This window comes from Lynx rufus, unplaced genomic scaffold, assembly GCF_022079265.1.
Source record: "Lynx rufus isolate CCGP_SWC_20201006 ecotype Redwood Valley unplaced genomic scaffold, mLynRuf1.p SCAF_31, whole genome shotgun sequence".
NCBI lineage: Eukaryota > Metazoa > Chordata > Mammalia > Carnivora > Felidae > Lynx > Lynx rufus.
The window spans coordinates 2,401,027-2,472,667 of NW_025814847.1; the positions used below are offsets into that span (position 1 = coordinate 2,401,027).

Here is a 71,641-nt window from a genome sequence, read left to right on the forward strand (position 1 = left end):
AAAAGACAGGGGGAATAAAAGACCAAAAGCAACAAAGACTAGAAGGGACAGAAAACACCACCAGAAACTCGAACATTACAAGAAGAAACATAATGGCAATAAACTCATATCTTTCAGTACTTGCTCTAAACGTCATTGGACTAAATGCTCCAATAAAAAAACATAGAGTAACAGAATGGATAAGAAAACATGATCCATCTATATGCTGTTTACAAGAGACCCACTTTAGACCTAAAGACACCTTCAGATTGAAAGTAAGGGGATGGAGAACCATCTATCCTGCTAATGATTGTCAAAAGAAAGCAAGAGTAGCCATACTTATATCAGACAATCTAGACTTCAAAATAAAGACTGTAACAAGAGATGAAGAAGGGCATTATATCATAATTAAGGGGACTATCCTCCAGGAAGACCTAACAATTGTAAACATTTATGTACCAAATGAGTTTGCCCCCAAATATATAAATCAATTAATTATAAACATAAAGAAACTCATTGATAATAATACCATAAAAGTAGGGGACTTCAACGCCCCACTTAAAGCAATGGACAGATCATCTAAACAGAAAATCAACAAGGAAACAATGGCTTTGAATGACACACTGGACCAGATGGACATAACAGATATATTCAGAACATTTCATCCTAAAGCAGCAGAATATGCATTCTTCTCCAGTGCACATGGAACATTCTCCAGAGTAGATCACATACTGGGACACAAATCAGCCCTCAACAAGTACAAAGAGATCAAGATTATACCATGCATATTTTCAGACCACAACACTATGAAACTCAAAATCAACCATAAGAAAACATTTGGAAAGATAGCAAATACTTGGAGACTAAAGAACATTCTACTGAAGAATGAATAGGCTAACCAAGAAGTTAAAGAGGAAATTAAAAAGTACATAGAAGCCAATGAAAATGATAACACCACAGCCCAAAACCTCTAGGACACAGCAAAGGCTGCCATAAGATGGAAGTATATAGCAATCCAGGCCTTCCTAAAGAAGGAAGAAAGGTCTCAGATACAAAATCTAACCTTACACCTTTAAGATCTGGAAAAAGAACAGCAAATAAAACCCAAAACCAGCAGAAGACAGGAAATAATAAAGATTAGAGCAGAAATCAACACTATCAAAACCAAAAAACAAACAAAAAAAACACAAAAAACAAAAACAAAACAACACAACAGGAACAACAACAAAACAGTAGAAGAGATCAATGAAACCAGAAGCTGGTTCTTTGAAAGAATTAACAGAATTGATAAACCACTGACCAGTTTGATCAAAAAGAAAAAGGAAAGGACCCAAATAAATAAAATCAAGAATGAAAGAGGAGAGATCACAACCAACACAGCAGAAATTAAAACAGTAATAAGAGAATATTTTGAGCAACTATATGCCAATAAAATGGGCAATCTGGAAGAAATAGACAAATTCCTAGAAATATATAAACTACCAAAACTGAAATAGGAAGAAATAGAAAATTTGAACAGACCCATAACCAGTAAGGAAATCAAATTAGTAATCCAAAATCTGCCAAAAAACAAGAGTCCAGGGCCAGATGGCTTTCCAGGGGAATTCTACCAAACATTTAAGGAAGAGTTAACACCTATGCTCTTGAAGCTGTTCCAAAAAATAGAAATGTAAGGAAAACTTCCAAACTCTTTCTATGAAGCCAGCATTACCTTAATTCCAAAACCAGACAGAGACCCCACGGAAAAGGAGAAATATACACCAATTTCCCCGATGAACATGGATACAAAAATCCTCAGCAAGATATTAGCCAACGGGATCCAAAAATACATTAAAAAAAATTATTCACCACGACCAAGTGGGATTTATACCTGGGATGCAGGGCTGGTTCAATATCCACAAAACAATCAATGTGGTTTATCACATCAGTAAAAAGAAGAACAAGAACTACATAATCCTCTCAATAGATGCAGAGAAAGCATTGGACAAAATACAGCATCCTTTCTTGATAAAAACTCTTAAGAAAGTAGGGATAGAAAGATCACACCTCGAGATCGTAAAAGCCATATATGAAAGACCCATATATCATCCTCAATGGGGAAAAACTGAGAGCTTTCCCCCTAAGGTCAGGAACAAGGCAGGGATGTTCACTCTCGCCACTGGTATTCAGCATAGTATTGGAAGTCTTAGCCTCAGCAATCAGACAACACAAGGAAATAAAAGGCATCAAAATCAGCCAGGAGGAAGTCAAACTTTCACTCTCCACAGATGACATAATATTATACTCTATATGGAAAACTCAAAAGATTCCACCAAAAAACTGCTAGAACTGATCCATGAATTTAGCAAAGTGGCAATATATCAAATCAATGCACAGAAATCGGTTGCATTCTTATACACCAATAATGAAGCAACAGAAAGAGAAATCAAGGAATCGATCCCATTTACAATTGCATCAGAAACCATAAAATACCTAGGAATGAATCTAACCAAAGAGGTGACAAATCTATGCACTGAAAACTATAGACAGCTTATGAAAGAAATTGAAGAAGACACAAAAAAATGGGAAAAGATTCCATGCTCCTGGATAGGAAGAACAAATATTATAAAAATGTAAATACTATCCAAAACAATCTACATATTCAATGCAATACCTATCAAAATAACACCAGCACTCTTCGCAGAGCTAGAACAAACAATTCTAAAATTCGCATGGAACAAGAAAAGACCCCTGATAGCCAAAGCAATCTTGTAAAAGAAAACCAAAGCAGGAGGCATCATAATCCCAGACTTCAGGCTGTATTATAAAGCTGTAATATCAAGACAGTATGGTACTGACACAAGAACAGACACTCAGATCAATGGAACAGAACCCAGTACCCAGAAATGGACCCACAAACGTATGGCCAATTAATCTTTGACAAAGCAGGAAGGAATATTCAATGGAATAAAGACAGTCTCTTCAGCAAGAGACTGAAGTGCTGGGAAGACTGTATAGTGACATGCAGAAAAATGAACCTGAACCGCTTTCTTACTCCACACAAAAAAATAAACTCAAGATGGATGAAACACCTAAATGTAAAATAGGAAGCCATCAAAATACTAGAGAAGAAAGCAGGCAAAAACCTCTCTGACCTCCGCTGCAGCAACTTCTTACTCAACACGTCTCTGGAGGCAAGGGAAACAAAAGCAAAAATGAACTTTTGGGAGCTCATCAAAATAAAAAGCTTCTGCACAGCAAAGGAAACAATCAGCAAAACTAAAAGGCAACCGATGAAATGGGAGAAGATATTTGCAAATGACATATCAGATAAAGGGTTAGGATCCAAAATCAAAGAACTTATCAAACTCAACACCCAAAAACAAATAATCCATTGAAGAAATGGGCAATAGACATGAAAAGACACTTCTCCAAAGAAGACATCCAGATGGCCAACCGACACATGAAAATATGCTCGATATCACTCATCATCAGGGAAATACAAATCAAAACCACAGTGAGTTACCACCTCACACCAGTCAGAATGGCTAACATTAACAACTCAGGCAACAACAGATTTTGGCAAGGATGCAGAGAAAGAGGATCTCTTTTGCATTGTTGGTGGGAATGCAAGCTGGTGCAGCCACTCTGGAAAACAGTATGGAGGTTCTGCAAAAAATTAAAAATACAACTGCCCTACAACCCAGCAATTACACTACTAGGCATTTATCCAAGGGATACAGGTGGGCTGTTTCAAAGGGGCACATGCACCACAATGTTTACAGGAGTGCTATCAACAACAGCCAAAGTATGGAAAGAGGCCAAATGTCCATTGATGGATGAATGAGTAAAGAAGATGTGGTGTATATACACAATGGAGTATTACTCAGCAATCAAAAAGAATGAAATCTTGCCATTCACAACTACGTGGATGGAACTAGGGGATATTATGCTAAGTGAAATTAGTCAGAGAAAGACAAATACCATATGACTTCACTCATATGAGGACTTTAAGAGACAAAACAGATGGACTGAAGGGAAGGGAAACAAAAATAATATAAAAACAAGGAAGCGGACAAAACATAAGAGACTCTTAAATACAGAGAATAAAAAGAGGTTGATGGGGGGGGGGGTTGTGGGTGGGGGGATGGGCAAAATGGATAAGGAACATTAAGGAATTTACTCCTGAAATCATTATTGCACCATGTGCTAACTAACTTGGATGTAAATTAAAAAAATAAATCAAATAAAATTTTTTTAATTAAAAAAAAGTAAAATGTATTGAAAAATTAAAAAAAAACTAGAGTAACTGAAATCTAACCATGGACATCTCCACTAGCACTGCCATTGAAATAATCAATTATCCACAGAGGCTGTCTGTGCTAATGGACCCACCTAGTGACATTGATTTGTAACCCCCAGATCCACCAGCTCACTGCTGTTCATGATGGCAGGGAGAGTGCTCTGACATGTGTCACCCATAGCATGTGTCCTGTGAGGCTGAACAAGTTGCTGCTCTGCATTTCCATGGTAAGTCCCACACTGTAAACACGTGTCCTTTTCAGTGTCTATTTGGTGCCACGTTTTCTGCATTTACATGCACTTTCCTGGTGATTTCAGTGTTTCAAAAGGCCTTCAGGGCTGCAGGACTGACTGGTGTTCCTAAGCACAAGAAGGTGAGATGAGCCTCACTGACAAAACTCCTGTGCAGGTAGGTCCTGCTCAGGCTCGAGATGCAGAGTCCTGTGCCTTTGAGTTCAGTGGTAATGAATCAACAATGCGGTAATTCCAGGAAAAGGAAATTCTTGATGTCTATGTGGAGCCACCTAAGAAAATGTTAAAGGAACATCTAGGATGTTATGATGATGCCACGGAAAAGAGGGGGAAAGAGCTCAATATGAGGATTCATGAGATGATGATGATGATTTCTAGCTGTTTCTAAAGGCATCATGGGTAGCACAGTTGTGAAGTTGAAAGCCAAAGACACTGGGGATCAAAGTAGCCAGGCCTGGAAATGTCACAGCTCTGAGCTGGTATTTCAGGATAGGGAAATTCAACATACAATAAATTATTTGGATGTGTGTGTGTGTGTGTGTGTGTGTGTGTGTGTGTAAAATAAGGTGTCTTTAATCAAAAACACACAGGGAACAAGGCTGTGTATTCATCAGTGGGCAAGTGTTGCAGGCAGAAGCTCCCATGATCCCAACCCCCTATTAACTCCAGGAGCAACGGTTCACTGTGGCTGATTCCGTGTCCTCAGGGACTGGGACACAGCAGCCACGAATGTGAGGATGCTCTGTATGCCCTCTCCCTGCCGGACCCCCGTTCATTCCTGAGCACAACACTCTTCCTGTCTTTTCTGGACCCACTCGTTTCCCTCCAGGGACATGCTCACACAGCTACCTCTCAGGCACCACATTTATGCACCTGTGAATCCCCTGCTGGTTTTGCTAAAATGCAAATTGTGATGCAGTGAACCTCAGCTGAGGCCAAGCCCCTATATTGCCAACAAGCCCCAAGGTGACGTCTCTGCTGCTGTTCCTGTGCCACTCAAACAGCCAGGACCTGCATGTGCCCTCCTCCTTTCATCCACAACGGGTCCACTCCAACAGGTGTCTGTGTTTAAATAATAGAAATATCCACAGACAAAACTGTATTCTCCTCAGAGGCTCAGAGATGTTACCAAGGAACCATAACAGTCTCAAGTCTCCAGGCAAAGTGAAAAGACTTTCGACAAGAAGAACATCAAACGTCTCAACTACTACAAACACCACAGGAGGCGAAAGAAGAAAAAACTACGAAATTGGCATCAATTCAACACACATTTTTATTAAGAACATATTCCATGCAGGCGAGACTCCTTGCCAAGGATACAAATATTAAAAAGACATGGACTTTGCACTCAAGAGGCCTAGGAATTGGAAGGGAAAAAGGATGTAAATGTGGGGCAAAAAGGATGGGAAGTGAGGCGCAGATTATCCACAGTGCAGGTTAAAGTGGCAGAAATTCACACCAGGCAGAGACTGCTTCCTCTTGTGGATGAGGGAAGGCTCCCTGGAGGAAGTGACACAGATGCCTATGACCCATGGAGGTACTCGGACTTCATTTTACTCTGAGATAAATTACAGATTTAAGCCCCAGAATCAGGTCAGAACAAGAAATCTTGCTAAATTACACTTAACTCATCTTGACAACCCATCATCGAGCAGAGAGAAAAGACAAAAGTTGCGCACAGAGACTTGCAAATCCATCACCACTGAGCTGGGTTTAAGTATGTCCTGACTCCTGGGCTGCCGGGATCTTGCTCTAAAGGGAGGCCGGTGAACCGATGTCTCCAGTGCGTTTTCCTGGGAAGATCAAATTGGAAATTGCTCTGCAGCGGGTGTAGGTGAGGACAGCAGGGAGAGGGGCATGGGGAGGAAGAGGGCTGAGGACAGAGAGGAAGGTAAGGAGACACATGGGAAAGAGCAGGAAGGTGGTTCAAGACCTACCGACGCTTCCAGAGCCAGAACGCAAGACCTTCCAGAAGCACCAGGGGCACGATCACCGCCAGGAAGACCAAGCCCACTGGGCGGTGCTGCTCTGTGGGTTTGGTGCAGACGGTGTCAATTCCCATCCATCTTGGGTTCAACTGCACCTTCCTGGTCCTTTTTGCTCCTGTCACCCTCTGCCTCACCAACCACCCTTCCTCCTTCTCGTTTCCCATCCCTGCTCAGAGATGGACACTTCACCAAACACTCTGCTTCCTCCCACATCCGTAGGACCCTCACCCTCAGCTCTCCATTTCTTGCGTTATTAATTGTATGTCCTTTATGATCTGCAGTCCCTAGAATGCCAAATGTTTCATCTCACTCTCCTACTCTGCTTCAGGACCACCCACCCCCTGTCCCAGCTGGACCCCTACCCTTTCTCACCCCAGTAGAGGACCATGTCCTGGCCTCCTAGACTGCTGTGTCTCACTCGGCAAGACAGGCCAGCTGCCTCTCTGGCTTCCACATCCAAGGACATCTCAAGATACCACGTCCCGTCAGCATGGGGCAAGATGTCACCTCGCCGGGTTCCCTGGTGCTCCTCCTCACCCCGCATCCACGTCACCCATACTGGCTTTGGGTAGAAGCCAGAGACGTGGCACACGAGGAGCAGACGACCAGGACTGGGACTGGGGCCAGTGGACAGCCAGGCCTCTGGCCTCACTGCAGAGACAGGACAGGCATTCTCAGACTGAGAGGGTACGTCTTCACATCACATTAGAAATACACATCTTTCCACCTCTAGGAACCTGCCACCATCATCCCCTTACTCTCTTGGCCCCTACTCCACCAAATTTGAGAATATGGTGCAAATTTATGAGTGCACGGAGACATAATGCTTGGAGAGAGGGAGCAGGACTGACCTTGTCGCTGAAGGTCTGCCTTCCCTGCCTCAAGAAGACCCAAGAGGAAACGGGGGCAGATGTCATTAATATTTGCTTGTATTCGTAAGTTGACCACATGGTACTGATTGAATAGTTTGGAGACCTGCTGAGCTCTCCTTCCTCCCTTTGGAGATGGCCACCATGACATGTTCTGGAAGCTCACGAGATCTGATCCTTGATACACAATCTGCATGAAGCCTGTTGTTGCTTCTCCAAAGTGAGAATCGCAGCCTCCTGCCAGCTGTAGCTGAAGGGATCTGGGAAGAGAGAATGTGACTTACAGGAAAGGGAGAGGGAAGGAGATGAAAGGAGATGAGTGGAAGCAAAGGACAGAGGAAGCAGAGGAGAAGTTGAGGGCATTGGACACAATGGAACAAATTTGGTTTGAGTGGAGACTCAGACAGAGGGGAAGTGGTGGTCGCTGGAGGCAGAAGAAAGGTAAATTACTGAGAAAGGAACACATGCTGGAGGAGAAACAGGAAGGATGTGGGCAGAGAACAAGGAAGGGCTCCACAGGGGAGCTGTGATAAAATCATCAAAGGTGAGGGGAAGGCAGTGGGCAGAGGGAACACATAGACAAATGTCTCTGATGGGACTGAATGGGGAGAAAAGCACATTTCAAGGATCAGTCACAGAGTGAGGAAGAGGAGAGTCTCTGGCTGGAGGCCAGGGAATGGGGTGGTCATGGGAGACTCTGGTGAGAGACAGGAGAACACAGCCTGATGTCAAGGAGAGGAGGGGAAATAGCAGAAGGCGTGAAGCTTTTCAAGTTCGGGGTCTGGCTTCTGCCTCCTGAACACACGGGTGTGATTCTGTTTTATGATGGGGAGTCGAGAGGTTCAGCAGCCAGGGGAGGCTCTTTCCTGGAGGAAGAAGGAATTCATGGCGATACACACACAGGCCACCTCCATCCCACCTGTCCTGAGGGACCCGAGCTCACATTCAAGCTGCCATTGACTGGCATGCTCCTGAAATATCAGAGGAAATCTCAGAGAATGTGTGAAATGACTTTTCTTGTTCCATTAGCTCCTCATTGCTGAAGTTTCCCCTGGACCATGGCCACAGAAAAATGAAAGCGCCCGTCTTGCTGTCCCAGCCACGAGTCTGCAGTTCATCCAGCCAAGCTGAGCCCTGATTCTGTGTCCACGAACGGTTGCAAAAGGATGTTGTCAGGATGGTTCCAAAAGAGATTGGCTCTTGGAAGTCTGTGCCAGAAGAACAGATACACATTGGGAAGGAGAGAGAATGCCAAAGAAAGTTGCCAGGGAGGGGCCCAAAAATCTAGAGGACAGCGAGCCGTACTTCTCTCAGGAGACATGTGCTGCCCCAGACTCCCAGGTTTCGTACCCAATTGTTCAGAAAAGTAGAGGGTCTTGGGGTCAGGGGTGCTCAGGAAGGAGCCAGGCTGATACCACTCACTCCCCAGATGCTAGGAACCCACACCCTGTGTGCCCACATGCACAGACACAAATGCACATATGTACACACACACAGAGTCGCATATGTATGCACAAACATACACACATATGCAAAAAGATGTATAGACACATGCGGACACACCGAGACACAAACAGGCACCTATATGCACATACTCCTACGTACTTACACACCCATGCAGACACACAAGCACATGTACACGTGCAGACACACATGTGCACCCACAAAAACACACAGGACACATACGAACACACACAGGTATGCGTATGTGCGCATGCACACTTTACACCCACTGAGCAGGACCACCGTCCTCACCATCGTCACTGTCACCACCTGGGACAAGAACTGTGAGCAACGCCATTTGCCGAAACAACATCGTATTTGCAGATGTGCTTTCTTTCTCTCCGAAAGTGGGTCTTTGGCATCTGTTCTAACAAACCTCCCCATGCAGCCCCTCTCTTCTGACTTCCTTCTCAACACACACGCCTTCCCTGAGTCTCCACCCTCAACCCTGGACACCTACTCAGACTCTCACTTCCCCTCCGGGTCTGACCCTCCTCTTGGCTTCCAGCCTCCATCCTGCTCCCTGAGGCCCTGATTCAGGCCCTGTTCAGGCTGGGGAACAAGTCTCGTGTGGCATGGAAAAGGGACACTACCTCTCGTGCCTTTTCTCCTCATTCAGACAGTAACCCATGAAGACACACGACTCCCCAGCACCCAACCCTGGACCCTGCTGTCACCCTGTCCCTCGTGCCCTTGGGTCACTCCCCATGGACTTCCTTGCCTGTCTTACCCCTTCTGCAACCCATTCACATCTCTGACTTCTCACTGTCTGTGTTCAAATACAAAATGAAGCAGCTTGATTTGAAGGTCACCTTCCCTTAACTGGGGGGACAGGAGTCTAATCATGCAAATAATCTTGCCTTCTTGTGGGATAGAGAGAGTCCATGTGAGAGAGGACCTCACTTGTGATGAACAGAGAATTCCTCACTGACGGGGGAAGACTTACATTTCTGTGGGAGGTTGGAACTGCAGTTAGGTTAAGTTAAACAAGGTTTGGGAAATTGGTCTGACCCAAGGCACCATTTTGAGTCCATGGGTTTCTCTTAATACTTGTTCTATTTGCTTTTCCAGATGTCCCTTGATTGCCTGTGTAACAGTATCAACAACCACCAATTCACCAATGTTTTTAGGGGAGAATCAGTTGCCATCAGTGAGACCACAGGACACTGAAACATCTATGAGTACTGGTGTGAGGTGACATCTCATTGTGGTTTTGATTTGCATTTCCCTGGTGATCAGTGATGTTGAGCATATTTTCAAATGTCTGTTGGCCATCTGGATTCCTTCTTCAGAGAAACTTCTATTTATGTCTTCTGATTATTTGTCCTTTTGCTGTTGAGTTGTACAAGTTCATGATATATTTTGGATACTAATCCTTTATCAAACATGTTATTTGTTAATACCTTCTCCCATTCCATAGGCTGCCTTTTAGTTTTGTTTATTGTTTCCTTTGCTGTGCAGAAGCTTTTTATCTTGATGTAGTTTCCATAGCTTATTTTTCTTTTGGTTTCCCCCACTTCCAGAGACATAATAAGTTAGAAATAAGTTTCTATGTATAATGTCAGAGACATTACTGCCTGGATTTTCCTAGGATGTGTATGATTTCAAGTCTTGCAGTATGGTATAAGAAAGTGGTCTAGTTTCTATCTTTTACATGTGGCTGTCCCATTTTCCCAACACCATTTGTTAAAGAGACTTTCTTTTTCCCATTGCATATTCTTGTCTCCTTTGTCAAAGATTAATTGACCACAAGATCGTCAGTTTATTTCTGGGCTCTCCAGTCTCTTCCATTGTTCTCTGTGTCTACTTTTGTGCCAATACCATACTGTTTTGATTACAGCTTTGTAGGCTAACTTGAAATGTGGAATCGTGATTCCCCCAGCTTTGTTTTTTTCCCCCAAGATTGCTTTGGCCATTCAGAATCTTTGGTGCTTGCATACAAATTTAGGATTGCTTGTTTCAGTTTTGTGAAAAATGCTGTTGGTGTTTTGAGAAACATTGCATTAAATCTGTAGGTTGCTTTGCATAGTATAGCCATGTTCCCAATATTTGTTTTTCCATTCCATGAGCCTGGAATATCTTTCCCTTTCTTTGTGTTACCTTCAATTGTTTCATCAATGTGTTATCGTTTTCAGAGTACAGGTCTTTCACCTCTTTGGCTAAGTGTATTTCTAGATATGTTATTATTTTTGGTGCAACTGTAAATGGGATGGTTTGCTTAATTTCTCTTTCTGCTGCTTCATTATCTTTGTATAGAAATGCAAGGGACTTCCCCATATTGATTTTGTATCCCATGACCTTACTGAATTCATGTATTGGTTCTGGTTGTTATGGGGAGGAGTTTTTAGGGTTTCTACATGTATAGTATTGTGTCATCTGCAAATCGTAAATATTTTTCTTCTTCTTGGCCAATTTGGATGCCTTTTAGTCTTTCTCTTGTATGATTGCTGTGGCTGACACTTCCACTATTATGTTGAATAAAAGTGGTGACAGTGGAGAGTGGACATCCTTATCTTCCTCCTGACTTTAGGGGAAATGCTCTCAATTTTTCACCATTAAGTATGATGTTAGCTGTGGGTCTGTTACATACGATCGTTATTATGTTGAGTTATGTTACATCTACATCTATGTTGTTGAAGGATTTTATCATCAATAGATGTTGTACTGCATCAGATGCTTTTTCTGTATTTTCTGAAATGGTCATATAGTTTTTATCCTTTCTCTTGGTGTTATGTATTGTGTTGATTCATTAGTGAATGCTGAATGACACTTGTACAGCAAGAATAAATTCCACGTGATCATGAGGAATGAATTTTTAATATATTGTTGGACTTGGTTTGCTAATATTTTGTGATGGATTTTGGATCTTTGTTCATCAGAAGTGTTGGCCTGTAGTTCTCTCTTTTTGTAGTGTCTTTAACTGCTTTTGGTATCAGGGTAATGCTGGCTTCATGAAATGAATTTGGAAGCTTTCCGTCCTCTCCTATTTTGTGGAATAGTTGAGAAGAATAGATATTATTTCTTTAAATATTTGGTAGAATTTTCTTGTGAAGCTGTTAGTCCTGGACTTTTGTTTGTTCAGAATTTTCTCCCTGCTGATTCAATTTCATTGCTGGTAATTGGTCTGCTCAAATTTTCTATTTATTCCCACTTCATTTTGGGGGATTATGTGTTTCTAGGAATCTATCCATTACTTACAGGTTGTCCAGTTGGAGGTCTATAATTTTTCATAAAATTCTCTTAAAATCCCTTGTATTTCAGTGGTGTCAGTTATTGTTTCCCCTCTTCATTTCTGATTTTGTTTGAGTTTGCTCTATTGCTTGCTCTTTTTTTAATGAATCTGGCTACATGTTTATCAGTTTTTGATCTTTTAAAGGACCACCTCCTGGTTTCATTGAACTGTCTTCTGTGTTTTTTTTTTTCTATATCATTATTTCTGTTCTAATCTTTATCTTTTTCCTTTCTTCCACTGCTTTTTGTTTTTATTTCTCCTTTTCCTAGCTCCTTTAGTTGTATGGTTAGGTTGTTTCTTTAATAATTGTCTTGTTTCTGGGGCGCCTGGGTGGCTCATTCGGTTGAGAGTCCGACTTTGGCTCAGGTCATGATCCTGTGATCTGTGAATTCAAGCCCTGTGTCCGGCTCTGTGCTGACAGCTTGGAGCCTGGAGCCTGCTTCGAATTCTGTGTCCTCCTCTCTCTCTGCCCCTCCCTGCTCATGCTCTGTCTCTCTCCCTCTGTCAAAAATAAATAAAACATTTAAAAAAATTTTTGAAATAATTATCTTGCTTCTTTAGAGAGCCATGTATTGCTATAAACGTCCCTCTTAGAACTGCCTTTGCTGCATTTCAAACTTTTGGGCCATTGTGTTTTCATTTTCCTTTGTCTCCATGTATTTTCTTTATTTCCTCTTTGATTTCCTGTTTGCCCCATTCATTCTTTAGTAGCATGTTATTTAACCTCCATGTATTTTATGCTTTTTCCAGATTTTTTTCTTGAGTTTCATGTGTAGTTTCATATTGTTTATGTCAGAAAAAGATGCTTGGTATGATTTTGATCTTTTTTAATTTATTGAGACTTGTTTTGTTGCCTAATATATATTCTGGATAACCTTCCAGGTGCACTTAAAGAGTTGTGTATTCTGTTGTTTTTGGATGGAATGTTCTGAATATATCATTTAGATCTATCAGATCCAAGGTGTCATTCAAAGCCATTGCTTCTTTGTTGAATTTCTGCTTGGGTGGTCTGTCCATCAATGTCAGTGAGGTGTTAAAGTCTCCTACTATTATTGTGTTACTATGGATTACTTCCTTTATTTTTGTTACTAGCTGATTTATGTATTTGGGTGCCTCCATGTAGGGTGCAGAAATATTTACAATTGTTATATTTCTTGTTGGATTATTCCCTTTAGTGGTATATAGTGTCTCTCTTTGTCTCTTGGTACAGTTTTTATTTTAAAGACTATTCTGTGTGATACAAGTATTGCTACCCTGGCTTTCATTTCACATCCATTTGCTAGATAAATTCTTCTCCATGCCTTCACTTTGAATCTGCATGTGTCTTTAGGTCTGAAATGAGTCTCTTGTAGGCAACATAGAGACAGGACTTGTTTTTTTATCTATCTCATCACACTATGTCTTTGGATTAGGACGTTTAATCCACTTACATTCAATATATCTACTGATTGGTATGTATTTATTGCCATTTTCTTTACTCCTTTTGTGGTTGTTTTGGTATTCTTTGTTTCTTTCTCCTCTTGCTCTTTTCCTCGTGATCAGTTGGGCTCTTTAATGATATGCTTGGATTGTTTCCTCATTATTTTTTGATAGCTATTCCTAATTTTTGATTTATAGTTGTCATTCAGTTTCTACATAATATCTTCTGCATATAGCAGTCAATGTGAACTTATTGGTCACTTCACTTTAAGCCCATTCTTTATTCCTCTCCCTCTCGCAGTCCCCCACTTTTTAGGTATGTGGTGTCATACTTTACGTCCTTTTATTTTGTAAATTCTGTGACTGATTTTTATGGATATCCTTATTTTTACTGCTTCTGTGCTTAGTTCACCTTTGGTCTTTCCTTTCTACTCACGGTCCCTTTTAATATTTCTTGTACTGATGCTTTGTGGTCATTAATTCCTTTAACTTTTGTTTGTCTGGAAAAATCTTCATCTCTATTTGTATTCTGAATGATAGCCTTGGTGGGTAGAGTACTCTTGCTTGCAGCTCTCATTCCTTCAGCAGTTTGAACACATCATCACACTTCTGGCCTGCAAAGTTTCTGCTGAAAAATCAGCTGATAGCTTATGTGTTTCCGTTGTATCCAACTGTCTTCTTTTCTCTTGCTGGTTTTAAAATTCTCTTTTATCATGATGCTTTGTCATGTTCATTACTATGTGTCTTGATGTGGACCTCCTTGGGTTGATTTTGTGGAGGCTCTCTATGCCTTCTGATTCTTGATTTCTGTCTCCTTCATCAGATTTGGGAAGATTTATGCTATTATTTCTTCAAATGTCCTCCCCCTTTTCTTTCTCTTCTCCTTCTGTGATTTCGATAATTCCGATGTTACTATGCTTAATGGTATCTCTGAGTTCCATAAGTCTGTTTTCATTTTGTTTTTATTTTCTCTCTCCTGTTAAACTTGATTGCTTTTCATTACCCTGTCCTCCAGGTTGCTGATCCATTCCTCTGCTTCCTATAGTCAACCCTTCATTCCATGCGTGTATTTTTAATTTCATGTATTGTGCTCTCTTTCTCTGATTCTTTTTTATGTTTTCTCTCTCTTTGTTGAGGGTCTCATTGAGGTCCTCCTCTATTTTCTCAAGTCAAGAGAGTATCTTTATGACAATTACTCTAGATTCTCTATCAAGGAGGAGTTAAGACAACAGAATAATAGGGGAACCCTGAACTTGCCTCATCCCTGAACACAGTTAGATGAATATCAAATCATTTGAATACACAAGGAATTGATTTGAGAACAGAGAGAGTAAAAATGCAGAAGTGGAGGTAGAAAAGTGACCACATCATAAAAGGTAAAAGCTGCAAAGAGTTGATTTGGGGGGCAAAACATCTGTGGGTGTTGCAAAGGGAGGGAGCCCTGATCATGGAGAGAGAAGAAAGCAGAGAGAGTGTGTGAGGGACAGAGAGAGAGAAAGTTGAAAGTCCCTGCAGGGGATTTCACAGTAAGAACCCTTCCCCAAAACCATTGACTGGGAAAAGAAGAGCGCTTGACCATCACGAGTTTTTATAAGAGCAGAGTGTAGAGTCTAAAGTTTTGAAGGCCCACACCATCTCCAGTGTCTTGCCTGGTGGGTTCCGTGGTGCTCCAGTGATGAAGGAGGGTAGAGACCAGAAATGGTCAGCATAGTCTGAGTATGTCCTGGAGAGAAACAGCTCCCAAGCATTTGGGAGAAGTGGCACAGCCTTTCTGGGGACAGAAACCTGGTAGGCACCAATGTGCTGCCCTATTCACTGGCATAAGAACATAGACACCAGCTAAGGGTAGCAAACCTTAATGCCAGATTTTGGCTGAGTTTGATCATAAATTCCGAAATGCTACAGAGTCACGCAACTGATATCTGGGGCAAACTGTCAAACAGCAAAAGCACAACAGACTCCCCCACAAGATTAGCACAAGTCCACGCTAATCTCTAAACTTTGGAGTTTTGTAACCCAGCTGTGTGTCTTAGAGAAAACACAGGATGGGACACCTGGGTGGGTCAGTTGGCTAAGCATCTGAGTTTGATCTCATGGTTCGTGTGTTCAAGCCTGGCATCAGACTCTCTGCTGTCAGCATGGTGCCTGCTACAGATCCTCTGTCCCCTTCTCTCTGTGACCTTCCTCTGCTCTCAATCTCTCTCTCTCTCTCTCTCTCTCTGTCATCAAAAAGAAACATTTATGAGGAGGAGGAAGAGGAAGGAAGAAGAAGAAGAAGAAGAAGAAGAAGAAGAAGAAGAAGAAGGAGGAGGAGGAGGTCAGAGGAGGAGAAGAAGAATTGTGCTGTGACAGACAGACAGCTCTGACACAGTCAGGGTGAAGGCAGGCATCTAGAAGAAGCCAGGGACATAAGAGTGGTGATTATTTGCTCTTCTGTGAGGGCTTCCCAAAGAGTGGCAGCCATCAGGTTCTCACTCTGGGGATGAGAGTGGGGCGATGCCATTCACCCCCCTTCAGCACTGTTTAATCTCAGTAAGCAAAACAGTGCCACCCAGGGGAGGCTGGAGCCTCTGATACCAAGCCCCACCCTCCTTGACCCAGCAGATGCATTCTCCACTAGGACAAGTCCCCCTGAGAATCAACACAGATTGCCCCTTTCCCAGAAGACAAGCACAAATACCTCTCACATACCAAGTCTACTGATCATAGAGTGCTACAAAGCACTCTGTGAATCCAGCTTCCTTTTTATTGTTTTTTTTACTGTTTTTTTATGTTATTAATTTATTTTTCTCTTATTTTTTGATCAAACTTCTTTTAAAAAGAAGACCAAAACACACATAGAATATAGCTTCCCTTTTTAGTTTTATTAATTATCATCATTATTATTTGGATCTAGCTACTTTAGCAAGCAGACCAAAACACATATAGGATTTAGCTTCCTTTTATTTTTTTATTTTTGGAATTTTTCTTAATGTACCCATTACTCACAGGAACAGAAATAATATAGACTTCATTAACAAAAAAACAAAAAACAAAAAAAGCAGTGACCCAGACTAAATGACAAGATGGAGTAATTCACCCCAAAAAGGAACAAGAAGAAGAAACAGCCAAGTATTAAATCAATACAGATACAAGTGAATCGTTGGAACCAGAATTTAAAACAATAATCATAAAAATTCTATTTGGTCTTAAGGAAAGTATAGAAGACATCAGAGAGTCTCTTACTGTAGAGATAAAAGAACTAAAACCTTTTAGGAAGAAATTTAAAAATGCTATAACCGAGATGCAAAGCTAAGTGGATGCAATGACAATGAGGATAGATGATGCAGAGAAACAAATAAGCAAAATAGAAGATAAAATTATGGAAAATGATGAAACTGAAAGAAAGTGGGAAATAAAGGTATTGGATCATAAATGTATACTTGGAGATCTCAGGAACGTCTTAAAGCATAATAACATTCATATCATAGGAGTCCCAGAAGATGAGAAGAAAAATGAGCAGAAGGTTTATTTGAACAAAGTATAGCTGAAAACTTCCTTAGTCTGGGAAAGGAAACAGACATCAAAATTCAAGAAGTGCAGAGAACTCCTAATAAATTCAACCAACCTGGCCATCACCAAGACATAGTCAGACTCACAGAAAACACAGACAAGGAAAGAATCCTGAAAGCAACAAGGGGGGAAAAATTCCTTAATCTATAAGGAAAACAGAGCAGGTTTGCAACAGCTCTGTACATAGTGTGGCAGGCCAGAAGGGAGTGGCAAGATAAATTCAAAGTGCTAATTCAGACAAATGTGCAGCCAAGAATACTTTATCCAGCAAGGCTGTCATTCAGAATAGAAGGAGATATAAAGTGTTTCCCAGACAGACAAACAAAGACTCAAAGATTCATGATCACTAAATCAGCCTTGCAAGAAATATTAAAGGGGACTCTTAGAGTGGGGGAAAGGACCAAGCAACAAAGACTAGAAAGGAACAGAGAATACCACCAGAAACGCCAATTTTACAGGCAACACAATGGCACCAAATTCATCTCTATCAATAATCACGATGAATGTAAAGAGAATAATGTTCCAATCAAAAGACATAGGTTATCAGAATGCTTAAAAACAAGACCCATTTATATGCTGCCTACAAGAGACTCATTTAATACCTAAAGACATCTGCAGATTGCAAGTGAGGGAATGGAGAATGATCTGTCATGCAAATGGTGTCAAAAGAAAGCCAGAGAAGCCATACTTATACAAGACAAACTAGATTGTAAACCAAAGACTGGAACAAGAGATGAGGAAGTGCATTGTATCATATATAAGGGGGTCTATCCATCAAAAAGATCTAATTTAACTACTTATGCCCCCACTGTGAGAGCACCCAAATATATAAAACAATTAATGACAAACGTAAAGAAACTCACTGATAATAATACCATAATAGTAGGAGATATTAACACTCCACTTACAACAATGGACAGATCATATCTAAGTAGAAAATCAACAAGGGAACAATGACTTTGTATGACACGCTGGACCATATGGACTTAACAGATAATTCAGAACATTCCATCCTACAACAGCAGAACACACATTCTTTTCAAGGGCAAAGAGTACATTCTCCAAAAGAGATCACATGCTGAGTCACAAATCAGCCTTCAACAGGTATAAAATATTGAAACCATAGCATGCATATTTTTAGATCCCAACACTATGACACTTGAAGTCAACCACGAGAAAAATTTTGTTAAGATCACAAATACATGGAGAATAAACAACATTCCACTAAATTTCCCAGGAAATTAAAGATGAAATAAGAAAAATACACGGGAGCAAATAAAAATGAAAAGACGACATTCCAAAACCTCGGGGATTCAGTAGTGGCAATCCTAGAGGGTAGTATATTGCAATACAGGCTTATGTCAAGAGTAATAAAATACTCAAATACACAGCTCAATCTTACACCTAAAGGAGCTAGAAAAGGAATAGCAAATAAAGCTTAAAGCCAGCAGAAAGGGGGAAATAAAATATATTAGAGCAGAACCGAACAATATAGAAACAAAGAAAAACACGGGTAGAACAGATAAAAAAAACTATGATCTGGCCCTATAAAGAATTAATAAAATTTATAAACTCCAGCCAAACTTAGCAAAAAGAAAATAGAAAGGACCCAAATAAATAAAATCACGAATGCAAGAGGAGAGATCACAACCAACATCACAGAAATACAAACAATTATGAGACTACTATGAAAAATGATATGCCAACAAGCTGGACAATCTGGAAGGAATGGAAAGTTCCTAGAAACAAAACAGGAATAAATAGAAAATTTGAACAGACCCATATCCAACAACAAAAAAAAATTTAACCACTAATAAAAAATCTTTCACCAGACCAAGGGACAGATCCAGATGGCTTCCCAGGGGATTTCTACCAGACAATTAAAGAGTTAATACCTATTACCACAAAATGTTCCAAAAATTAGAAATGGAAAGAAAACTTCCAAACTCATTCTAGCAAACCAGCATTACCTTGATTCCAAAATCACACAAAGACTCCACTGAAAAAAGAGAATTGTAGGTCAATATCCCTGATGAACATGGATTCAAAAATTCTCAACACGATAATAGCACATCAAATACAATAACACATTAAAAGAATTATTAACCACAATCAAGTGGGATTTATTCCTGGGTTGCAAGCCTGGTTCAATATTCGCAAATCAATCAGTGTGATACAGCACCTTAATGGAAAAAAGGATAAGAACCATACGATCATCTCAATAGATGCAGAAAAAGCATCTGACAAAATACAACATCCATTCATGGTAACAACCTTCAAAACAGTAGTGATAGAGGGAACATACCACATATCATAAAGGCCACATATGAAAGACCCATAGCTCATATCATCCACAATGGGAAAAACTAAGAGCTTTTCCTCTACAGTCAGGTACAAGACAGGGATATCCACCCTCACCATTATTATTTAACCTACTAGTGGAAGTCTTGGCCTCAGAAATCAGATAACACAAAGAAATAAATGGTATCCATATAGGCAAGGAAGAAGTCAAATATTCACCATTTGCAGACAACATGATACTCTATGTAGAAAACCGAAGACTCCACCAAAAGTTTGTTAGCACTGAATTCAGCAAAGTTGCAGGATATAAAGTCAATGTACAGAAACATGATGCATTTCTATACTCCAATAACAAAGCACAGAAATAGAAATCAAGGAATTGATCCCATTTACAATTGCACCAAAACCCATAAGATACCTAAGAATAAACCTAACAAAAGAGGTAAACAATCTGTTCTCTAAAAACAATAGAACACTTATAAAAGATATTGAATGGGGCACAAATAAACAGGAAAATATTTCATACCCATGCATTGGAATAACAAACACTTTTAAAATATCTATACCACCCAAAGCAATCTACGTATTTCATGCAATCCTTATCAAAATACCACCAGCATTCTTGACAGAGCTAGAACAATCAATCTTAACATGTGTGTGGAACCATAAAAGACCCTGAATAGCCAAAATGCTTTTGAAAAAGAAAAGCAAACCGGAGGCATCATGACACTGAACTTCACACTATATTACAAAGCTATAGTCATCAACACAGGAAGCTACTGGCATGAAAACAGACACATACATGAATGGAACAGATTAGAAAACCCACAACTATACAGTCAACTAAAGTTCAATAGAGCAAGAAGGAATATCCAATGGAAAAAAGTCTCTTCAACAAACATTGTTGGGAAAACTGGACAGCAACATGCAGAACAATGATACTGAGCAACTTTCTTACACCATACATAAAAATAAATTCGAAATGGATGAAACACACAAATGTAGGACAGGAAACCATCAAATCCTAGAGGAGAACACAGGCAGCAACCTCCTCTTTGACATTGGTTATAGCAACTTCTTACTAGACAGGTTGCTGGAGGCAAGGGAAAGAAAAGCTAAAATAAATTATTGGGACTTCACCAAAATAAAAAGTTTCTGTACACTCAAGGAAACTATCAACTAAAACTGAGAGCAGCCTAAGGAATGGGAAAGGATATTTGCAAATGACATATCTGATAAAGGGTTAGCATCCAAAATCTATAAAGAACTTATAAAACTGAACACCCATGAAACAAATAATTCAGTTAAGAAATGGAAAGAAGGCATGAATAGTCATTTTTCCAAAGAAGACATCCAGATATCTAACAGATATATGAAAAGGTGCTCAAAGTCACTCATCATCAGGGAAATACAAATCAAAATACCTCACAGCTACCAGAATGACTAAAATTAATAAAACACAGGAAACAACAGATGTTGGCAAGGATGCAGAGAAAGGGGAGCCCTCTGACACTGTTGATGGGAATGCAAACTGGCACAGTCACTATGGAAAACAGTGTGGAGGTTTCTCAAAAAGTTAACAATAGAACTACACCATGATCCAGCAATTGTACAACTACGTATTTGCCTAAAGGATACAAAAATACAGATTCAAAGGGGGTATTTATAGCATCATTATCAACAATAGCCAAATTATGGAAAGAGCCCAAAAATGATGAATGGATACAGATGTGGTGTGTGTGTGTGTGTGTGTGTGTGTGTGTGTGTGTGTGATGGAATATTACTCAGTAATCAAAAAAAATGAAATCTTGCCATTGACAATGACATGGATGGAGCTACAGTGTATTATGCTAAGTGAATAAGTCAGTCATACAAAGACAGATACCATCTGATTTCACTTGTGGACAAAACAGACATACATATGGGAAGGAAGAAAAAAGAAAAAACAGGGAAACAAACCATAAGACACTCTTTATGAAAAAGAACAAACTGAGGATTGATGGAGGAATATGGGTGGGAGATGGGCTAGATGGGTAATAGGCATTAAATAGGGCATTTGTGATGAGCGCTGGTTGTTGTGTGTAAGCGATGAATCACTGAATTCTACACTGACTCACCAAGTGTGCTGTTGCTCCTGCTGACCCCTATCCATGTCACCCACAATGGCTTTGGGTAGAAGTTGGAGATGTGGCACACCAGAAGCAGATGGCCAGGACCAGGACTGTGGCTACTGGGCAGCCAGGCCTCTGGCCCCACTGGAGAGACAGGACAGGTGTTCGCAGACTGAGAGGGAAGATGTTCACATCAGTTAAGATACACATCTTTCCACCTCTCGAAACCTGGCACCATCATCTCTCCTTCTTGGCCTCTTCTCTTCTGAAGTTGAGAAGATGTTGCAAATTTATGAGCAGGGAGAGAAAATGCTAGGAGGGAGGGAGCAGGACCGACCTTGTTGCTGGAGATATGCCTTCTCTGTGTCAAGAAGACCCAAGAGGAGACAGGGGCAGATGTCATTGATGTGTGCTTGTATTCTTAAGTGTAGCACATGGAACTGATTGAATACTTTGCAGACCTCCTGAGCCCTCCTTCCTCCCTTTGGAGATGGCCACCATGACGTGTTCTGGAAGCTCATGAGATCTGATCCTTGAAACACAATCCACATGAAGCCTAGTGATGCTTCTCCAAAGTGCAACTCACAGCCTCCTGGCAGCTATACCTTAAGGGGATCTGGGGAAGAGAGGTTGTGAGTTACAGGAAAGAGGAGGGAAAGAGATGAAATGAGATGAGTGGAAGCCAAGGATGGCTGAAGCAGAGGGAGAAGTTGAGGGTATTGGACGGAATGGAGCCAAGTTTGGTTTGAATGGAGGATCATACAGAGGGGAAGAAGTCAATAATTGAGGAAGGAACAACTGTTGGAGGATAGATAGGAGAGGTGTGGACAGAGAACAGGGAAGGGTTCCACAGGAGAGCTGGGATAAAACCACCCAAAGTTAAGGGAGGGCCGTGGGTACAGGGAACACATAGACAGAGGCCACTGAGGGGATTAAATGGGGAAAAATGCAAATTTCAAAGATCAGTTACAGAGGGAAGGACTAGAAGGTATCTGAACGGAGGCCATGGAAAGGGGTGGTTACAGGGGACACAAGTTGGAGACATGAGAGCACAGCCTAAGTTCAATGAGAGGAAGGGAAGCAGCAGAAAGCATGAAGCTTTTCAAGATCAAGCTCTGGCTTCTGCTCCCTACCCAGGCTGGTGTGATTCAGGTTTATGATGGGGAGACATGAGAGTCAGAAGCCAGTGGAGGTTTTTTCCTGGAAGAAGAAGAAACTGAAGGAAACACACACATCTGCCACTTTCACCCACCTGCCCTGAGGGATCACAACACATATTCAAGCTGCCATTAACTGACACGGTCCTGAAATATCAGAGGAAATCTAATTTAGCATGTATGAAATTTCCTTTCATGTTCCATCGGTTTCTTGTTACTGAAGTTGCCATTGGACCAGGGCCGCAGGAAAATGACAGTGCCAGTCTTGCTGTCCCAGCCATGAGTCTGCAGCTCTTCCAGCCAAGCGGAGCCCAGAATTTTGTGTTCGGGAATGGTTAGAAAAAGATGTTGTCAACATGGTTCAAAAAGAGATGGACTCGTGGAAGCCTGTGCCAGAAGGACAGATAGACCAAGAAAAGGAGGGCATTCGGAAGGAGAGAGAATGTAGAAGAAAGGTGCCGGGGAGGGGCACTGAAATCTGGAGGACAGGGAGCCATAGTTCCCTCTGGAGACATGTGCTGCCCCAGTGCCCTGAACTTGCCACCCATTATTCAAAAGACACAGGGCCCTGTGGTCAGGGATTCTCAGGAAGGAAGGAAGCTGACATCCCGCACTCCCCGGGTATGTGCTGGGGAACTGCACCACGAGCGTCCATACACACGGGTACAAGTGCACAAATGTGCACACACACTGGGAGTCACACGCAAATGCATACACCTAGACATACATATAAACATGGAAATGCAGACTCACAGAGACGCACACACAGGCACCTACACACACATAATCATACATACTTACAAACACATGCAGACACATCACACACACATCCACTCTCTGAGCAGGGCCACTGTCCTCACCATCATCATTGTCACCACCTGGGACAAGAATCTTAAGCAACACCAGTTGCAACAACAGCATCTTATGTGCAGATGTTCTTTCTTTCTCTTGGAAAGTGGGTCTTTGGCGTCTGTTCTCACAAACCTCCCCACACACAGCCCCTCTCTTCTGACTTCCTTCTCAACACACACATCTTCCCTGTGTCTCTGCAACAATGCAAATGGGCTCCGCCCTCAACCCTGGACACCTACTCAGACTCTCACTTCCCCTCCGGGTCTGACCCTCCTCTCTGGCTTCCAGCTTCTCCCTGTCACCTGCCTCCGTCCTGCTCCCTGAGGCCCTAGTTCAGGTGCTGCAGAACAAGTCTTGTGTGGCATGGAAAAGGGACCCTACCTCTCATGCCTTTTCTCCTCATCCAGACAGTAACCCATGAAAACACACAGTTCCCAGCACCCAGCCTTGGAGTCTGCTGTCACCCTCTCCCTCGTGCCCTTGGAACACCCCCATGGACTTCCTTCCCTTTCTCACCCCCGCCCCAGCCCATCCACATCTCTGACGTGTCACTGCTTGTGTTAAAAAACAAAACCAACCAGGTTAATGTGAAGATCGAATTGGTGGTATTGAGTGAGTCATTACTCAGGCAGCATTTCATCTGGAAGAAAGAGGGAAGCTCCCAGACGTTGTACAAATGTTCTCTTATTAGCAAAAGAAGAGAGAGCAATGGCTGAGGGAATGTCGTCTTCCCTTAATTGTGAAGACGAACTATACATTTTGGTGTGCTGACTTTTAACGTGCAGACTCTAGACTAAAACAAATCTGTTGGAAACAATATTTACTCAAGTGGTGACCCTTGCTGGTGTTTGCCCTCTCACAATCTGGACTCAGTGTTTCTACCCGGATCTCAACATCCAACGGGGCCTGGCAAGTGGTAGGTGCCCAACGATTACCTCTGAATGATTGAATAATTCACTTCAGGCATCAAATCATTCTTAAGATTATGGACTTCTTCGACATAAAGATCTTTGAGGAATCAAAAAGTAGTGGCTGTAATCTGACCTGATGAAATGAGAATCTTGCACATTTTCTTTTGGATGCAAGCATATGCTAATAACTATGAAGTTCACACAGAGGGTCCTACGGCAAATCTACAATAAGAAATCATGGGAATTTATAGTATGCGGAGTTAATAGAGTGTTCTGGAATCATGTATCCAGATTTCCTTCCTAATGTTCCTGCTAGAATGTTCCATGCTTGTCTTATCATGAGTTGGCCGTGCTGGACATGCTGACCTTCTACCTCCTTGGTGTTCTTAAGTGTTTAAAAGCTCTTAAGTATTTGTTTGTGCTTTATATCTTCCAGATAATGTGTTTGGGCTATTGGTCTTGTTATTTTTTGGTTGACCGGTAAGCAGAAATAACCTCAGGCTAATGAGAGACAGATAATATTGTTTGGAATGTTCAGATTGGAATACAGAAAGAAGAGCTCACTCCCACACTTAAGATTTTGAAAGGCTGGATAATCAAAATGGCTTCTCCTGAGTCCATCAGAGCAGAAGGATCAGAGCAACTTGTTAACGTAAATACCAAAGAAATACAGACTCATCAAAAAAATAGGGCATGCAAACCCTTGCTTACCTGGGACAGAAGCCAGAAGGAATAATTCAGCTACAATTGCTAACAATTGACTGAAAGCAAGCAGAGTCCTGGGAGGTCCTGAGAGTCACAGACTCAGGAAATTCACTATACCTCCAGGATTTTGCCCACCAACCTCCCAGGGGTTCCAGATGGAATGGAGACCAGGATACGGACCAGAGAGCTGCTTTCTGGTGGTACAAGCCTGAGGTCTGACAGCAGCTCCCTCCTGAAAAAGGCTGGAAGGCTACTATTCCCCACATAAAACGAGCCTTCACTGGGTGTGGGAAGGGCAGGGAGCCCCACTACCTCAGGGCACAGTGAGCCACTCTGCAGCTGGGGGAGGGGCAGTGGGGGAAGGGACAGGAACACACCTTGTCCCAGACTAAGAGGCTCCATCTTCTGAGCAAAGGGGGAACTCTCGGAAGGCCCAGTCCCCAAACTGAAACACAAAGCACCTGGCTGAGGATGGGACTGGACCAGAGCAGAGGTAGCGTCCCCCTCTCTGTCCCAAGCAGACCAGCCAGCAGGGAACCAAGGGCAGCTCCTGCTGGTGGGGAAACAAGACGATGAAGATACATGCCCTTGAGCCACATCCTCTTTGAAAAAGAAAATCTCAGACCCAAAAGAATGTCATAAACCGAGTTCCCACCCTGGGACTTCATACCCAATTGAACAAATTTCACAACCCCGGAAATGTAGTCTTACCCAAGCAGGCAGGAAAGTTTTCTTTCCATAGAGCAATGGGTCTGTCTCCTGGGTCCTCTCCAGCCCCCGATGATGAGACACGCACATTGTTCTTCCCCCAAGAAAGCAGGTCTGACTCCTGGAAGGCTTCTCATTTGCTGCTAATTCCCCGGCCCCACGCTCCCTCTATAAAAGCCTTCATTTGTACAACCTCTCTGAGTGCCCACCTCTGTGCCAGATGGGGTGATGTGTGATTCATGGATCATTTAATAAAGCAATTATTGGTCAAGTTTATAAGGTGAAATTTTCTTATTTTAAGAGTTCTCAAGTTTACCTCTGGATGATTAAATATAGACATCAAAAAATAAATAAAATAAAAGCTTGGAGGACAATATTATTCACTATGTCTTAAATATCTGGGCACAAGCTGCTTCTCATATGTTTTGAAATGAGTCTCAGAGAATATGTTTACCATACAAACAGGAAAAGCTGCGGAAGTCATGAAGAAAGGAAGGAAGGAAGGAAGGAACAGAGGGAGGGAGGGTGGGAGGGAGGACGGAAGGGAGGGAGGAAGGGAGGGAGGGAGGGAGGAAGGAAGGGAGGGAGGGAGGACAGGAGGAAGGAAGGAGGGAGGGAGGACAGGAGGAAGGAAGGAGGGAGGGAGGACAGGAGGAAGGAAGGAGGGAGGGAGGAAGGAAGGGAGGAAGGAAGGTGAAAGAGCGGACCTACGCTGGTCAACTCCATCTTGTTCTGTGTCCTCCACCTTGAGTGACTATGTCCCCAACATGGCCCCCTTTCCAGGAAAATCGCAGAAACCTCAGACAACGCCTCCTCCCCTTGAGTAACCTCCTGCTCACCTGTTCAAACTTCCCGATCAAAACATGCCCGGCAACCTGCATAATGGGACTCCGACCCTTCCCCAGCCAATTGGCTGAGGCCACGACGCTTCCCCAGCCAATCGGCTGAGGCCACGACCCTTCCCCAGCCAATCGGCTGAGGCCACGACCCTTCCCCAGCCAATCGGCTGAGGCCACAACCATTACCTCACCAACTGCACCTAGACCCCTATAAAACCTTTGTGCTTTTGAAACTCGCTGGTTCTCTACGGCATCTCACTGCTGCGTCGGTGCAGGTAGGGGATTGAGCTCGAGCTAGCTCGAAGAAAGGCTCTTTGCTTTTGCATTGGACTCGGCTCCATGGTGGTCTTTGGGGATCGCGAATTCTGGGCATAATATTTGGGGGCTCGTCCGGGATCTCCAAGAGCCCCGAGGGACCCCCCACCCGGAGAGCCTGACTGGCCATGGTTAGTGTATGTTCGTTCCGTCTTTTCTGTGTGAGCTCATTTCTGAAATTCTGGTAGTGTCTGGCGTGGTCTAAGTGGACACACTGGAGGACCACGGGCCAGGAGTTTTGGAAGACGTTCCGATCCTCCCTTCTGGAGGGACGTGGATTGCCCTCAAAGGTCTGAGACGAGGCGGGTCGCTCCCGCCAGTTGGCACGAGACCATCATCTAGCTTTCAGTTTTGCTCCCACAGAGTTGGAAGAATGTCTCTAGGGGCCCTCTGTTTGTTTCTGTGTTTCTCTGTTTTGTTCTGTTGACTTACTGGACGGACGTTATGGGACAGACTCAGACTGCTCCTCTAAGTATTATGATTGATCACTTTAAGGATGTGAGGGGAAGAGCTAACAACCTCAGTGTGGAAGTCCGAAAGGGTCGGTGGCAGGTTTTTTGTTCTAGTGAGTGGCCAGCTTTCAATGTTGGATGGCCACCAGAGGGAACCTTCGAGACCTCCCTACCATCCACCGAGTCAGGGATATCATCTCTCCGCCTAAGACTGGCCATCCTGATCAGCTCCCTTACATTATCACTTGGCGGGACCTTGTAAAAGACCCACCCTCTTGGCTTAAGCCCTTCCTAGCCCCACGCCCTCTGGAGCCAAAACCCATTCTTGCTTTGCAGGGGACAGAGAAGAAGGAGAACAAGAAAAGTCTTACCCAACCTTTAATACCCCTCTACCCTGTCCAACGGGGGGGAGGACTGAAGATGAATTAATTTTTCCTCCCCCATATAACCCCCCTAGGATGCTGGAAGAACACCATCCTCCCCCTCCGGGGGAGGCAGACACTGTTCTGAAAGCGGGAGGTGGAAATGCTCCAGTGGGAAGCCCGCCCTTTACCAGACAAAGGGCTCAGAGGGAGCAATCCGCCTCCACCACCAACGCCACTATTCTGCCCCTGCAAGCCACCAGACCCCCAGATGCGGAGGGGAATCAGCCCCATCACTATTGGCCTTTTGCCACTAGTGACCTCTACAATTGGAAAGCTCAGAATCCTAAGTTTTCCGAGAAACTGGCAGGGCTTATTGATTTATTAGACTCTGTTCTTTTTACTCATCAGCCCACGTAGGATGATTGCCAGCAGCTTTTGCAGGTCCTGTTCACAACTGAGGAAAAGAGAAAGAATCCTCAATGAGGCCCGAAAACTAGTTCCAGGTGCAGACGGAAATCCCACCACCAACCAGGCTCAGATAGATGCCTCCTTCCCCTTAACTTGGCCCCAGTGGGATTTCAACACAGCAGAAGGTAAGGATCAAAAAATACCCCATGTCTCAGGAGGCCCAGAGGGGATCCAGCCACACAACCGGAGACTACGAAGCCTAGGGGTACTAGTTCATTGTCAGTCTGCCTGGAACACCCCCCTACTGCCAGTCAAAAAGCCTCACACAAATGACTACCGACTGGTACAAGACCTCCGGGAAGTAAATAAGAGGGTCACAGACATACACCCAACTGTTCCCAACCCATATACTCTCTTGAGCTCCTTGGCACCCTCCAGGGTCTGGTATACTGTACTAGATTTAAAGGATGCCTTCTTCAGTCTGCCGTTGGCACCCCAGAGCCAACCCTTGTTCGCCTTCGAGTGGCATGATCCGGAGGAGGGCTACAGTGGGCAACTCACTTGGGCACAGCTGCCTCAGGGATTCAAAAATTCACCCACCATCTTCGACGAGGCACTACACAAGGACCTGGGTGAGTACAGAAGGGAGTACCCTGGCCTCACCCTCCTACAGTACATAGATGACATCCTGGTTGCTGCCGACATGGCCAAAGACTGTGAGCGAGGGACCCAGGACCTGCTGGCTACCCTGGGGGCCTTAGGGTACCGGGCATCCACGAAGAAGGCTCAGATATGCAGGGGGAGGGTAAGTTACCTGGGATATATCCTGGAGGGCGGACAGCGGCGGTTATCAGATGCCAGAAAAGAAACTGTCCTAAAGATCCCTATTCCCACCTCCCAAAGAGAAGTAAGAGAATTCCTAGGATCGGCCGGCTACTGCCGCCTCTGGGTTCCGGGTTTTGCTGAGATCGCCAGGCCCCTATATGAAGCTACCAAAGAGGGGAAAACATTTAAATGGGCTGAAAAAGAAGAAACTGCCTTTAATCGGTTAAAAAAGGCCCTCCTAAGTGCCCCAGCCCTGGGCCTACCAGACATTACGAAGCCCTTCCACCTCTTTGTAGACGAACATAAGGGAATAGCAAAAGGGGTTCTAACTCAAGCCTTAGGCCCCCGGAACCGCCCAGTGGTTTACCTGTCCAAGAAGCTAGACCCAATGGCTGCCGGCTGGCCGCCATGCCTAAGAATTATTGCGGCAACAGCACTCCTAGTCAAGGACGCAGACAAACCGACCCTAGGACAGGAGATCTGGATCATGACCCCACACGCCATTGAAGGGGTCCTGAAACAGCCTCCTGATAGATGGATGAGCAACACACGTATGACTCATTACCAGAGCCTCCTACTCAACCCTCCATGGGTGCGGTTCCACCCCAGTGCAGCCCTCAATCCTGCAACCCTGCTGCCCAATCCTGACCTAGGTGCTCCACTACATGACTGTGCGGGAATCCTGGAACAAGTACATGGATTCTGGACGGACCTGACCGACCGGCCCCTCCCTGATGCCCAGGCTCCTTGGTTCACTGATGGTAGCAGCTTTGTACGAGCCGGACACAGGTATGCAGGTGCAGCAGTGGTCACCGAAATGGACACCGTATGGGTGGAGGCTCTACCCTCTGGAACGTCAGCCCAGCGAGCAGAGCTCATAGCCCTCACCAAGGCACTGATGCTGGGAGCTGGAAAACGGCTTAACATCTACACAGACAGCTGTTATGCGTTTGCCACAGCTCATATTCATGGGGCAATTTATCAGGAGAGGGGGTTACTGACGGCAGAAGGACGGACTATAAAAAATAAACAGGAGATACTTGACCTGCTTACGGCCTTATGGCTTCCTGCCAAGCTAGCCATTATCCACTGCCAAGGGCACAAAAAGCTGATAACCCAGTAGCTAGAGGTAATCAAAAGGCTGACCAGGCAGCCAAGTCAGTAGCCCTTACTTTAGTCCCCACCATGACCATACAACTACCAGACCCGGGAGACCCAGTTTTACCAGACCAGCCCAAATACTCCCAGGAGGAGTTACAGCGGATCAAGAAACTCCCCATGGCCCAGGAGATAAAGGGATGGTGGTATACACCTAACAAGGAGCTCGTGCTGCCAGACCAGCTGGGAGTCTCAGTATTAGAGCACATGCATCGGTCTACTCACATGGGGGCCCGAAAATTAAAAGACTTAATCCGACATGCCGGAATCAAGATGCACCAACAGGACACCAAAATAGAGCAAGTTGTATCTGCCTGCAAGACCTGCCAACTCACCAACGCGAGAGTCACATCAAATAAAAAAGGAACCAGGCTCAGAGGCACCAGACCGGGAGCCCAATGGGAAGTCGACTTCACTGAAGTCAAACCAGGAAAGTATGGTTATAAATATCTTTTAGTATTTACAGACACCTTCTCTGGCTGGGTGGAGGCATACCCAACCAAGCATGAAACGGATCAGACGGTGGCTAAGAAGCTACTGGAAGACATTTTACCCAGGTATGGTTTTCCTGCCATGATAGGATCAGACAATGGACCAGCTTTATCTCACAGGTAACATAGGCAGTAGCCAAGGCGGTGGGGGCAAACTGGAAATTACCTTGTGCTTACAGGCCCCAGAGCTCAGGACAGGTAGAAAGAATGAATAGAACCCTAAAAGAGACCCTTACCAAATTAACCATGGAGACTGGCGGGGACTGGGTGACCCTCCTACCGTACACCCTTTACCTGGTTAGAAACACTCCTTACACTCTGGGTTTTACTCCCTACGAGATCATGTGTGGCAGGCCACCCCCTATTATTCCCAACCTTCTTGCTGAGTTTAAAGATCAAGAACTTTTTCTTTCCTTGAGAGGGCTCCAGAGGGCGCACGAGGACATTTGGCTGCACCTCCGTGCCATCTACGAGGCTGGCCCAACCCCGACACCTCTTCAGTACAGGCCGGGAGACTGGGTCTACGTCAAGAGGCACCACTGAGAGACCCTCGAGCCGCCCTGGAAGGGACCATACACCATGGTGCTGACAACCCCCACTGCTCTCAAAGTAGACGGCATCGCGACCTGGGTCCATCACACCCACGTTCGGCCAGCAGACCCCTCCTCGATCCGGAAGGACTTCGTCACGCGATGGGCTGTCAATTGGGACCAACACAACCCACTCAAGCTCAAGCTACAGCGCATTCGACCCACCTAATTTGGTAACTCTGTTAGCTCTGTTTGGCACTGCTCATGCTGCCGAGAGTCCCCATGCCCCCCAAAACATCACCTGGCAGATCATAGACACCAGCTCAGGGACAATAGTTAATCAGACTTCCCAGAGCCACCCCAGGGACACTTGGTTCCCAGAACTTTGTGTAGATCTCCAAACTCTGTTCCCCTTGTCACCATACGCCCCCGGATTCCATGAGCAGAACCTTTATTTCTATGTCTGCCCCGGCCACTCTCGCTCGAGCACATGTGGGGACGTGGCTGACTATTTTTGCGCCCCCTGGTCATGTGTCTCGATGGGGCACATCTAGTGGACCCCACCATGCACCAGAGATCTCATCATGGTAATGCGGCCCAGTGGCAGCCAACCACCATATGTCTAGGGGCGCGGTAATCCCATAGTTATATCCTTTACAAGCCAAGGTAAAAAAACAACAGGATGGGAGAGTGGAAAAACATGGGGACTCAGGATATAAGACCAGGTTAGGTCGGGAGCCAAAGACAAGGGAGCATTATTTACCCTCTGAATGCAAGCGACTCCCCTTACCCAGCAGTCCACCACGAGGGTAGGACCCAACCAAGTACTAGTTCCCCAACCTGCCCCCACCCAGATGGCCACTCCCAGAAACACCCAGGCCCCAGCCACACGGCCCTCCACATCCCCTGTCCCTACTAGAGAGTCACCTGCATCTCCTGCCCCAGGTCACAACTTACTATCTGATGCAGACCTCCTGTGGAGCACAGTTGTCGGAGCATACCAGGTACTAAACACTTCTAGACCCGACCTGACCAAGGCCTGTTGGCTCTGTCTAGATGTCTGGCCCCCATATTACGAAGGTATTGCCATTAAAGGCAATTATACAACAGCCTCCAACTCTAGCTCCTGTAGATGGCAGCAGGCTACTGCAAGACTAACCCTCCAGGCGGTAACGGGGCAAGGCACTTGTATAGGCCACGTACCCGCCGAGCAATCACATCTCTGTAATGAAACCCAAACAGTCCCCAGGGAGACAGTGTATCTACTCCCGCCCAAAAATGCATGGTGGGCCTGTTCCAGTGGCCTTACTCCCTGTGTCCACTCCCAGGTCCTTAACTCCTCGAAAGAAAGCTTCTGCCTACTCGTGCAGTTGATCCCCAAGTTAGTGTACCATTTGAGGGGAGAAATACTTAACAGGTTAGGCTCTGCTAACCCCCGAAGTAAAAGAGAGCCTATTACAACCTTAACTCTGGCTGTGCTCTTGGGATTGGGATTAGTGGGGGCGGGGACCGGAATATCCTCACTCATCATCCAGGACAAAAACTACGGAACCCTAAGGGCAGCCATTGACTTAGACATAGAAAGAATTGAAAAATCAATTTCTCATTTACAGGAATCCCTTACTTCCTTATCAGAACTAGTACTCCAAAACAGAAGGGGATTAAACTTATTATTCCTGCAGCAAGGAGGACTATGTGCAGCCCTAGGGGAAGAACGTTGCCTCTATGTTGATCACTTGGGGAGTCGTAAAAGAATCTATGGCCCTCATAAGGGAAGGGCTGCAAAAACGGAAGTTAGAGAGAGAACAATCTCAGTCCTCATACGAGTCTTTGTTCAACTGGTCTCCCTGGTTAACTACCCTCATCTCGGCCCTAGCCAGACCCCTCACCATCCTGCTCATACTAGCAACCCTTGAACCCTGTATAATCAACAGACTGGTCCGGTTTGTCAGGGACCGCGTGGGGTCCATCCAACTAATGGTCCTCTGTGCTAAGTGCGAGCCCCTAAAAACAGAAGAGGACAAAATAGAAATGCAGCTGGTCCCATGATTGGGTCAGCAAGCTACATGATAAGGGGGAATGAAAGAGCGGACCTATGCCGGCCAACTCCATCTTGTTCTATGTCCTCCACCTTGAGTGACTATGTCCCTGACATGGCCCCCTTTCCAGGAAAATCGCAGAAACCTCAGACCAGGCCTCCTTCCCTTGAGTAACCTCCTGCTCACCTGTTCAAATTTCCTGATCAAAACACACCCAGCAACCTGCATATCGGGACTCCGACCCTTCCCCAGCCAATTGGCTGAGGCCACAACCCTTCTCCTGCCAATCAGCTAAGGCCACAACCATTACCTCACCAACTGCCCCTAGACCCCTATAAAACCTTTGTGCTTTTGAAACTCACTGGCTCTCTCCAGCATCTCACCACTGCGTCGGTGCAGGTAGGGGATTGAGCTCGAGCTAGCTCGAATAAAGGCTCTTTGCTTATGCATCGGACTCGGCTCCCTGGTGATCTTTGGGGATCGCGAATTCTGGGCATAATGGAAGGAAGGAAGGAAGGAAGAGAGGAAGGGAAGAAGTAAAGAAGGGAAAAAGGGAGAGAGGAAGGGAGGGAGGGAGGAAAGGAGGAAGGGAGGAAGGGAGGGAGGAGGGTAGGAAGGAAAAAATGAACATATTGTGTGTAAAGGGAATCCATGGAAAATTCCTGCACGTTGAGGATTTAACTGCCATTGTCACAACATTTCCTGCTTCGTGGAGGCTGGTGCAGCTTGTCTGTCATCTGTAGGAAAACCATGGAGTGAATTTTTACCAGTCACTTACTCAGCAATGGATTCCTGACCAGTGGTTTGTTAGAAACCCATGAGAACACCCAGGATGGGGCCTCACCCAGATGTCAGGATCTGCTTTACCAAGCAAAACAGGGTAAGAGTGTGACAGATGAGGACACATGAAGAAAAAGGCAAGCAGGCAAGAAAAGGAATATTTTCAAGAACTCAAGGAGAGGAAGAGAGAAGTGAGGAAAAACATTGCAAGAAAAAGAGACATTAGCCCAACCTCCCCATGGACCACATCCACATCCATCAGAGAGGAGTGTCCAGTCACAAAAGACAGAAATCCACCCTGTGGAGCTGAAGACATACTGGGAATATATCAGCTCATGGAACTGCGGAGCCCAGGGTTGTTGGGGCTCCAGTCCCTTCTGTGGGTCTGTGTGTCTGCCTTCAGTCTCCTGATGTTTTGGTTTCATTGTGGCTGCTCTTTCTGGCTTCAATGAAGTATGATCACAAATGAAAATTGGGGGGGAGGCACCTGGGAGGCTCAGTTTGTTAAGTGCCTGATCTCAGCTCAGGTCATGATCTCACCGTCCATGAGTTTGAGCCTTGTGTCCGACTCTGTACTGACAGCTCAGAGCCTGTAGTCTATCTCGGATTCTATCTCCCTCTCTCTCTGGTCCTCCCCACTCAAACTCTGTCTCTCTCTCTCTCTCTATCTCTAAAATAAATAAAAAATATTTAAAAAAGTTTTAACTGAAAATTGTACCTTTGTACAGCATGCGGCTTCCTGACCAGCCAGGGAGGAAAGCTGGGAGGCACGATGGGCCACGTGGACCCCCACCGGCACAACAGGAGCAGCAGAGACTATGACGTAACATGAACAGAGGTCCTCCTGATGAACGTCTCCCAACAACTTCTCAGAGACGACGGCCTGAAGAACTTCGGGAGCCCAGTGCACACGGGGCATGTCGGGAGCTGGATAGGAATGCCTCCGTGCTTAGCTGCAGAGCCTCCGGTGTGCCATGCAGCATTTGTTAGGAAGATGAAGAATTGGTCAAGAAAGCTTGCATTCAAGCAAACCATGAAAGTCGATATTTTATGTAGCATTCCTCCCACATTTGAATACTTTTCATTGGTGAGCAATAAACTCTGTTCTCTCTAAAGAGCATAAAATGAAGTACACGCTTGATGTGTGGTGTGTGTGTCCGTGGTGACACGAGGCCCACAAGCACAGTAGGCAACACAGCCACCAGCTCCCATCTGGATTCTCTTTCTCTTTCTTTTCTTCTCATTCTTGCCATGAGAACGCTTGGATCCACTCTCTTGGAAAAGGTCACGTGCGCAACTTCTCACCCTTCTTGCATGAAGGTGTCATCCTCAGCCTTGCTTCCCTGATGCTGAAAAATGGGTTGTAGTTGTTTCAGGCTTCATACCCCAACCTTATTATCCAGGACAAGAGACACCATCTCTTTCCCTGCCATTGACCACAAGAGTCATAATGCCTGTGACCTGAGCCACCTGGGGCAGGCGTCTAGCCCTGAACCATCACTCTGACCAAGGACAAGTAGCTTCTGTCTTGGCCTGAACTTGATGTAACCTGCCCATCCGTCATCCTGTCACATTGTCAAGAATACTTTCTCCTGAGAGACTCAAGGTGATCGGAGCCCAGGGCTACACCTGAGGGTGGAGTCAACCAACCAAACACCGCATGGTGGCCATGCGAGGGTGACAAGGTGGACTGGACCCTAGAGAACCAGTCAACAAGTCTAATTTAGGAGAGAAGTTTGGGGAAGTCCCATAATTTGCTCTTCCTTTCCCAATAATTTTCACCTTTGCCACCTCTCCCATCCTCAACGTTATTTTCCGTGAATGTCCACATGTGTAAATGTCTCGATTACTACAAACATGACACGAGGCAAAAGAAAAAGAAAAACCTATGATACTGACAAAACTGCAACACAGATTTTATTGAGGACATATTCCATGCAGGGGAGATTCCTTACCAAGGTTACAAATATTAAAAAGACATGGACCTCATCTCTAAAGTCCTAAGAATTAGAAGGGAAAGGACCCTAACTGTTGGTAACAAGGGCTGGGAGTCAGGAATAGATTTGCAAGTGCAGGAAAACATGGGGCTAATTCCCGCCAAGCAAAAGCTTCTTTGACTTGTGAAGAAGGGACGGCTCACTGCAGGAAGTGACGCCTGATGCCAGCGGCTCATGGAGGTTTGTGGGACAACAAATTCTGCTAAATTACACTTAACTCGCCTTGACAACTGATCACTGAGCAGAAAGAAAAGACAAAAGCTGCACACAGAGACTTGCAAGTCCATCATCTGAGCTGGGTTTAGGGACGTCCTGGTCCTGGGCTGCTGGGACCTCTCTCCAAAGTGAGGCCAGTGCACTGAGGTCTCCAGTGTGATTTCCTGGGAGGAACAACTGTAAATGCTCTGCAGCAGGTGGAGGTGAGGACTCCAGGGGAAAGGGCATGGTGAGGAGGAGGGCTGAGGACAGACAGAAAGGTGGGGACACAGTTGGGAAAGAGCAGGAAGGTGGTTCCAGACCTACCGACGCTTCCAGAGCCAGAACGCAAGACCTGCCAGAAGCACCAGGGGCACGACCACCGCCAGGAAGACCAAGCCCACCGGGCGGTGCTGCTCTGTGGGTTTAGTGTGCAGGGGGTGTCATTTCCCATCCACCCCGGGTTGACCTGCACCTTCCTGCTCCCTTTTGCTCCCGTCACCCTCTGTCTCACCAACCACCCTTCCTCTTTCTCTTTTCCCATCCCTGTTCAGTGATGGACGTCACCCAACCCTTTACTTCCTCCCACATCCATAGGACCCTCACCCTCAGCTCTCCATTTCTTGGGTTCTTACATTTCTGTCCTTTATGGTCTGGAGTCCCTAGAATCCCAAATGTTTCATCTCACCCTCCTGCTCTGCTTCAGGACCACCCACCCCCTGTCCCAGCTGGACCCCTACCCTTTCTCACCCCAGTAGAGGACCATGTCCTGGCCTCCTAGACTGCTGTGTCTCACTCGGCAAGACAGGCCAGCTGCCTCTCTGGCTTCCACGTCCAAGGACGTCTGAAGATACCATGTCCCATCAGCATGGGGCAAGATGTCACCTCGCCGGGTTCCCTGGTGCTCCTCCTCACCCCGCATCCACGTCACCCATACTGGCTTTGGGTAGAAGCCAGAGACGTGGCACACGAGGAGCAGACGACCAGGACTGGGACTGGGGCCAGTGGACAGCCAGGCTTCTGGCCTCACTGCAGAGACAGGACAGGAATTCTCAGACTGAGGAGGTAGATTTCACATCGCTTTAGATACACACATCTTTCCACCTCTAGAAACCTATCACCATCATCACCTCTCTCCCTTGCCCCCTTCTCCCCTGAATTTGAGGAAATGGTGCAAATTTATGAGTGCAGATTGAGAATTCTTGGAAAGAGGAAGAAGGACTGACCTTGTCGCTGAAGATCTTCCTTTCCTGCATCAAGAAGACCCAAGAGGAAACGGGGGCAGACCTCATTAATACATGCTTGTAGCTGTAAGTTGTCCACATGTTCCTGATTGAATAGTTTGGAGACCTGCTGAGCCCTCCTTCCTCCCTTTGGAGATGGCCACCATGACGTGTTCTGGAAGCTCACGAGATCTAATCCTTCATATGCAATATGCATGAAGCCTAATGACCGTTCCCCAACATGGAGCCCACAGCCTACTGACACCTGTACCTGAAAGGGATCTGGGAGGAGAGACTGTGTGTTACAAGAAAGGGAGAGAGAAATAAATGAAACGACATGAGTAGAAACAACGATGGGTGAATCAGAGGGAGAAGTTGAGAGTACTGGAGGGAATGGAACAAAGTTTGGTTTGAGTGGAAGTTCAGACAGATGGGAAGTGGTGGTCACTGGAGACAGAGGAGGAGGTAAATTACTGGAGATGGAACAAATGTTTTAGGGGAAACAGGAAGGATGTGGGCAGAGAACAGGGAATAGCTCCGTGGGAGAGCTGGGATAATTTCATCTAGGGTGAAGGGAGAGCACTAGGTATAGGGAACACATAGACAAAGTTTGCTGACAGGATTGAATGGGGAGAAAAGCACATTTCAAGGATCTGTCACACAGTGAAGGAGAGGGATGTACCTGGCTAGAGGCCAGGGAATGGGGTAATCACAGGAGAAACTAGTGGAGAAACGCGAGCACAGCCTGAGGTCAATGAGACGAGGGGAAGTAGCAGAGAACATGCAGCTTTTCAAGATCAGGTCCTAGTTTCTGCCCCCTGAACACACGGTTTGATTCCATTTTATGATGGGAATACATGAGGTTCAGAAGCCAGTGGGGGCTCTTTCCTGGAGGAAAAAGAAACTCAAGACACACACACACCGGCCACCTCCATCCCACCTGCCCTGAGGGAACTGAACTCACATTCAAGCTGCCATTCACTGACATGGTCCTGAAAGATCAGAGGAAGTCTGATGGAGAATGTATAAAATGACTTTTCTTCTTCCATTAGCTCCTCATTGCTGAAGTTGCTCCTGGACCAGGGCCGCAGAAAACTGAAAGCGCCCGTCTTGCTGTCCCAGCCATGAGTCTGCAGCCCATCCAGCCAAACTGAGCCCTGATTCTGTGTCCAGGAATGGTTGTAAAAGGATGTTGTCAAGATGGTTCGAAAAGAGACTGGCTCCTGGAAATCTGTGCCACAGGAACAGATAGACTGAGGAAGAGAATGGCATTGGGAAGGACAGAGAATGCAGAATTGAGGTGCCAGGGAGGCCACCAAAATCTGGAGGACAGGGAGCCATAGTTCTCTCTGGAGACATGTGCTGCCCAGGAGTCCCGAGCTTCATACCCTTCATTTAGAAGGGCAGAGGGACCTGGGGTCAGAGACGCTCAGGAAGGAACCAGGCTGACATCCCTCACTCCCCAGGTGTGTGGCGGAGAACCTACACCACAAGTGCACACACAGGTATGTGCACAAACCCACTGACACACCCACACACTCAGATTTATACATGTATGCACACACATAGATAAATATGCAAACAGACATACATACATACATACATGCGGACACAGAGACTCACACACAGGGACCTATATGCACACACTTACACACACATGCAGACACACAAGCACACACATGCACACATGTGTACACACTTGCATAGGACACACAGACTTGCACACGTGTGCACATATGACACACATGCACACACGCACACACACACACACACAGACACACGCTCCCACCGGGAGTCCTCACCGTCGTCAGTGTCACCACTTGGGACAAGAACCGTGAGCAACACCAATTGCAACAACAGCATCTTATGTGCAGATGTTCTTTCTTTCTCTCGGAAAGTGGGTCTTTGGCGTCTGTCCTCACAAACCTCCCCACACACAGCCCCTCTCTTCTGACTTCCTTCTCAACACACACGCCTGCCTTGAGTCTCCCCGACAATGCAGATGGGCTCCGCCCTCAACCCTGGACACCTACTCAGACTTTCACTTCCCCTCCGGGTCTGACCCTCCTCTCAGCTTCCAGCTTCTCCCTGTCACCAGCCTCCATGCTGCTCCCTGAGGCCCTAATTCAAGTGCTGGGGAGCATGTCTTGCATGGCATGGAAAAGGGACCCTACCTCTCATGCCTTTTCTCCTCATCCAGACAGTAACCCATGAAGACACACAGTTCCCCAGCACCCAGCCTTGGAGTCTGCTGTCACCCTGTCCCTCGTGCCCTTGGAACACCCCCATGGACTTCCTTCCCTTTCTCACCCCCGCCCCAGCCCATCCACATCTGATGTGTCACTGCTTGTGTTAAAAAACAAAACCAACCAGGTTAATGTGAAGATCGAATTGGTGGTATTGAGTGAGTCATTACTCAGGCAGCATTTCATCTGGAAGAAAGAGGGAAGCTCCCAGAAGTTCTACAAATGGGAGGTTTTTGTCAGAAGGAATTTAGCAAAAGAAGAGAGAGGAATGGTTGAGGGAATGTCGCCGTCCCTTAATTGTGAAGATGAACTATACTTTTTGGTGTGCTGACTTTTAACGTGCAGACTCTAGACTAAAACAAATCTGTTGGAAACAATATTTACTCAAGTGGTGACCCTTGCTGGTGTTTGCCCTCTCACAATCTGGACTCAGTGTTTCTACCCGGATCTCAACATCCAACGGGGCCTGGCAAGTGGTAGGTGCCCAACGATTACCTCTGAATGATTGAATAATTCACTTCAGGCATCAAATCATTCTTAAGATTATGGACTTCTTCGACATAAAGATCTTTGAAGAATCAAAAAGTAGTGACTATAATCTGACCTGATGAAATGAGAATCTTGCACATTTTCCTTTGGATGCAAGCATATGCTAATAACCATGAAGTTCACACAGAGGGTCCTACGGCAAATCTACAATAAGAAATCATGGGAATTTATAGTATGCGGAGTTAATAGAGTGTTCTGGAATCATGTATCCAGATTTCCTTCCTAATGTTCCTGCTAGAATGTTCCATGCTTATCTTATCATGAGTTGGCCGTGCTGGACATGCTGACCTTCTACCTCCTTGGTGTTCTTAAGTGTTTAAAGGCTCTTAAGCATTTGTTTGTGCTTTATATCTTCCAGATAATGTGTTTGGGCTATTGGTCTTGTTATTTTTTGGTTGACCGGTAAGCAGAAATAACCTCAGGCTAATGAGAGACAGATAATATTGTTTGGAATGTTCAGATTGGAATACAGAAAGAAGAGCTCACTCCCACACTTAAGATTTTGAAAGGCTGGATAATCAAAATGGCTTCTCCTGAGTCCATCAGAGCAGAAGGATCAGAGCAACTTGTTAACATAAATACCAAGGAAATACAGACTCATCAAAAAAATAGGGCATGCAAACCCTTGCTTACCTGGGACAGAAGCCAGAAGGAATAATTCAGCTACAATTGCTAACAATTGACTGAAAGCAAGCAGAGTCCTGGGAGGTCCTGAGAGTCACAGACTCAGGAAATTCACTATACCTCCAGGATTTTGCCCACCAACCTCCCAGGGGTTCCAGATGGAATGGAGACCAGGATACGGACCAGAGAGCTGCTTTCTGGTGGTACAAGCCTGAGGTCTGACAGCAGCTCCCTCCTGAAAAAGGCTGGAAGGCTACTATTCCCCACACAAAACGAGCCTTCACTGGGTGTGGGAAGGGCAGGGAGCCCCACTACCTCAGGGCACAGTGAGCCACTCTGCAGCTGGGGGAGGGGCAGTGGGGGAAGGGACAGGAACACACCTTGTCCCAGACTAAGAGGCTCCATCTTCTGAGCAAAGGGGGAACTCTCGGAAGGCCCAGTCCCCAAACTGAAACACAAAGCACCTGGCTGAGGATGGGACTGGACCAGAGCAGAGGTAGCGTCCCCCTCTCTGTCCCAAGCAGACCAGCCAGCAGGGAACCAAGGGCAGCTCCTGCTGGTGGGGAAACAAGACGATGAAGATACATGCCCTTGAGCCACATCCTCTTTGAAAAAGAAAATCTCAGACCCAAAAGAATGTCATAAACCGAGTTCCCACCCTGGGACTTCATACCCAGTTGAACAAATTTCACAACCCCGGAAATGTAGTCTTACCCAAGCAGGCAGGAAAGTTTTCTTTCCATAGAGCAATGGGTCTGTCTCCTGGGTCCTCTCCAGCCCCCGATGATGAGACACGCACATTGTTCTTCCCCCAAGAAAGCAGGTCTGACTCCTGGAAGGCTTCTCATTTGCTGCTAATTCCCCGGCCCCACGCTCCCTCTATAAAAGCCTTCATTTGTACAACCTCTCTGAGTGCCCACCTCTGTGCCAGATGGGGTGATGTGCGATTCATGGATCATTTAATAAAGCAATTATTGGTCAAGTTTATAAGGTGAAATTTCTTGTTTTAAGAGTTCTGTAGTTTGCCTCTGGATGATTAAATATACACATCAAAAAATAAAATAAAAGCTTGGAGGACAATATTATTCATTATATGTTAAATATCTGGGCACAAGCTGCTTCTCATATGTTTTGAAACCAGTCTCAGAAAATATGTTTACCATACAAACAGGAAAAGCCGAGGAAGTCATGAAGAAAGGAAGGAAGGAAGGAAGGAAGGAAGGAAGGAAGGAAGGAAGAGAGGGAGGGAGGGAGGGAGGAAAGGAGGAAGGCAGGGAGGAAGGATGGAAGGAAGGGAGGGATGGAGGGAGGGAGGAAGGAAGGAACAGAGGGAGGGAGGGAGGAAGGGAGGTAGGAATGAACGGAGGGAGGAAGGGAGAGAGGAAGGGAGGGAGGGAGGAAGGGAGAGAGAGGGAAGAAGGCAGGGAGGAAGGGAGGAAGAAGAGAAGGAAGGAAAAAATGAACATATTGTGTGTAAAGGAAATCCATGGAAAATTTCCTTCCCTTTGAGGATTTAACTGCCATTGTCACAACATTTCCTGCTTCATGGAGGCTGGTACAGCTTGTCTGTCATCTGTAGGAAAACCATGGAGTGAATTTTTACCAGTCACTTACTCAGCAGCAGAACCAGCAATGGATTCCTGACCAGTGGTTTGTTAGAAAGCCATGACAACACCCAGGATGGGGCCTCACCCAGATGTCAGGATTACCAAGCAAAACAGGGTAAGAGTATGACAGATGAGGACACATGAAGAAAAAGGCAAGCAGGCAAGAAAAGGAATATTTTCAAGAACTCAGGGAGAGGAAGAGAGAAGTGAGGAAAAACTTTGCAAGAAAAAGAGACATTAGCCCAACCTCCCCATGGACCACATCCACATCCATCAGAGAGGAGTGTCCAGTCACAAAAGACAGAAATCCACCCTGTGGAGCTGAAGACATACTGGGAATATATCAGCTCATGGAACTGCGGAGCCCAGGGTTGTTGGGGCTCCAGTCCCTTCTGTGGGTCTGTGTGTCTGCCTTCAGTCTCCTGATGTTTTGGTTTCATTGTAGCTGCTCTTTCTGGCTTCAATGAAGTATGATCACAAATGAAAATTGGGGGGGAGGCACCTGGGAGGCTCAGTTTGTTAAGTGCCTGATCTCAGCTCAGGTCATGATCTCACCGTCCATGAGTCTGAGCCTTGTGTCCAACTCTGTACTGACAGCTCAGAGCCTGTAGTCTATCTCGGATTCTATCTCCCTCTCTCTCTGGTCCTCCCCACTCAAACTCTGTCTCTCTCTCTCTGTGTCTCTCTGTCTCTCTCTCTCTCTCTCTCAAAAATAAATAGAAAATATTAAAAAACGTTTTAAATGAATATTGTACCTTTGTACAGCATGCGGCTTCCTGACCAGCCAGGGAGGAAAGCTGGGAGGCACGATGGGCCACGTGGACCCCCACCGGCACAACAGGAGCAGCAGAGACTACGATGTAACATGAACAAAGGTCCTCCTGATGAACGTCTCCCAACAACTTCTCAGAGACGAGGCCTGAGGAACTTCGGGAGCCCAGTGCACACGGGGCATGTCGGGAGCTGGATAGGAATGCCTCCGTGCTTAGCTGCAGAGCCTCCGGTGTGCCATGCAGCATTTGTTAGGAAAATGAAGAATTGGTCAAGAAAGCTTGCATTCAAGCAAACCATGAAAGTCGATATTTTATGTAGCATTCCTCCCACATTTGAATACTTTTCATTGGTGAGCAATAAACTCTGTTCTCTCTAAAGAGCATAAAATGAAGTACACACTTGATGTATGGTGTGTGTGTCCGTGGTGACACGAGGCCCACAAGCACAGTAGGCAACACAGCCACCAGCTCCCATCTGGATTCTCTTTCTCTTTCTTTTCTTCTCATTCTTGCCATGAGAACGCTTGGATCCACTCTCTTGGAAAAGGTCACGTGCGCAACTTCTCACCCTTCTTGCATGAAGGTGTCATCCTCAGCCTTGCTTCCCTGATGCTGAAAAATGGGTTGTAGTTGTTTCAGGCTTCATACCCCAACCTTATTATCCAGGACAAGAGACACCATCTCTTTCCCTGCCATTGACCACAAGAGTCATAATGCCTGTGACCTGAGCCACCTGGGGCAGGCGTCTAGCCCTGAACCATCACTCTGACCAAGGACAAGTAGCTTCTGTCTTGGCCTGAACTTGATGTAACCTGCCCATTCGTCATCCTGTCACATTGTCAAGAATACTTTCTCCTGAGAGACTCAAGGTGATCGGAGCCCAGGGCTACACCTGAGGGTGGAGTCAACCAACCAAACACCGCATGGTGGCCATGCGAGGGTGACAAGGTGGACTGGACCCTAGAGAACCAGTCAACAAGTCTAATTTAGGAGAGAAGGTTGGGGAAGTCCCATAATTTGCTCTCCCTTTCCCTTTCACCTTTGCCACCTCTCCCATCCTCAACGTTATTTTCCGTGAATGTCCACATGTGCAAATGTCTCAACTACTACAAACATGTCACGAGGCAAAAGAAAAAGAAAAACCTATGATATTGACAAACCTTCAACACAGATTTTATTGAGGATATATTCCATGCAGGGGAGATTCCTTACCAAGGATACAAATATTAAAAAGACATGGACCTCATCTCTAAAGTCCTAAGAATTAGAAGGGAAATGACTCTAACTGTTGGTAACAAGGGCTGGGAGTCAGGAATAGATTTGCAAGTGCAGGAAAACATGGGGCTAATTCCCGCCAAGCAAAAACTTCTTTGACTTGTGAAGAAGGGACGGCTCACTGCAGGAAGTGATGCCTGATGCCAGTGACTCATGGAGGTTTCTGGGACTTCATTTTACTCTAAGATACTTTTGATGTTTAAGCCCCAGAATCAGGTCAGAACAACAAATACTGCTAAATTACACTTAAGTCGTCTTGACAACTGATCACTGAGCAGAAAGAAAAGAAAAAGCTGCACACAGAAACTTGCAAGTCCATCATCTGAGCTGGGTTTAGGGACGTCCTGGTCCTGGGCTGCTGGGACCTCTCTCCAAAGGGAGGCCAGTGCACTGAGGTCTCCAGTGTGATTTCCTGGGAGGAACAGATCGGAATTGCTCTGCAGCAGGTGGAGGTGAGGACTCCAGGGGAAAGGGCATGGTGAGGAGGAGGGCTGAGGACAGACAGAAAGGTGGGGACACAGTTGGGAAAGAGCAGGAAGGTGGTTCCAGACCTACCGACGCTTCCAGAGCCAGAACGCAAGACCTGCCAGAAGCACCAGGGGCACGACCACCGCCAGGAAGACCAAGCCCACCGGGCGGTGCTGCTCTGTGGGTTTAGTGTGCAGGGGGTGTCATTTCCCATCCACCCCGGGTTGACCTGCACCTTCCTGCTCCCTTTTGCTCCCGTCACCCTCTGTCTCACCAACCACCCTTCCTCTTTCTCTTTTCCCATCCCTGTTCAGTGATGGACGTCACCCAACCCTTTACTTCCTCCCACATCCATAGGACCCTCACCCTCAGCTCTCCATTTCTTGGGTTCTTACATTTCTGTCCTTTATGGTCTGGAGTCCCTAGAATCCCAAATGTTTCATCTCACCCTCCTGCTCTGCTTCAGGACCACCCACCCCCTGTCCCAGCTGGACCCCTACCCTTTCTCACCCCAGTAGAGGACCATGTCCTGGCCTCCTAGACTGCTGTGTCTCACTCGGCAAGACAGGCCAGCTGCCTCTCTGGCTTCCACGTCCAAGGACGTCTGAAGATACCATGTCCCATCAGCATGGGGCAAGATGTCACCTCGCCGGGTTCCCTGGTGCTCCTCCTCACCCCGCATCCACGTCACCCATACTGGCTTTGGGTAGAAGCCAGAGACGTGGCACACGAGGAGCAGACGACCAGGACTGGGACTGGGGCCAGTGGACAGCCAGGCTTCTGGCCTCACTGCAGAGACAGGACAGGAATTCTCAGACTGAGAAGGTAGATTTCACATCGCTTTAGATACACACATCTTTCCACCTCTAGAAACCTATCACCATCATCACTTCTCTCCCTTGCCCCCTTCTCCCCTGAATTTGAGGAAATGGTGCAAATTTCTGAATGCAGAGTGAGAATTCTTGGAAAGAGGAAGCAGGACTGACCTTGTCGCTGAAGATCTTCCTTTCCTGCCTCAAGAAGACCCAAGAGGAAACGGGGGCAGACATCATTAATACTTGCTTGTATTCGTAAGTTGACCACATGGTACTGATTGAATAGTTTGGAGACCTGCTGAGCCCTCCTTCCTCCCTTTGGAGATGGCCACCATGACGTGTTCTGGAAGCTCACGAGATCTGATCCTTCATATGCAATCTGCATGAAGCCTACTGATGGGTCCCCAACATGTAGCCCACAGCCTTTTGCCACCTGTACCTGAAAGGGATCTGAAAAGGGTGTCTCTGGGTTACAAGAAGGGGGAGGGAAAGAGATGAAATGAAGCGAGTAGAAGCCAACAATGGGTGAATCAGAGGGAGAAGTTGAGAGTACTGGAGGGAATGGAACAAAGTTTGGTTTGAGTGGAAGTTCAGACAGATGGGAAGTGGTGGTCACTGGAGACAGAGGTAGAAGTAAATTACTGGAGATGGAACAAATGTTTTAGGGGAAACAGGAAGGATGTGGGCAGAGAACAGGGAATAGCTCTGTGAGAGAGCTGGGATAAAATCATCTAGGGTGAAGGGAGAGCACTAGGTATAGGGAACACATAGACAAAGTTTGCTGACGGGATTGAATGGGGAGAAAAGCACATTTCAAGGATCTGTCACACAGTGAAGGAGAGGGATGTACCTGGCTAGAGGCCAGGGAATGGGGTAATCACAGGAGAAACTAGTGGAGAAACGCGAGCACAGCCTGAGGTCAATGAGACGAGGGGAAGTAGCAGAGAACATGCAGCTTTTCAAGATCAGGTCCTAGTTTCTGCCCCCTGAACACACGGTTTGATTCCATTTTATGATGGGAATACATGAGGTTCAGAAGCCAGTGGGGGCTCTTTCCTGGAGGAAAAAGAAACTCAAGACACACACACACCGGCCACCTCCATCCCACCTGCCCTGAGGGAACTGAACTCACATTCAAGCTGCCATTCACTGACATGGTCCTGAAAGATCAGAGGAAATCTGATGGAGAACGTATAAAATGACTTTTCGTGTTCCATTAGCTCCTCATTGCTGAAGTTGCTCCTGGACCAGGGCCGCAGAAAACTGAAAGCGCCCGTCTTGCTGTCCCAGCCATGAGTCTGCAGCCCATCCAGCCAAACTGAGCCCAGATTTTGTGTCCAGGAATGGTTGTAAAAGGATGTTGTCAAGATGGTTCGAAAGGAGATTGGCTCCTGGAAATCTGTGCCACAGGAACAGATAGACTGAGGAAGAGAATGGCATTGGGAAGGACAGAGAATGCAGAATTGGGGTGCCAGGGAGGCCACCAAAATCTGGAGGACAGGGAGCCATAGTTCTCTCTGGAGACATGTGCTGCCCAGGAGTCCCGAGCTTCATACCCTTCATTTAGAAGGGCAGAGGGACCTGGGGTCAGAGACGCTCAGGAAGGAACCAGGCTGACATCCCTCACTCCCCAGGTGTGTGGCGGAGAACCTACACCACAAGTGCACACACAGGTATGTGCACAAACCCACTGACACACCCACACACTCAGATTTATACATGTATGCACACACATAGATAAATATGCAAACAGACATACATACGCACATGCGGACACAGAGACTCACACACAGGGACCTATATGCACACACTTACACACACATGCAGACACACAAGCACACACATGCACACATGTGTACACACTTGCACAGAATGCACAGACTTGCACACGTGTGCACATATGACACACATGCACACACACACACACACACACACACGCTCCCACCAGGAGTCCTCACCGTCGTCAGTGTCACCACCTGGGACAAGAACCGTGAGCAACACCAGTTGCAACAACAGCATCTTATGTGCAGATGTTCTTTCTTTCTCTCGGAAAGTGGGTCTTTGGCGTCTGTTCTCACAAACCTCCCCACACGCAGCCCCTCTCTTCTGACTTCCTTCTCAACACACACGCCTGCCTTGAGTCTCCCCGACAATGCAGTTGGGCTCCGCCCTCAACCCTGGACACCTACTCAGACTTTCACTTCCCCTCCGGGTCTGACCCTGCTCTCCGCTTCCAGCTTCTCCCTGTCACCAGCCTCCATGCTGCTCCCTGAGGCCCTAATTCAAGTGCTGGGGAGCATGTCTTGCATGGCATGGAAAAGGGACCCTACCTCTCGTGCCTTTTCTCCTCATCCAGACAGTAACCCATGAAGACACATGGCTCCCCAGCACCCAGCCCTGGAGTCTGCTGTCACCCTGTCCTTCGTGCCCTTGGGTCACTCCCTATGGTCTTCCTTCCCTGTGTCACCCCCACCCCAGCCCATTCACATCTCTGACTTCTCACTGCCTGTGTTCAAATACAAAATCAAGCAGATTGATTTGAAGGTCACCTTCCCTTAATTGGGAAGATAGGGGTCTAATCATGCAGATGACCTCCCCTCCTTGTGGGATGGAGAGGGAGAGGGTCCATGTGACAGAGGACCTTATTGGCACTGACCAGAGGATTCCTCACTGACAGGGAAGACTTACATGTCTGGGCAAGGTTGGAACTGCACTTAGGTTAGCTGTTCAACAAGGTTTGGGGAGTTTGCCTGGCTCAAGCCGCCATTTTGTGCCCATGGTTTCCTTTTTAACTCTTGCTCTATTTGCGTTTCCAGATTCCCCCATGATTGCCTGTGTAACAGTGTCAGCACCCACCAATACGCCATTATTCTGAGGGAGGAACCAGTTGCCACCACAGAGACTGCAGGACATTGAAACATCTGAAGAATTCCCTGTCTGTGTGACTTGCATTAATATACTCACGCGCCAGGGGCGCCTGGGGGACTCAGTTAAGCGTCCGACTTTGGTTCAGGTCATGATCTCGAGGTCTGTGAGTTCAAGCCCTGCGTCCAGCTCTGTGCTGGCAGCTCAGAACCTGGAGCTTGCTTCAGATTCTGTGTCTCCCTCTCTCTCTGCCCCTCCCCTGCTCACACACTCACTCACTCACTCACTCTCTGTCTCAAAATAATAAATAAATATTTTTTAAAAATTTTTAAATAAAAAAAATTTTAAAAATGTATTCACTCACCCGTCACTTAGCACCAGCCTGGATCCAAGAACCTTGCTGCACTCATGAAAATACAGTGTTCACAATGCAATCATTTTATTCCAGGAGCTTTTAGTCTACACTGGAGGAAAAAACACATAAACCGAGAACTATACATTTTGGTGCGCTGAGTTGGTGTTTTCTTTCCCTTTCGTTGGTTTTTCAAAATTCCATTGAATGTACAGTGTTATATTAGTTCCAGGTGTACAATATAGCGATTGAAAAATTCTATGCATTACTTAGTGCTCATCAATATAAGGATAATCCTACTCCTCTTCACCCATTTCCCCTGTCCCCCACCCACCTCCCTTCTGGTAACCAGCAGTGTGTTCTCTATTATTAAAAGTCTGAGGGGCGCCTGGGTAGCTCAGTTGGTTAAAAGTCTTCGACTTGGGCTCAGGTCATGATCTCGGCAGTTCATGAGTTCGAGCCCTGTGTCAGGCTCTGTGCTGACAGCTTGGAGCCCGGAGCCTGCTTCAGATTCTGTGTCTTCCTCTCTCACTCTGCCCCTCCCCTGCTTGCACTTTGTCTCTCTCAAAAATAAAATAAACATTAAAAAAGTCTGTCTTTTCATTAGTCCCTTTTTTCTTGTTTTATTTGTTTTGTTTCTTAAATTCCACCAATGTGTGAAATCATAGGATATTTGTCTTTCTCTGCCTTATTTCATTTACCATAATATTCTCTAGCCCCATCCATGTTGTGGTAAATGGTGAGATTTCTGTCCTTTTTGTGGCTTAGTAATACTTCCTTGTGTATATATATATTTCCTTGTACATATATATATACACCACATCTTCTTTTATTCATCTATCCATGGCCCCTTGTGCTGCTTCCGTATCTTGGCTAGTATAAATAATGCTGCAGTAAACTTCAGGCTGGATGCATCTGTTCATTATAGTGTTTTCACATTTTCGAGTAAATTTTCAGTAGTAGAATTGCTGGATCATATGCTAATTCTGTTTTTAGCTTTGGAAGAACCTCTATACTGTTTCCATAGTGGTCCCATCAATTTGCACTCCCACCAAGAGTGTACCAGGGTTCCTTTTTCTCCACAATCTCACCAATACTTGTTATTTCTTATGTTTTTTTTTTTTAATTTTAGCCATTCCAACAGATGTGAGGTGATATCTCCTTACGGTTTTGATTTGTATTTCCCTGATGATGAGTGATAGTGACCAACTCTTCATGTGTCTGTTGGCTATCTGGATGTCTTCTTTGGAGAAATATCTGTTCATATCTTCTGCCCATTTTTTAAAATTTTTTTTTAACGTTTATTTATTTTTGAGACAGAGAGAGACAGAGCATGAACGGGGGGAGGGCAGAGAGAGAGGGAGACACAGAATCGGAAGCAGGCTCCAGGCTCTGAGCCATCAGCCCAGAGCCTGACGCGGGGCTCAAACTCACGGACCGTGAGATCGTGACCTGAGCTGAAGTCGGACACTTAACCGACTGAGCCACCCAGGCGCCCCTCTTCTGCCCATTTTTTAATTGGATTATTTGCTTTTTGGGGTGTTGAGTTGTACAAGTTCTTTATGTATTTTGGATACTAACCCTAGATCACACATATCACTAGCAAATATCTACTCACATTCAATAGATTTTCTTTTAGTTTTGTGAATAGATATTTTACCTGTGCAGGTTTTTTTTTTATATTGGTGTAACCCCAATAGTTTGTTTTTCTTTTGTTTCCTCAGGAGACATATCTAGAAAAATATTGCTGTGTTTCTCTGCCTGGCTTATTTCACTTACCATAATACCCTCCAGTTCCATCCATGTTGCTGCAAATGGCCAGAGTTCATTCTTTCTCATTGCCAAGTATTGTCCCATTGTATATATAAACCACATCTTCTTTATCCATTCATCAGTTGATGAGCATTTAGGCTCTTTCCATAATTTGGTTATTGTTGAAAGCACTGCTATAAACATGGAAGTACATGTGCATCTATGCATCAGCACTTCTGTATCCCTTGGATAAATCCCTAGTAGTGCTATTGCTGGGTCACAGGGTAATCCTAGGTTTTAATTTTTTGAGTAACCTCCACACTGTTTTCCAGAGCAGCTGCACCAGTTTGCATTCCCACCAACATTGCAAGAGGGTTCCTATTTCTCCACATCCTGGCCAGCATCTGTAGTTTCCCGAGTTGTTCATTTTAGCCACTCTGTGTGAGGTGGTATCTCAATGTGGTTTTGATTTGTATTTCCCTGATGATAAGTGATGTTGAGCATTTCTTCATGTGTTTGTTGGCCATCTGGATGTATTCTTTGGAAAAGTGTCTATTCATGCCTTCTGCCTATTTTTTCACTGGATTATTTGTTTTATGGGTGTTGAGTTTGGTAAGTTCTTTATAGATTTTGGATACTAACCCTTTATCAGATATGTCATTTGCAAATATCTTTTCCCATTCTGTTAGTTGCCTATTGGTTTTGTTGATTGTTTTCTTTGCAGTGCAGAAACTTTTTATCTTGATGAGGTCCCAATAGTTCATTTTTGCTTTTAATTCCCTTGCCTTTGGAGATGTGTTGAGCAAGAGATTGCTGCAGCTGAGGTCAAAGAGGTTGTTGCCAGCTTTCTCCTCTAGGGTTCTGATTCTTTCCTGTCTCACATTTAGGTCTTTCATCCATTTTGAGTTTAGTTTTGTGTATGGTGTAAGAAAGTTGTCCAGTTTCATTCTTATGCATGTTGCTGTCCAGTTCTCCCAGCACCATTTGATAAAGAGACTGTCTTTTTTTCTATTGGATACTCTTCCTGCTTTGTCAAAGACTAGTTGGCCATACATGTGTCTGTCCAATTCTTGGTTCTCTATTCTATTCCATTGGTCTATGTGTCTGTTTTTGTGTCAATACCATACTGTCTTGATGCTTACAGCTTTGTAGTAGAGGCTAAAGTCTGGGACTGTGATGCCTCCCGCTTTGGTTTTCTTTTTCCATATTACTTGGGCTATTCAGGGTCTTTTTGTGGTTCCATGCAAATTTTAGGATTCTTTGTTCTAGCTTTGAGAAGGATGCCAGTGCAATTTTGATTGGTATTGCATTGAATGTGTAGATTGCTCTGGGTAGTATTGACATTTTAACAATATTTATTCTTCCAATCCATGAACATGGAATGTTTTTCCATTTCTTTGTGTCTTCTTCAATTTTCTTCATAAGTTTTCTATAGTTTTCAGCATACATATCTTTTACATCTTTGGTTAGGTTTATTCCTAGGTATTTTATGGTTTTTGGTGCAATTATGAATGGGATCAGTTTCTTTATTTCTCTTTCTGTTGCTTCATTATTGGTGTATAAAAATGCCACCAATTTATGTTGCCCCCTTAATGTCCTGCTCTCACAATATAGTCACATCCCTTTTTAGGCTAATCTGTGTCTTTCTCATCATAACCTTCTTTTGGTTTCCTCCCTCTGGGACCATGCAACATAAGGATGGTTTTCCTGGAAAGAAATCTGTTCATGGCTTTCCTGGATTATTTCCTTTTTAGAATCCCTGGCCTCAATATTTTTACTCCTAATTATTGGTCTCCTACTATTTAACCTTTTTGTTCAACTTGTCTCTTCTAGAATCCAACATTTCCACATTCGAATTATGGTTCAACAGGGATTATACCCCTACCATCAGAGAGCTCCCTCCCCCAAATACCATGAACCTGACCACCAGGGAATATTCAAATCACCTATCAGTATATTAATATAATACCATGCTCTGGTATATAATTGCACAGAACCCCTTGTTCAACAGGAGGAAACACACAAAAAAATGAGACCTCTCCCAAAATGTCAAAGATTTGTCATTGTGGATGTGTCAGGGGGAATGTAGAGGCCACTCTGGGTCAGCACCTGGTGTGTGGAAACCTGAGTAAGATAGAAAGGCCCACAGTGACCCCCTGGCTGAATGCCAACTGGCCCACTAGGAGACCCACCTCAAAATATCCATAAGCCCATCTGACCAATGGGTTACTCATGCCTGAACACAGGTACCAAAAATGTAAAATTCCTTGCATTCCCATGCCTGCTTATGTTCCCCCTTAACTACAGCCCCCAACGCCACCGCCTTCTTGCCAGCCATCTCTCCTGTCCTGCTCCCTGCCCTCTTGCAGTGTATTCGAGAAACTTCTATGTCCTTTGTTCTACCTTAAGTGAATTCTTTCACCACCGGCAATGCTGCCTCCTCCTGATCAGGTCACCCCCTGTTTTGCAAACTCTTGCTTACTTAGGACAGATGCCAAGGGCTCTATAAGCCAGAAAGAATAATCCAACTACAATTGTTAACTAATGACTGAAGGCTACTTGAATCCTGAGAGGTCCTGAGAGTCACAGACTTAGGAAATTTCCTGTATCTCTAGGTTTTTTCCCATTGACCTGGCCAGGGGGTCCTGACAGACTGGAGTTCAGGGTACACACCAGGGAACTGCTTCCTGGTGGTACAAGCCTGACTCCTGAGAGCAGCTCCCTCCTGAGAAGAGGAAGAGGGCCACCATTCCCCACACAGAAAGGAGCCTTAACTGGGTGTGGGGAGGGCAGAGAGCCCCACTGCCTCAGGGCACAGTGAGACACAGAGTGCAACTGGGGGAAGAGGGAGTGCCAGTGGGGGAAGAGACAAGAACACACTTTGTCCCAGACTAAGAGTCTTCATCTGCTGGGCCAAAGGGGGGAACACTCAGAAGGCCCCTAGTCCACAAACTGAAACACAAAGCACCTGGATGAGGATGGGACTGGACCAGAGCAGAGGTAGCACCCCCTTCTCTGCCCTAAGCAGGCCAGCCAGTAGGGAACCAAGAGCAGCTCCTGCTGGTGGGGGGACAAGAGGATGAAGATGCAACCCCTTGAGCCACATCCTGTTTGAAACAGAAAATCTCAGACCCAAAAGGATGTCATAAACCGAGTTCCCTCCCGGGGGCTTCATACCCCCTCTAACTAATTTCAGTGGCCCCAGAAATGTAGCCTAAAGGAGTCAGGCAGGATATTTTTCTTTCCATCAGCACCAGTGAATCTGTCAACTAATGCAGCTAAAACCCACTAAAAAAGATGAGGTCATGTGCATGATGAGACCCCTTGCTCTTTCCCCAAGAAAACATGCCTGACTCCTGGAACAACCCTTCCCCTTTGCTACTAATTCTCCGCCCCCACCCTGCCTCTAAGAACCTTCATTTGTACAACTCCTCTGAGTGCCGACCTGCGTGCCAAATCGGGTGACGCCCAATTCATGGATCAATTAATAAAGCCAATTAGATACTCAAATATACATGGTTGAATTTTTTTTTACTCACAGTTCTGAAGTTTGCCCCAGGTGATTAAATAATACAAATTAAAAAAAACAAAAAAACAAAAAAAGAACTGGGGAGGGGAGGAGCCAAGATGGAGGAACAGCATGGAAGTTTTTTATGTGTCTCGTGCCCACGAAATGCAGCCAGACCAACACCCAACCATCCTACACACCTAGAAAACTGATTGGAGGATTAACACAACGAGCCGCACAACCTGGACCACAGAATTCAGCAGACACGTGGCGCGGAGAGGTGAAGCTGGGGAGAGAGAGGCTGGCGGTGGGCAGGGAGCTGTTTTGCAGGCAGAGAGAGGATGGAGACTGGGGAGGTGAGGAGAATACGGGAAAAGCACCCCTTCCCAAAAGCAGCTGGAGAGAAAGTGGAAAATTGGAAACGGCCGCAGGGACTAAACCGAAAAGGGAGAAAGGTTTAGAAAGGAGAGGGTTTCAATTCCACTAAGACTATAAACAAGGGGAGTGCAAAGGCAGCAACTCCGCAGCTCCCTACCTGGCGGTGCTCTGGTGGGAAGGGCGAATCCCCAGGAGCAGAGTGGGGGCCGGGAGGTTCTCAGGCCACAAGAGGAGAAGCGGTTCCACTGCTGGAAGGACATTTGGTGGAGACTGTTGAAGCCACCTGGTCCCGGCAGACCCCAGAAAATGGCCACAGTCACTGGTGCTGGAACAAGGTCATGGAGGGTGAAGCCCGGTGCCAGATGTGTTGTGATTTTCCATCATCCCTGAAACGCTGCTGCTACACTGTCTCACGAACTTTTTCTGGGGCAGGCTGGCACCTCGGTGCAGTCTCGGGGCACCAGCAGCAGCAGGGTCCTGCAAGCAGTCCTGGGTGCAGCCGACATTTGGCCATTGCTCATTTGACCATTGCTCGGGGAGACCCTCCCTCAGAGGGGCAGAACGGGTCAAAGCCGAGGTCCTTCAGAAGTAAGGGGCCGGGGAAAACAGCCGCGTCTGAGACAAAACTCGGGAAAGAGGTACTGCCTGGGGCCTGGTCACGCAGAGTGAAAAAGCGGGGAGTGGAGGAGAGCTGAAGACAGGACAGGTGCACGATTGTTGATCTGGGAGAACAGAGCGGGTAGCTGGGTACCGCCATTTTAACCACTCCCAGGCATGCGCATACGCACCTACGAGCTCCACAACAATCCAGCCCAGTAGACTGGCAGCGCCATCTAGTGGAGAGTGGAGCCATTACACCGAGCCCCGCCCAACCGGGCCAACTTCGTTCTTCAAGAACACAAGTCTCACCGCTAGCTTAGTTTATGGATGATAAAGTGCTTCATAGTCTGACTTCTATGGGAAAATGAAGTAATTTCAGTCCTATTTCAATCTGTTAGCAGATCCAGCTATACAATTTTTTTTCTCTTTTACCCATCTTTTTCTTGACTACAGAAAGAGAAAACATTTTTATTTTCAATTTTTATTAAAAATATTTTTCTTTATTTTTTCACTATATTTTTTACTTTTGTGTAAATATTTTCAAATTCTATCTTACTTCCATCATTCTATTTTATTCTACTTCACTGTTCACCTTTTCAAATTTTCAAACGATTTCCTTGTTTTCTTTTTTTTCTTTTTTCTGTTTTTCATTTCTTTTCTTTTTCTTGAATGCAGAAAGTGAAAAACCTCATTTTTACTTTCAAGTTCTATTAAAAATATTTTCCTTAATTTTTTTACTATATTTTTTGCTTTTATGTTAAAGTTTTCAAATTCTATTTTATTTCCATCATTTTATTTTAGTCTACTACAGTGTATTCACTTTTTCAAATTTTCAAATGATTTCCTTTTTTCCTATTTTTTCTCTTTTTTGTTTCTTTTCTTTTTCTTGAATACAGAAAGAGAAAATTTCATTTTATTTTTAAGTTTTATTAAAAATATTTTTAATTTTTTTTCTACTATAATCTTTACTTCTCTGTAAATTTTTTCAAATTCTATTTTACTCCCATCATCTCATTTTGGTCTACTTCAATGTATTCATTTTTTCAAATTCTCAAACAATTTTCTTCCCCCCCCCAAACATTTTTTTTCTCTAATCTGTCAAACCACTGTCAACACCCAGACCAAAACACACCTAGGATCTAGCATCATTTATTAGATTTTGTGTGTATGTGTGTGTGTGTGTGTGTGTGTGTTTAATTTTTTAATTTTAATACTTTTTAATGTTAATTTTTCTACCTCATTAATTCCTTTTCTCCCTCCAAAATGACAAAATGAAGGAATTCAGCCCAAAAGAAAGAGCACGAAGAAACGACATCCAGGGATTTAACCAACACAGATATAAGCAAGATGTCTGAACCAGAATTTAGAATCATGATATTAAGAATACTAGCTGCAGTCGAAAATAGATTAGAATCCCGTTCTGCAGAGATAAAAAGGGTAAAAAAAAATACCCAAAATGAAATTTAAAATGTAACTGAGCTGCAATCATGGATGGATGCAGCAGTGGCAAGGATGGATGAGGCAGAACAGAGAATCAGCGATATAGAGGACAAACTTATAGAGAATAATGAAGCAGAAAAAAAGAGGGATATTAAGGCAAAAGAACATGATTTAAGAATTAGAGAAATCAGTGACTCATTAAAAAAGAACAACATCAGAATCATAGGGGTCCCAGAAGAGTAAGAGAGATAGATAGGGGGAGAAGGATTATGTGAGCAAATCATAGCGGAAAACTTTCCTAACCTGGGGAAAGACACAGACATCAAAATCCAGGAAACACAGAGGACCCCCATTAGATTCAACAAAACACAACCATCAACAAGGCATATCATAGTCAAATTCACAAAATATTCAGGCAAGGAGAGAATCATGAAAGTAGCAAGGGAAAAAAAAAGTCCCTAACCTACAAGGGAAGACAGATCAGCTTTGCACCAGACCTATCCATAGAAACTTAGCAGGCCAGAAAGACGTGGTGGGATATATTCAGTGTGCTAAATCAGAAAAATATGCAGCCAAGAATTCTTTATCCAGCAAGGCTGTCACTCAAAATAGAAGGAGAGATGAAAAGTTTCCCATACAAACAAAAACTAAAGGAGTTTGTGACCACTAAACCAGCCCTGCAAGAAATTTTAAGGGGACTATCTGAAGGGAGAAAAGATATATATACATATATAGAAATATATATTTATATTTATATCAAAAGCAAGAAAGATTAGGAAGGACCAGAGAACACCACCAGAAACTCCAACTCTACAGGCATCATAATGGCAATAAATTCATATCTTTCAGTACTCACTGTAAACATCAATGGACTCAATGCTCCAATCAAAAGACATAGGGTAACAGAATGGATAAGTAAACAAGATCCATCTATATGCTGTTTATAAGAGACCCACTTCAGGGCGCCTGGATGGCGCAGTCGGTTAAGCGTCCGACTTCAGCCAGGTCAAGATCTCGCGGTCCGTGAGTTCGAGCCCCGCGTCGGGCTCTGGGCTGATGGCTCGGGGCCTGGAGCCTGTTTCCGATTCTGTGTCTCCCTCTCTCTCTGCCCCTCCCCCGTTCATGCTCTGTCTCTCTCTGTCCCAAAAATAAAAAAAATAAAAAAAATAAACGTTGAAAAAAAAAGAGACCCACTTCAGACCTAAAGATGCCTTCAGACTGAAAATAAGGGGATGGAGAGCCAGCTATCATGCTAATGGTCAACAAAAGAAAGCCAGAGTAGCCATACTTACATCAGACGATCTAGACTTTAAAATAAAGGCTGTAACAAGAGATGCAGAATGGAATTATATCATAATTAAGGGGTCTATCCACCAAGAAGACCTAACAATTGTAAACATTTATGCGCCAATGTGTTAGCACCCAAATATGTAAATCAATTAATCACAAACATAAAGAAACTCATTGATAGTATTACCATAATACCAGGAGACTACAACACCCCACTCACAGCAATGGACAGATCATCTAATCAAAAAATCCACAAGGAAACAATGGCTTTGAATGACACACTGGACCAGATGGACTTAACAGATATATTCAGAACATTTCATCCTAAAGCAGCAGAATATACATTCTTCCCCAGTGCACATGGAACATTCTCCAGAATAGACCACGTACTGGGACACAAATCAACCCTCAGCAAGTACAAAAACATTGAGATCATACCATGCATATTTTCAGCCCACAACACTATGACACTCAAAATGAACCATAAGAAAAAATTTGGAAAGGTAACACATACTTGGAGACTGAAGAACATCCTACTAAAGAATTAATGGGCTAACCAAGCAGTTAAAGAGGAAATGAAGAAGTATATGGAAGTGAATGAAAATGATAATACCACAACCCCAAATCTCTGAGACGCAGCCAAGGGGGTCATAGGAGGAAACTATATAGCAATCCAGGCCTTCCTAAAGAAGGAAGAAAGATCTCAGATACACAACCTAACCTTACTCCTTAAGGATCTGGAAAAAAGAATAGCAAATAAAACCCCAAACCAGCAGAAGACAGGAAATAATAAAGATTAGAGCAGAAAGTAATGCTATCGAAACCAAAACAAAAAACAAAACAAAACAAAACAGTAGAATAGATCAATGAATCCAGAAGCTGGTTCTTTGAAAGAATTAACAAAATTGATAAACCACTAGCCACTTTGATCAAAAAGAAAAAGGAAAGGACCCAAATAAATGAAATCAAGAATGAAAGAGGAGAGATCACAACCAACACAGCAGGAATTAAAACAATAATAAGAGAATATTACGAGCAATTATATGCCAATAAAATGGGCAATCTGGAAGAAAGGGGCCAATTCCTAGAAACATATACACTGCCAAAACGGAAACAGGAAGAAATAGAAAATTTGAACAGACCCATAACCAGTAAGGAAATCAAATTAGTAATCCAAAATCTGCCAAAAAACAAGAGTCCAGGGCCAGATGGCTTTCCAGGGGAATTCTACCAAACAATTAAGGGAGAGTTAACACCTATTCTCTTGAAGCTGCTCCAAGAAATAGAAATGGAAGGAAAACTTCCAAACGCTTTCTACAAAGCCAGCATTACCGTGATTCCAAAACCAGACAGAGACCCCACTAAAAAGGGGAACCATAGACCAATTACCCTGATGAACATGGATGCAAAAATCCTCAACAAGGTATTAGCCAACCAGATCCAACAATACATTAAAAAAATTATTCACCACGACCAAGTGGGATTTATACCTGGGATGCAGGGCTGGTTCAACATCCACAAAACAATTAACATGATTCATCATATCAATAAAAGAAAGGACAAGAACCATATGATCCTCTCAATAGATTCAAAGAAAGCATTTGACAAGACACAGCATCCTCTCTTGTTAAAATCCCTCAAGAAAGTAGGGATAGAAGGAACATACCTCGAGATCATAAAAGCCATATATGAACGACCCAAAGCTAATATCATCCTCAATGGGGAAAAACTGAGAGCTTTCCCCTAAGGTCAGGAACAAGGCAGGGATGTCCACTCTTGCCACTGTTATTCAGCATAGTATTGGAAGTCTTAGCCTCAGCAATCAGGCAACACAAGGAAATAAAAGGCATCCAAACCGGCCAGAAGGAGGTCACACTTTCACTCTTGACAGATGACATGATACTCTATATGGAGAACCCAAAACATTCCAACAGAAAACTGCTAGAATTGATTCATGAATTCAGCAAAGTTGCAGGATATAAAACCAACGCACAGAAATCGGTTGCATTCCTATACACCAACAATGAAGCGACAGAAAGAGAAATCAAGGAATCGATCCCATTTACAGTTGCACAAAAAGCCATAAAATACCTAGGAATAAATCTAACCAAAGAGGTGACAAATCTATGCGCTGAAAACTATAGACAACTTATGAAAGAAATTGAAGAAGATACAAAAAAAATGGAAAAAGAGTCCATGCTCCTGGATAGGAAGAACAAATTTTGTTAAAATGTCGATACTACGCAAAGCAACTACATATTCAATGCAATCCCTATCAAAATAACACCAGCATTCTTCACAGAGCTAGAACAAATAATCCTACAACTTGTATGGAGCCAGAAAAGACCCCAAATAGCCAAAGCGATCTTGAAAAAGAAAACCAAAGCAGGAGGCATCACAATCCCACACTTCAAGCTATACTACAAAGCTGTAATCATCAAGACCATATGGTACTGGCACAAGAACAGACACTCAGATCAATGGAACAGAATAGTGAACCCAGAAATGGACCCACAAACGTATGGCCAAATAATCTTTGACAAAGCAGGAAAGAATATCCAATGGAAGAAAGACAGTCTCTTCAGCAAGTGGTGCTGGGAAAACTGGACAGCGACATGCAGAAGAATGAACCCGGACCACTTTCTTACACCATACACAAAAACAAACTCAAAATGGATGAAAGACCTCAATGTAAAACAGGAAGCCATCAAAACCCTCGAGGAGAAAGCAGGCAAAAACCTCTTTGATCTTGGCCGCAGCAACTTCTTACTCAACACGTCTCCGGAGCCAAGAGAAACAAAAGCAAAAATGAACTACTGGGAGCTCATCAAAATAAAAAGCTTCTGCACAGCAAAGGAAACAATCAGCAAAACTAAAAGGCAACCGACAGAATGGGAGAAGATATTGGCAGATGACATATCTGATAAAGGGTTAGTATCCAAAATCTATAAAGAACTTTTCAAACTCAACACCCAAAAAACAAATAATCCAGTGAAGTAATGGGCAAAAGACATGAATAGACTCTTCTCCAAAGAAGACATCCAGATGGCCAACCGACACATGAAAAATGCTCAACACCATTCATCATCAGGGATATACAAGTCAAAACCACCATGAGATACCAACTTATACCTGTAGTGGCTGTGTTACCATGGTAACATTAACAACTCAGGCAAGAACAGTTGTTGGCGAGGATGCGGAGAAAGAGGATCTCTTTTGCATTGTTGGTGCGAATGCAAGCTGGTGCAGCCACTCTGGAAAACGGTATGGAGGTTCTTCAAGAAACTAAAAATAGAACTTCCCTACGACCCAGAAATTGCACTGCTAGGCATTTATCCACGGGATACAGGTTTGCTGTTTCAAAGGGACACATGCACCCCCATGTTTACAGCAGCACTATCAACAACAGCCAAAGTATGGAAAGAGCCAAATGTCCATCGATGGATGAATGGATAAAGAAGATGTGGAGTATTACTCAGCAATCAAAAAGAATGAAATCTTGCCATTTGCCACTACGTGGATGGAACTGGAGGGTATTATGCTAAGTGAAATTAGTCAGAGAAAGACAAAAATCATGTGACTTCACTCATATGAGGACTTTAAGAGACAAAACAGATGAACATAAGGGAAGGGAAACAAAAATAATATAAAAACAAGGTGGGGGGGTGCGCCTGGTTGGCTCAGTCAGTTAAGCATCCGACTTCAGCTCAGGTCGTGATCTCACAGTTTGTGAGTTTGAGCCCTGCATCTGGCTCTGCGCTGACAGCTCAGAGCCTGGAGCCTGCTTCTGGTTCTGTGTCTCATTCTCTCTCTGCTCCTCCCCCACTTTTTCTCTGTCTCTCAAAAATAAATAAAAATGTAAAAAAAAAATATTAAAAACAAGGAGGGGGACAAAACAGAAGAGACTCTTGAATATGGAGAACAAACAGAGGGTTACTGGAGGGGTTGTGGGAGGAGGGATGGGCTAAATGGATAAGGGGCATTAAGGAATCTACTTTTGAAATCACTGTTGCACTGTATGCTAACTAATTTGGATGTATATTTAAAAACATAAAAAATAAAAAAGTTTAAAAAATAAATAAAAATTACAGTATTAAAAAAATGGCGTTGGGTAAACTGGGCAGCAACGTGCAAAAGAAAGAACCTGGACCAATTCTTACACAATACACAAAAGTAAACTCAAACTCGATTAAGAACCCAAATGTGAGAACTGAAAACATAAAAATCTAGAAGTGAGTCTAGGCAGTAAGATCTCTGACATCAACTGCAGCAATATTTTTCTATAAATGGCTCCTGAGACAATGGAAACAAAAGCAAAAATTACATATTAGAACTACATCTAAATAAAAAGCTTCTGGACAGCAAAGGAAATAATCAAGAAATTAAAGAAAATGTACTGATGATAGTAGATATTTGCTAATAACATAGTCAATAAAGGGTTAGCATCCAAAATATACAAGGAATTTGTACAACTCAGCACCAAATAAAACAAAAAATCCAATTTAAAAGTGTGCAGGAGACATGAACAGACATTTCTCCCAAGAAGACATCCATATGGCCAACAAACCCCTGAAAAGATGATGAAAAGATGCTCAACATCACTAATCATCAGGGAAATGAAAAACAAAACCACAAGAAATCACACCAGTCAGAGTGACTAAATTCAAACACAGAAGAAACAAGTGTTGGGGAAGATGTGGAGAAAAAGGAAGTTGCACCCTGCTGGTGGGAGTGCAAATTGGTACAGCCACAAAGGGAAACAGTATTGAGGTTCCTCAAAAAACTAAAAGCAGAATTACCATATGATCCATTAATTCTACTACTATATACATACCCCAATAATACAAAAAAAGCAATTTGAAAAGATACATGCACCCTTATGTTTATTGCAGCATTACATACAATAGCCAAGATATGGAAGCAACGCAAGTGTCCATGGGTAGATGAATGGACAAATATGATGTGGTATACACATGCAGTGGGATATCACTAGCTGTAACAAGGAGCAAAATCTTTCCATTCGCAACCGCATGGATGGATCTAGAAAATATGATGGTAAGTGAAAGAAGTCAGTAAGAGAAAGACAAATAGCATATGATTCCACTTATACGTGGAATTTAAGAAACGAGAAACATGGGGCGCCTGGGTGGCGCAGTCGGTTAAGCGTCCGACTTCAGCCAGGTCACGATCTCGCGGTCCGGGAGTTCGAGCCCCGCGTCAGGCTCTGGGCTGATGGCTCAGAGCCTGGAGCCTGTTTCCGATTCTGTGTCTCCCTCTCTCTCTGCCCCTCCCCCGTTCATGCTCTGTCTCTCTCTGTCCCAAAAATAAATAAACGTTGAAAAAAAAATTAAAAAAAAAAAGAAACGAGAAACAAATAACAAAAAAGAGATAAGAACAAAAAGAACTGGACCCTGAACTATAGAGAACACACTGCTGGTTTCCAAGGAGGATGTGGGTGGCAGGTGGGTGAAGTAGGTGAAGGAGATTAGGATTACCCTTATATTGATGAGCACTGAGTAATGTGTAGAGGTGCTGAATCACTCTATTGTACACGTAAAACTAATATAACACTGTATGTTAACTATACTGGAATTAAAAAAACAATAACAACAACCAAACAGAAGACCACTAACACTAATCAGCTGGGTTGGGGGTGAGACATGAAGGAAGTTCTTGGGCAGTGTCCCAAGGACTGGAGAGACAGGGTGAAGGGAGGGTCCAGGGCTGGATGTTGGGGAGCCATGTTCATGGGTTACTGCCTTGATGAGGAGAAAAGGCACGAGAGGTAGGGTCCCTTTTCCATGCCACACAAGACTTGTTCTGCAGCACCTGAACTAGGGCCTCAGGGATCAGGATGGAGGCAGGTGACAGGGAGAAGCTGGAAGCTGGAGAGGAGGGTCAGACCTGGAGGAGAAGTGAGAGTCTGAGTAGGTGTCCAGGGTTGAGGGCGGAGCCCATTTGCATTGTCGCGGAGACTCAGGGAAGACGTGTGTTGAGAAGGAAGTCAGAAGAGAGGGGCTGTGTGTGTGGAGGTTTGTTAGGACAGATGCCAAAGACCCACTTTCTGAGAGAAAGAAAGTTGCAAATGGCAAGATTTCATTCTTTTTGATTGCCGAGTAATACTCCATTGTATATGTATACCAGATCTTCTTTATCCATTCATCCATTGATGGACATTTGGGCTCTTTCCATACACTGGCTACTGTTGATAATGCTGCTATAAACATGGGGGTGCATGTGTCCCTTCAAAACAGCACACCTGTATCCCATGGATAAATGCCTAGAAGTGCAATTGCTGGGTCGTAGGAAAGTTCTACTTTTAGTTTTTTGAGGAACCTCCATACTGTTTTCCAGAGTGGCTTCACCAGGTTGCATTTCCACCAGCAGTGCAAAGGAGATCTTCTTTCTCCACATCCTCGCCAACATCTGTTGTTAATGTTAGCCATTCTGACAGGTGTAAGGTGGTATCTCATAGTGGTTTTGACTTGTATTTCCCTGATGATGAGTGATGTTGAACATTTTTCATGTTGGCCATCTGGATGTCTTCTTTGGAGAAGAGCCTATTCATGTCTTTTGCCCATTTCTTCACTGGATTATTTGTTTTTTGGGTGTTGAGTTTGAAAAGTTCTTTATAGATTTTGGATACTAACCCTTTATCAGGTATGTCATCTGCCAATATCTTCTCCCATTCTGTCGGTTGCCTTTTAGTTTTGCTGATTGTTTCCTTTGCTGTGCAGAAGCTTTTTATTTTGATGAGCTCCCAGTAGTTCATTTTTGCTTTTGTTTCTCTTGGCTCCGGAGACGTGTTGAGTAAGAAGTTGCTGCGGCCAAGATCAAAGAGGTTTTTGCCTGCTTTCTCCTCGAGGGTTTTGATGGCTTCCTGTTTTACATTTTGGTCTTTCATCCATTTTGAGTTTGTTTTTGTGTATGGTGTAAGAAAGTGGTCCGGGTTCATTCTTCTGCATGTCGCTGTCCAGTTTTCCCAGCACCACTTGCTGAAGAGACTGTCTTTCTTCCATTGGATATTCTTTCCTGCTTTGTCAAAGATTATTTGGCCATACGTTTGTGGGTCCATTTCTGGGTTCACTATTCTGTTCCATTGATCTGAGTGTCTGTTCTTGCGCCAGTACCATACTGTCTTGATGATTACAGCTTTATAATACAGCCTGAAGACCGGGACAGTGATGCCTCCTGCTTTGGTTTTCTTTTTCAAGATCGCTTTGGCTATTTGGGGTCTTTTCTGGCTCCATACAAGTTGTAGGATTATTTGTTCAAGCTCTGTGAAGAATGCTGGTGTTATTTTGATAGGGATTGCATTGAATATGTAGTTGCTTTGTGTAGTATCGACATTTTAACAAAATTTGTTCTTCCTATCCAGGAGCATGGACTCTTTTTCCATGTTTTTGTGTCTTTTTCAATTTCTTTCATAAGCTGTCTATAGTTTTCAGCGCATAGATTTGTCACCTCTTTGGTTAGATTTATTCCTGGGTATTTTATGGTTTTTTGTGCAACTGTAAATGGGATCGATTCCTTGATTTCTCTTTCTGTCGCTTCATTGTTGGTGTATAGGAATGCAACCGATATCTGTGTGTTGATTTTATATCTTGCAACTTTGCTGAATTCATGAATCAATTCTAGCAGTTTTCTGTTGGAATCTTTTGGGTTTTCCATATACAGTATCATGTCATCTGCGAAGATTGAAAGTGTGACCTCCTTCTGGCTGATTTGGATGCCTTTTATTTCCTTGTGTTGCCTGATTGCTGAGGCTAAGACTTCCAATACTATGTTGAATAACAGTGGCGAGAGTGGACATCCCTGCCTTGTTCCTGACCTTAGGGGGAAAGCTCTCAGTTTTTCCCCATTGAGGATGATATTAGTGTTGGGTCGTTCATATGTGGCTTTTATGATCTCGAGGTATGTTCCTTCTATCCCTACTTTCTTGGGGGATTTTATCAACAAAGCATGCTGTATGTTGTCAAATGCTTTCTTTGAATCTATTGAGAGGATCATATGGTTCTTGTCCTTTCTTTTATTGATATGATGAATCATGTTAATTGTTTTGTGGATGTTGAACCAGCCCTGCATCCCAGGTATAAATCCCACTTGGTCGTGGTGAATAATTTTTTTAATGTATTGTTGGATCTGGTTGGCTAATACCTTGTTGAGGATTTTTGCATCCATGTTCATCAGGGTAATTGGTCTATGGTTCCCCTTTTTAGTGGGGTCTCTGTCTGGTTTTGGAATCAAGGTAATGCTGGCTTTGTAGAAAGCGTTTGGAAGTTTTCCTTCCATTTCTATTTCTTGGAGCAGCTTCAAGAGAATAGGTGTTAACTCTCCCTTAATTGTTTGGTAGAATTCCCCTGGAAAGCCATCTGGCCCTGGACTCTTGTTTTTTGGCAGATTTTGGATTACTAATTTGATTTCCTTACTGGTTATGGGTCTGTTCAAATTTTCTATTTCTTCCTGTTTCCGTTTTGGCAGTGTATATGTTTCTAGGAATTGGCCCCTTTCTTCCAGATTGCCCATTTTATTGGCATATAATTGCTCGTAATATTCTCTTATTATTGTTTTAATTCCTGCCGTGTTGGTTGTGATCTCTCCTCTTTCATTCTTGATTTCATTTATTTGGGTCCTTTCCTTTTTCTTTTTGATCAAAGTGGCTAGTGGTTTATCAATTTTGTTAATTCTTTCAAAGAACCAGCTTCTGGATTCACTGATCTATTCTACTGTTTTGTTTTTTGTTTTTTGTTTTGGTTTCGATAGCATTACTTTCTGCTCTAATCTTTATTATTTCCTGTCTTCTGCTGGTTTGGGGTTTTATTTGCTGTTCTTTTTTCCAGCTCCTTAAGGAGTAAGGTTAGGTTGTGTATCTGAGATCTTTCTTCCTTCTTTAGGAAGGCCTGGATTGCTATATAGTTTCCTCCTATGACCCCCTTGGCTGCGTCCCAGAGATTTGGGGTTGTGGTATTATCATTTCATTCACTTCCATATACTTCTTCATTTCCTCTTTAACTGCTTGGTTAGCCCATTAATTCTTTAGTAGGATGTTCTTCAGTCTCCAAGTATGTGTTACCTTTCCAAATTTTTTCTTATGGTTCATTTTGAGTGTCATAGTGTTGTGGGCTGAAAATATGCATGGTATGATCTCAATGTTTTTGTACTTGCTGAGGGTTGATTTGTGTCCCAGTACGTGGTCTATTCTGGAGAATGTTCCATGTGCACTGGGGAAGAATGTATATTCTGCTGCTTTAGGATGAAATGTTCTGAATATATCTGTTAAGTCCATCTGGTCCAGTGTGTCATTCAAAGCCATTGTTTCCTTGTGGATTTTTTTATTAGATGATCTGTCCATTGCTGTGAGTGGGGTGTTGAAGTCTCCTAGTATTATGGTATTACTATCAATGAGTTTCTTTTTGTTTGTGATTAACTGATTTACATATTTGGGTGCTAACACATTTGGCACATAAATGTTTACAATTGTTAGGTCTTCTTGATGGATAGGCCCCTTGGTTATGATATAATTCCCTTCTGCATCTCTTGATACAGTCTTTATTTTAAAGTCTAGATCGTCTGATGTAAGTATGGCTACTCTGGCTTTCTTTTGTTGACCATTAGCATGATAGATGGTTCTCCATCCCCTTATTTTCAATCTGAAGGTGTCTTTAGGTCTAAAGTGGGTCTCTTGTAAACAGCATATAGATGGATCTTGTTTTCTTATCCATTCTGTTATCCTATGTCTCTTGATTGGAGCATTCAGTCCATTGACATTTAGAGTGAGTACTGAAAGATATGAATTTATTGCCATTATGATGCCTGTAGAGTTGGAGTTTCTGGTGGTGTTCTCTGGTCCTTCTTAATCTTTGTTGCTTTTGATATAAATATAAATATAAATTATATAAATATAAATATATATTTGTGTGTGTGTGTATATATATATATATATATATATATACACACATATATATATCTTTTATATATATATCTTTTCTCCCCTCAGAGAGTCCCCTTAAAATTTCTTGCAGGGCTGGTTTAGTGGTCACAAACTCTTTTAGTTTTTGTTTGTGTGGGAAAATTTTTATCTCTCCTTCTATTTTGAATGACAGCCTTGCTGGATAAAGAATTCTTGGCTGCATATTTTCTGATTTAGGACACTGAACATATCCTGCCGCGCCTTTCTGGCCTGCCAAGTTTCTGTGGATAGGTCTGCTGCAAATCTGATCTGTCTTCCCTTGTGGGTTAGGGACTTTTTTTTTCCCTTGCTGCTTTCATGATTCTCTCCTTGCCTGAGTATTTTGTGAATTTGACTATGATATGCCTTGTTGATGGTAGGGTTTTGTTGAATCTAATGGGGGTCCTCTGTGTTTCCTGGATTTTGATGTCTGTGTCTTTCCCCAGGTTAGGAAAGTTTTCCACTATGATTTGCTCACATAACCCTTCTACCCCTATTTATCTCTCTTCCTCTTCTGGGACCCTTATGATTCTGATATTGCTCCTTTTCTTTTTTTAATTTTTTTAACGTTTATTTATTTTTGAGACAGAGAGAGACAGAGCATGAATGGGGGAGGGTCAGAGAGAGAGGGAGACACAGCATCTGAAACAGGCTCCAGGCTCTGAGCTGTCAGCACAGAATCCGGCATGGGGCTCTAACTCATGGACCACGAGATCATGACCTGAGCTGAAGTTGGATGCTCAACCAAATGAGCCACCCAGGTGCCCCTGATGTTGTTCCTTTTTAATGAGTCACTGATTTCTCTAATTGTTAAATCATGCTTTTTTGCCTTAATATCCCTCTTTTTTCCTGCTTCATAATTCTCTATAAGTTTGTCCTCTACATCGTTGATTCTCTGTTCTGCCTCATCCATCCTTGCCTCTGCTGCATGTATCCATGATTGCAGCTCAGTTACAACATCTTAAATTTTATTTTGGCTATTTTTTTACTCCTTTTATGTCTGCAGAAAGGGATTCTAATCTATTTTTGACTGCAGCTAGTATTCTTACTATTGTGATTCTAAATTTTGGTTCAGACATCTTGCTTGTATCTGTGTTGGTTAAATCCCTGGATGTCGTTTCTTCGTGCTCTTTCTTTTTGGGTGAATTCCTTCATTTTGTCATTTTGGAGGGAGAAAAGGAATTAATGAGGTAGAAAAATTAACATTAAAAAATATTAAAATGAAAAAATTAAACACACACACACACATACACACAAAATCTAATAAATGATGCTAGATCCTAGGTGTGTTTTCGTCTGGGTGTTGACATGGTTTGACAGATTAGAGGAAAAAATGTTGAGGGGGAAGGAAATTGTTTGAGAATTTGAAAAAAATGAATGCATTGAAGTAGACTAAAATGAGATGATGGGAGTAAAATAGGATATGAATAAATTTACAGAGAAGTAAAGATTATAGTAGAAAAAAATTAAAGAAAATATTTTTAATAAAACTTAAAAATAAAAATGAATTTTTCTCTTTCTGTATCAAGAAAAAGAAAAGAAGTGAAAAGAGAAAAAATAGGAAAAAGAAAGAAATCATTTGAAAATTTGAAAAAGGGAATACACTGTAGTAGACTAAAATAAAATGATGGAAGTAAAATAGAATTTGAAAATTTTACATAAAAGCAAAAAATATAGTAAAAATATTAAAGAAAATATTTTTAATAGAAATTGAAAGTGAAAATGAAGTTTTTTTCTTTCTGCATCCAAGAAAAAGAAAAGAAATGAAAAAGAGAAAAAAGAAACAGAAAGAAGAAAAAAGAAATCATTTGAAAATTTGAAAAGGTGAATACACGGAAGTAGACTAAAATAGAATGATGGAAGTAAGATAGAATTTGAAGAAATTTACACAAAAGTAAAAAATATAGTGAAAAAATAAAGAAAAATATTTTAATAAAAATTGAAAACAAAAATCAATTTTTTCTTTTTCTGTATGGAAGAAAAAGAAGTGTAAAAGAGAACATAAAAAGGAAAATTGAATAGATGGACCTGCTAACAGATTGAAATAGGACCGAAATGACTTTGTTTTCCCCTAGAAGTCAGTCTATGTAGCGCTTTATAGTCCATAAACTAAGTAGGTGGTGAGACTTGTGTTCCTGAAAAGCGAGGTTGGCCCAGTTGGGCGGGGCTCAGTGTAACGGCTTTGCTGTCCAATAGATGGCGCTGCCAGCCTACTGGGGTAGATTGTTGCGGCGCTGGTCAGTATGCGCGTGCGCGGGAACGTGAAAATGGCGTCACTCAGGTACTCAGTCTGTTCTGGATCGGCAATCGCGCACAGGTCCTCTGTCTTCAGCTCTTGTCCACTCCCCGCTTTTTCACTCTCCGTGACCAGCCCCAGGCAGTACCTCTGTCTGAGTTTTGTCTCTGAGTTTTGTCTCAGACGTGGCTGTTTTCCCCCGCCCCTTACTTCTGACGGACTGCGACTTTGCGGGAGGGTCTCACCGAGCGATGGCCGAATGAGCAATGGCCGAATGTTGGCTGCACCCAGGAACGCCCGCTGGACCCTGTTGCCCGTGCCCTGAGAATGGAGCCAGGTGCCAGCCCGTCCCAGAAAAAGTTCGCGGGACAGTGTAGCAGCAGCGTTTCAGGGATGATGGAAAATCACAACACGCATCTGACACTGGGCTTCACCCTCCACGACCTTGTTCCAGCACCAGTGAATGTGGCCTCCTTCCGGGGTCTGCTGGGACCAGGTGGCTTCAACAGTCTCCACCAAATGTCCCTCCAGCAGTGGAACGGCTTCTCCCCTTGTGGTCTGAGAACCTCCCGGACTCCACTCTGCTCCTGGGGATTCGCCCTTCCCACCAGAGCACCGCCAGGTAGGGAGCTGCGAGTTGCTGCCTTTGCGCTCCCCTTGTTTATAGTCTTAGTGGAATTGAAACCCTCTCCTTTCTCCTTTCTCCCTTTTCGGTTTAGTCCCTGCGGCCGTTTCCAATTTTCCACTTTCTCTCCAGCTGCTTTTGGGGAGGGGTGCTTTTCCCATATTCTCCCCACCTCCCCAGTCTCATCCTCTCTCTGCCTGCAAAACAGCTCCCTGCCCGTCACCAGCCTCTCTCTCCCCAGCTTCACCTCTCCGCGCCACGTGCCTGCTGAATTCTGCAGTTCAGGTTGTGCGGCTCGTTGTGTTAATCCTCCAATCAGTTTTCTAGGTGTGTAGGATGGTTGGGTGTTGGTCTGGCTGCATTTCGTGGACACGAGACACACAAAAAACTTCCATGCTCTTCCGCCATCTTGGCTGCCCAACACCATTTTTTTAAAGTGACTTTCTATTTCCCATTGCATATTCTTGCCCTCTTTGTCTAAGATAAATTGAACATAAAATCTTGGTTTTGTTTCTGGGCTCTCTGCTCTCTTCCACTTTGTGGTTCCATACAAATTTATGATTGTTTGCTCTAGAAATGTGAAAAATGCTGTTGGTACTTTAAGGGGTATTGCATTAAATCTGTAGATTTCTTTGGATAGCATAATACGCACATGTTAACAATATTTGTTCTCCAATCTATGAGCATGGAATTTCTTTCCAGTTCCTTGTGTCACCTTCCATTTTTTAAATCAATGTTTTATAGTTTTCAAAGTACAGGTCTTTCACTTTGGTTACGTGTATTCCTAGGTATGTTATTATTTTTGGTGCACTGGTAAATGGGATGGTTTTCTGAATTTCTCTACTTGCTGTT

The 71,641-nt window shown here is 44.1% G+C and overlaps 2 protein-coding genes and 2 pseudogenes across 5 annotated transcripts; all 4 read right to left on the bottom strand.

The window, feature by feature from the left end:
- Window positions 1–6,445: 6,445 nt before the first annotated feature.
- On the bottom strand, window positions 6,446–9,185 carry LOC124521729 (T-cell surface glycoprotein CD1a-like; annotated as a pseudogene).
- Window positions 9,186–21,479: 12,294 nt separating this feature from the next.
- LOC124521650 (T-cell surface glycoprotein CD1a-like) lies at window positions 21,480–23,565 on the bottom strand (annotated as a pseudogene).
- A 12,349-nt stretch (window positions 23,566–35,914) lies between these two features.
- On the bottom strand, window positions 35,915–39,511 carry LOC124521721 (T-cell surface glycoprotein CD1a-like). 3 transcript variants are annotated; one of them, XM_047092795.1, is made up of 6 exons: window positions 39,240–39,472; window positions 38,402–38,668; window positions 37,441–37,719; window positions 36,965–37,243; window positions 36,542–36,632; window positions 35,915–36,399 (listed from the first exon to the last, which is right to left on the bottom strand). In XM_047092795.1, the coding sequence occupies exons 1-6, from the start codon at window positions 39,298–39,300 to the stop codon at window positions 36,321–36,323; spliced, it is 1,056 nt and encodes a 351-aa protein (XP_046948751.1). In that variant the 5' UTR covers window positions 39,301–39,472; the 3' UTR covers window positions 35,915–36,320. The 3 variants fall into 3 exon arrangements, with proteins under 3 accessions (XP_046948751.1, XP_046948750.1, XP_046948752.1); XM_047092794.1 differs by lacking the exon at window positions 36,542–36,632 and having other exon boundaries at window positions 35,915–36,477; window positions 39,240–39,503; XM_047092796.1 differs by lacking the exon at window positions 35,915–36,399 and having other exon boundaries at window positions 36,554–36,876; window positions 39,240–39,511.
- Window positions 39,512–44,402: 4,891 nt separating this feature from the next.
- LOC124521723 (T-cell surface glycoprotein CD1a-like) lies at window positions 44,403–47,966 on the bottom strand. 2 transcript variants are annotated; one of them, XM_047092799.1, is made up of 6 exons: window positions 47,753–47,961; window positions 46,927–47,193; window positions 45,966–46,244; window positions 45,490–45,768; window positions 45,067–45,157; window positions 44,403–44,923 (listed from the first exon to the last, which is right to left on the bottom strand). In XM_047092799.1, the coding sequence occupies exons 1-6, from the start codon at window positions 47,811–47,813 to the stop codon at window positions 44,845–44,847; spliced, it is 1,056 nt and encodes a 351-aa protein (XP_046948755.1). In that variant the 5' UTR covers window positions 47,814–47,961; the 3' UTR covers window positions 44,403–44,844. The 2 variants fall into 2 exon arrangements, with proteins under 2 accessions (XP_046948755.1, XP_046948756.1); XM_047092800.1 differs by lacking the exons at window positions 44,403–44,923; window positions 45,067–45,157 and adding an exon at window positions 45,166–45,401 and having other exon boundaries at window positions 47,753–47,966.
- Between the last annotated feature and the right edge of the window lie 23,675 nt (window positions 47,967–71,641).

Coding starts and splice junctions, on each gene's coding strand:
- LOC124521721 (XM_047092794.1), bottom strand. CDS start 39,300: ATGCTGTTGTTGCAATTGGTGTTGCTCACGGTTCTTGTCCCAAGTGGT. Junction 38,669..39,239: donor AAGTGGTGACACTGACGACG/GTGAGGACTCCC, acceptor CCTGTGGCACAG/ATTTCCAGGAGCCAGTCTCT. Junction 37,720..38,401: donor CAGTGAATGGCAGCTTGAAT/GTGAGTTCAGTT, acceptor CTCTCCTCCCAG/ATCCCTTTCAGGTACAGGTG.
- LOC124521723 (XM_047092799.1), bottom strand. CDS start 47,813: ATGCTGTTGTTGCAACTGGTGTTGCTCACGGTTCTTGTCCCAGGTGGT. Junction 46,245..46,926: donor CAGTGAATGGCAGCTTGAAT/GTGAGTTCAGTT, acceptor CACCCTTTTCAG/ATCCCTTTCAGGTACAGGTG. Junction 44,924..45,066: donor TTCTGGCTCTGGAAGCGTCG/GTAGGTCTGGAA, acceptor TGTTCCTCCCAG/GAAATCACACTGGAGACCTC.